The sequence below is a fragment of the Tetrao urogallus genome (assembly GCF_951394365.1).
Source record: "Tetrao urogallus genome assembly, chromosome: 33".
NCBI classification, from domain to species: domain Eukaryota; kingdom Metazoa; phylum Chordata; class Aves; order Galliformes; family Phasianidae; genus Tetrao; species Tetrao urogallus.
The window spans coordinates 695,283-766,302 of record NC_136846.1 but is presented as its reverse complement, the minus strand read 5'-3'; the positions used below and the strand labels follow the sequence as shown (position 1 = coordinate 766,302).

At 49.2% G+C, this 71,020-nt stretch overlaps 1 pseudogene across 1 annotated transcript; it reads left to right on the top strand.

Moving 5' to 3' along the window:
* Window positions 1-34,538: 34,538 nt before the first annotated feature.
* LOC306956621 (maternal embryonic leucine zipper kinase-like) lies at window positions 34,539-62,409 on the top strand (annotated as a pseudogene). The gene is made up of 18 exons: window positions 34,539-35,136; window positions 36,379-36,566; window positions 38,780-38,959; window positions 40,478-40,586; window positions 45,538-45,623; window positions 46,080-46,196; window positions 46,742-46,885; window positions 48,247-48,303; window positions 49,363-49,455; window positions 50,571-50,673; window positions 52,159-52,223; window positions 52,793-52,891; window positions 53,805-53,868; window positions 55,155-55,302; window positions 59,106-59,252; window positions 59,949-60,169; window positions 61,867-61,960; window positions 62,406-62,409. The product of its transcript is annotated as a maternal embryonic leucine zipper kinase-like (transcript).
* Window positions 62,410-71,020: the final 8,611 nt, after the last annotated feature.

The following is a 71,020-nucleotide window of genomic DNA, read 5'->3' as shown; positions in this document are numbered from 1 at the left end:
GAATTTACTGATATGCAGATATCATAGTGCAATATTTGCCCACATTTAAGTGTTAATATAAGTGTCATACTTGAGGAAGAATCATAAACCCATCAACCGAAATTTATGTTCCTTTAGCATAAGCAGTACCTTCTAAAGTCTCCAATTAGGAAAGCATAATATGGTTAATGTCTGTGACAATTGGCATTTAATCATCTGGATGATATTGTAGTAACTTATTTTTTCCCTGTCCTTCGTGAAATTTCTGGGGCGAAAACTATGTCTTCCAAGGTCTCTAAATCTTTCTCATCAGTGACATCTCAGATATAAACATTCACGCAGGTTCCTACATCAGCTTGCTCTTTTTACTGTTAGGGTTTTATACAGAAAGCTTTACTGCTTACTAGGAGATGAGTCCGCACTTAGAAGGAACCCGGCCCTTGAAAACAAAAATGTTAGTTAAAATAAAGCAAAATAACAATATGCAGTAATGCAAAATGAATTAAATAACTTGTCTCAGGGAAAGAGGTCATAAAGTATTTTTCATCAGCTCAAAATGTTCAAGAGGATCCCATATGTTAAGAAGAGCTCAGATACTTTCAGTGCTTAGAGCTGAAGATGCACATTATGACGAGCGAAATGTCAGGAGATACCTTAAGATACCGACCTCTCCGTCAGTGCCTGACAAGACGGGATCAACCACAGATGTATCATACTGTACCACTGCCTAGCTTGTTATTGAAACTCTCATTAATTACCACCCTTTGTCTTCATCCTTTCAACCAATCCCTTATCCATCAGGCGGCTTCAATTTGGAGGATGCAGTGGGGGACCGTGTCAAAGGCCTTGCTCAAGTCCAGCTAAATGACATCAGTCACCTTCCCCTTGTCCACCAATGCCATCACTCCGTTGCAGAAAGCCACCATATTGGTTAAACATGACCTTTCCCTTTTTCTTTTTGTTCTCCTGTTAAAAACAAAAACAAAAACAAAACAAACAAACAAAAAAAAACACCAAAGTTTTGTTACTTGCATTATCTGTAGGTGTTGACATGTTGATAGTGTAAAGCTCTTTACCAATCCATTGGCTTTTCTGGTTTGAGCAAGAAATCGCACTTCAAGTTTGTGCACTTGTTTTTGTTTGTGGGATAATTTCTACTACGACAGTATCATATGCTTTTGATATTTCACAGTTGAACAACTAGAGTAAAAGGGACAGAGAGTTTTGGCAAACGCAGAGGCAATCAAAGCACAGAAAGCAAAGCTTTGTAAGGGTTATATAGTTTGTATCATATCTGATCATAAAATGATAATCATAAATTAAATAAAATATCTCCATGGCTTTACCTTCTCCAAGCAAAATGGAAAGGACTCATAGCCCCTTACAGTGACGATCATCTAGTTAGGTTTTATACACAATATGCTCTGGAAAATTGTAGCAATAAAAAACAGAACAAAAAGAAATATGAGATAATTATAGTTGGCTAATATATTGTAGCTATGTAAAGAATAGAGGAGAGGCAGACTTCAGAAAGTTTTCAGAAATAGTTCAAAGACATTAAAAAAGTTTTCTTGCTAGGCTTCAACCCTTGACAGAGCTACAGAGAATTTCTATGTATGTTTTGTGATTTTCTCATTTACATTTTCTCACTTACACCGATAGTATCACTCAAGTTGGAAAAGACCTTAAAAATCATCTAATTCAACTTAATCTAATGCAATTAGAACAGCACGACTTCGCTCTCACGGATCGAAACCGGCATTTGCGCTGAACAGCTCCAAAGCGTTTGCACTCGCTGCCCGACAAATCGCGCTTCTCCCCGGATGCCGCTTCCAGCGCTCAGCCGCGGTCTGGTCAGAAATACCACTTTCATTAGAAATAGTTCACATTTACTCCAAAAAATACATTACTATACCGAATGTGTCATTTCCAGCTAAAATTAAGACGTTTTACTCTGTATGCCGTTCCGATGCCGAGAAGGGGCGAATTCAGCGTGCCGCGGTCCCTCCGACGGGGGTATCTTCTCTGCGTAGTGCTGGAAGGATCCCTCTCACCTTTTTCAAATGTGCTCCCCGAGAGCACAACATCTGTCGCTCCACGAACGCCCAGCTGCCTCTTTAGGGAAAGTGCTCCCTTCCACTCTTCGTCACGGAACTTATAAGTGGAGCCACGGAGAAGCACACTGCAACGAACTGTCGCTCGCAGGAGAGGCACGGACACCGCATTCCGAGCCAGGCGTAGTGCATCCTGCATATACGTACGCCGGGCGAAGTCAAAAGCGCTCCTTTCCGATGAGCGGAGAAGAGCCGGCGACTCGGCGAAAAGCAACCTCCGGCAGTCGCTCTTTCGCGGCGAGCGAACAAAACGAGACCGCGGCTGAGCGCTGGAAGCGGCAACCGGGCACAAGCGCGATTTCTCGGGCAGCGAGTGCAAACGCTCCGGAGCGATTCAGCGCGAATGCCGGTTTCCAGCCGTGAGAGCGAAGTAGTGCCATTCGGCCCTGTATTTCTGGCAGAGGGAAATCTGGTAAAAGCGCTTCAGGCTAAAAGAGGGATCTCAAGCTCGAAATAAAACTTGAAGTAAAATGATGTAATTAAAGCTAAACTGAGGATATGAAATAAATATCTGCGTCTATCTCCATGCTTGTGATTAGACACTATGTCCATCATTACCTGCTAGTCAAATGAGCTTACGAAAGTTCAAATGGAAATGTTGTCTTGCTGCATAAGGGAAAGAATTAAATCGTTCTAGCCAGATTTACTGGAGATGCGGTGAAATCGATCTCTTTTGGAAACATTTTAAGGACATGAACAAGCGTTGCATATACCCAGAGCAAATTCAATATAGAAACGCACTGCCTCTGAGGCAGAGAAAACTAGTGTCTCGCAGTGAACAATACTGAAGTGTCGCAACGTGGTCTTGAATTCTATTTCAGTGAAGGAACACCAAGAAACAAGAACACAGTAATAATAGGCTTCTGCCTGTAATAATGGAAGTCTTGAAATTCTTGATTTTAGTGTGCTAAGTAAGTGAACAGATCTTCTTTTATTCTATAAACTAGAGGGTTTTCTTTCTGTTTTGTTCTGTTTTAACTAAGGCTGCAAATTATGTAGAGGAGAAAGTCTCTAAGAACACTAGTTAATGAGAGAAAAAAAAACAACACAGGCATTTACTGTTAATGCAGTCCCTACTTCGATATTGAAGGTAAAAGAAATCGTATGATTTCCTAAGTCCTCTTATAAACTTTCCTGATCCTCATTTCTTGTAGAAAGCATTTGATCCTTAGTTTGCACTTTCTCAGCAAAAGCCAATGTGGTTTTCAGAATAAACAAATGTCTTAAAATTAATATGCTCACCGAATCTCATACTTCTGTGAGAATACTGCCAGTGTATCCTGTCAAAGATGAAGTGAGATACCGTCTGGTAATTAAAAAATTCTGACTATTCTAAAGTAGTCAGAATATGATGGCTGCAACTTAACTGAACAGTGTTTCCTTATGGTAAGCAGAGTAATGGGACGCAGAAGTAAAACCTAAGTCAATACTAGAGAAATTTCACCACACGAATACTGTTCATACACAGCAATTCCAAGATACCCTATCTTCATCATAGTTAGGAATGTTGAGATTTTCTTTTGGTGTGTGTTGAGTAAAACTGCATTTTGCATGTATGAAACAGATATTAATCTGCACATCAAAAAATTCTAAATAGAATACACAGTATGCTAAAACCTGAGATCAGACCGTTTTGCTTCAATTTCCTGGTTTGAAACCACTCCAGTTGTGCTGGTTATTATGTGAAATGAATAGATATGTAAAAAGATAAACTCAGCAACCACTAAGAAACACGGAGTGCTCTATTTCAGCTTTTTTATTGCAGAAGGTGCATTTAGTATACTGAATTTTAGAGACATTGGAATGGAAGGTAAACGAAAGTATTTCAGGTTTAAAAATCAAAATGGAAAAGGGGAGAGAGCTAGGAAAGAAAACACTATTAAAGGATTTTGTTAAATCTCCATTTTCATTATGAAGGGATTATTCAAAACTTTTTTTTAGAAACTCCCCAAAGCCATGAAGAGTAGCGATCTCAAGACTATAGAGGCAATATACCTAAGAAATGAGTGTTATCAGGAGGATATAAAGGAAAACAAGTTCCCTACTCTTGCTTACATTTACCTTTCCCAACACGTGTTTTTTTTCCTATGCACTTCAGGTGCAAGCGTAAACACTCGTAACTACAGATAAACAACGATGAAACAGAAACACAATCATGATGTATGTTCCCCTGCCAAATGCTCTACGAGTCTTAACCAAGATTTACGGAACCAAAAACAGATTTCTAGTTTCTGAACAAGATTTTGAGAAGGCAATGGATTTGAGGAATAAACCATTGTGAGCATAAAAGACAGCCAAGCACCAGGTAACATTATCGAAAACGCTGGTTACAAGTTTGCTTCTCATCCAAGATAAATGGCAGAGAGGTGTATCTATCGGTGGTAGAAAAAGAGAGACCACACTCTACATCACAGGGATAGGTGGCAAGATTAAATAAAATGCAGGCCACGTGGGCAGATGATGTACAAAAGAAAAAGAAAACCAATGAAATCAGAGTCAGCCTGAAGATATTTCTACTAGAAACACCTAAGTGCCATCACCTCCTTTCCTATCAGTTTTATCACTCTTACCAGAGAGAAGAAGCTGACCATCAAAACACCTCAAACAGGTTTCAGGGAGTTGCAGAGAGTGATAAGGTCTCCCTTGGAGCCTTATCTTCTCCAGACTCAACAATCCTAGCTCCCTCAGCCACTCCCCAAAAAACTTGGATTCCAGACCATTCTCCACCTTCGTTGCCCCTCTCCGGACACATTCCATGGCATCAAGGTCTTTCCTGTAGTGAGGGGCCCAAAACTGAACACACAGCTCATGCTGTGGCCTCACCAGGCAGACAATCACCTCCTTAGTCCCTCTTCAATGATCTTTGAGCTCTCTAATACGTACTATCTTTGTGTCAATATATACTCGACTGCGAATTATTCAGGCCCCTCTAGGATTTCTGTGAAAAGCATCATCATAAACTGCAGAGCAAAGAAATCAATACGGCATAAAACTGCATTGTGATTAAACCAGAAACCTGGAATCAGATACATGGATCATCTAAAAGTAATGGTTCCAATTCATTTCTTTTCATGGAAACGAAAACTGATACTAAGGGCACAATAACACAGTTTTATCGAGAAAATTCTCAGCTACAAAGCCTTTTTTTTCAACATAATCACTGTCATCAGCCAATTTGTGCAGACGAGCTGCTTGAGACACTATCTATTTCACTTTGTGACAGCTGTGAATGGCCATCCAGAAGGTGGCTTGCTTTTCACATTGCTGTTGCCACTGTTGAAATGCACTCCACTGTGTGCTCACATCCACTGTTTGGTCTCCATAAACCATATTCAGCAAGTGTTGAGGAATATTAATGGATGCCATTTTTTCCATGCTGTGGAATTCCAATCCAAACCTTGGCTTCATAGAGACTTCCACGTCACGCACCACTTTGACAGACTTGCACCTCAAGTGCAAGTGGCCACAAAGTGTAATGAAATAGGAACAGAAAGGTTCCACTTCTACCGCCGAACCAGAAACACCCACTTCTGATACCATGAGCAAACATAATAGAGCAGGAGGCATTAATTTCAGTGCAGCTCTTGTACAACGTATGAATAAATATAAAATTTTGGTATTCCAGAATTATTTTGATCAAACATAATGCTCATCAGCTATGAATTTTGTCCAAATTAAAAAAGACACTGGACTACAAATTGCCATTATGCCTCTCATTAGTGCCACATAGCTTACAAGTGTGACATTAGTGCCACATAGCTTACAAGATGCCTGCCTTCTGCATGGTCTCGAACAGGGGTGATGGCAGTGACCACACCATTTCATCTCGTCTCTACTGCGATGAAAGAACAACCTGTGCTATCCTATTGGTTCGTTTCACCCCAGGAAATTCAGCCAAATCTCATCTTTGTCTTTTGTAGTGAATTCCACCAGAGTGGGACTCATGGTGGCTAGACAAGCCAGTAACCAAGGCGTTGCAGTTTCTTGTCACAGGCTACAGCTTTCTAATATGCCAGCAGTACATGGCTCTGAGCTTGCTTAGGCCTGCCTGGAGACTTATTTGAGCTCCTTTAGCTGTTGACAGCAATTGTCTAATCACCAAGCCAATAGTGCTTGCTTTTTCTTTTCCTGGCTTGAAACAAGCTCCTGCTCTGACACCTAATGTATAATTGCAGCTATTCGATATTGTCCTGCTATGTGTACCTGCTGAGATGCGTTTAGAAAGACTACAGCACAAACACAGCGGAATCTGCCCAGGCAGAATATCAAAGACAGGAGGGGCTTGTGCAAATGCAAATGAAGTAAAAGGAAGGCTAGGGTGAATGTGCATCCCCAATAGAATGGGGCAGGGCAGAAATTAAGGGCATGGAGGGCATGGAGCCTCCTGTGCTGCATGTGATCATCCAAAACAAGATTGGAGAAAATCGTGAAGAGCTCAGAACCACAGTGTGACTCCATCAGTGCCAAGACAGAGATGTCATGGACAGCTCTGGGCAAGAAATTGTGGGGGGGACCAGGCACTGTGCAAGACACCAATGAAAGAAAGTGCCAAGCATTTGTGAGAAAACTGGTGTTTCATGAGGGAAAATGCCACATATTTCGGGTACAAATGGTATTTCTGTGATAAAATGCCAAAAGTCTGGGAGTGAGTGTCATGATGAGGAGAGTAATGCAGTCTGTTTGGGAGGAAATGGGAGTTATTTCTAAGAGTACTATCTTTTCCTGGGCGAGAATGTCCTATTCAGGGAAGAAAAGTGGTATTTCTTAGCAAAAACGCCATCCAGTTCGGAGACAATCTCCTATATGTGTGAGAAGAGTAGTATTTCTGTGAGAAAATGTCCTATTCTTGGTTGCAAGTGCAAAATATGGTCTTGTCCTCTGATATTTTGGGGAGAAAACCTGTGGTAGTTGTAAGAAAATGGGTATTTCTGGGAGCAAATCTCCTAGTTTTGGAAGAAAAGGTCAGCTTTCCAACTGAAATGTGGCATTTCTGTGAGAAAACGACCTACTTGTTGGGGAAAAGGGGGAAATTCTGGGAAGGAATGTCTTCTATTTGAGAGCAATTGTCTTCTTTTTGGAGTGCAAACCGGTCCTTTGGGGAGAAAAATAGGGTTTATATGGGACAAAATGTCTTCTTCAGGAGTGTAAAGTAGTACTTTTGAGAGAAAATGGAAGGTATTTCTCAGAAAACTGCAATTTCTGGGAGAAGACAGCATGCTTTGTTGGAAAACGACATCAATTTGCGAGTAAGCTGGTATTTTTAGGAGGAAATATCATATTTTTGTTGGAAAATGTCACATTTGCTACTGTCATGTAGTATTTTGTGGAGGAAACATGAAGTATACCTAAGAAAACCTGTATTCCTGGTAAAAACGTCATCTCTTTGGGGAGAAGACTGGTATTTCAGGGAGAAAATATCCTTCTTTGGGAGAAAGTGTCCTATTTTTGATGGAAAAGTGCTACTTGTGGGAGAAAATGCCATGTATTTGGGTGAATGGCGGGATTTCTGGGAGGAAATACCATATGTTTGAGTGTCCTCTTTTAGACTGAAATGTGATACTTGTGGTCGAAACTGTCCTATGTTTGGGCAAAAACTGGTATTTCTGGGAGATAATGTCATTTTATTGGAGCAAGCCATGATTTCGGGGAGATAAGGTCTTATTTTGGGAAGAAAATGCCGTACCTGTGGGGGGGGGAGGGAAACTGGCCTTTCTGGGAGAAAATGTCATCTTCTGGGGAGAAGATGTCACCTTGAGGATTGTAATGTCGTATTGTTTGGAGAAGGCCTGAGGTATTTCTAAGAAAAGTGGTATTCCCAGGAGACAGTATCATATTTGGGGGGAGTGGGGGAGGGGTCATCATCCATTTGGGAGAAAGCTGGTATTTCTGGGAGAAAACATCCTCTGTTGAAGAGCCAAGTGGTATTTCTGGCAGGAAAGGTCCCACATTTGGGAGCCAAGTGGCATTTCAGTGATAAATGCCGTATTGTTGGGAGTGTCATATGAAGGTGTGCAAAGCAGTCTACTAGGGAGAAAATTGGAGGCATTGCTTGGAAAGCTGGTATTTCAGGGAGAAAACGTCTTTTTTCTGGGGGAAAATGTTATCTGTTTGAGAGAATGCCGATAAGTCTGGAAGAAGATCTATTTTTGGAGGAAACTGTAATATTAGGGAGAGAAAAGTGGTATTTCTGGTCCAAGATGTCATCGTGTTGGGCTAACGCTGGTGTTTCTGGGAGAAAAATATCCAAAATATTTTGGATGAAAAATGTGGTCTTTAGGGTTGAAATGTGGTATTTCTGGGAGGAAATGGAATATGCATGAGAGAAAACTGTTCCTCTGGGTAGAATGTATCCTATTTTTGGTGGAAAATGTCCTATTGAACAGTTCAAGTCTGCATTTTTTGGAGAAAATGGAAGTTATTATCAAGAAACCTGGTATTTCTTGGAGATTATCACCTATTTGGTTGGAAAACGTGGTATATTTGAGATAACGCTAGTATTTCTACTAGTGCATAGCAAATATTTTTAGGAGAACACGGAGTACTGAAAGGAAATGTCATAGTTTTTTGTTGAAAAAAACATATTTAGGGGAATCGAATCGTGTTTCTGGAAGAAAAAGTGAGAAAACTGGTATTTCTGGGAGAAAATGTCATACACGAGGGAGAAAACTGGTATTTCTGTGAATGAATGCCATCGAGAATTTCTGCATTTTTTTCTTTTCTTTTTCTTTTTCTTTTTCTTTTTTTTTTCCATGCATGATTTGGATCAAACTTGCCAAAGATATCAGAAACTCCAAGAAACTGAGCCTGCTGCAAAAGTTGATAACCTGAATGCATTGCAACTCAAACCTCTTTCTACTAAGCCTTCTTCAGACAGTATGAATTCCAAGAAGGTTGCCTGAAACTTATCAGTTGAGCTGCCTACTGATGCAATGAGAAAAGTAGAACAAAACTACATGCTTGATTGAGACTGTTCTCAATCAATCTTGCAGCCTCACACCACATCTACAAGACTATCTGCCAGATGAAAAAACAGCCAAACCAAAAACAAAGACACATTTAGTCTTTCCTCAGGTAAGAACCAGTAGTAGGTCGGTAGGTAAGACTGTAAGAACAAGTTAAATGGGTAGTAATACTTCCCTATGATGTCTCAATATATTTACATGACATTTTCATTCATCTATAGGTTAAGAATTTGCTGAGACAAAAGTTTCCCGGATATTTATTCCATTGCTTTCCCTCCTTCTCCTTCAAGAAATTCCCCAATTCAATTGCGTTCAGGATGAGGAGCCACCTCTTCTTCTTTATTCCAAAGCTGTCACTTTCTAGTTATTTCAGAGCTACCATTGTCTAGTTTTATTTGACATACCACAGTTCTGGTGTTGGAAAATACAGTGAACCATAATTTGCTATTGATCTTTTCTAAATTATTTGTATTTTAAATAGAGCTCTAGAATATTGCATGTAAACCATGTATTTTGCAAGCTGAAAAGTCCTTTATTAACTGCTTGTGAAGACATCCTGTAGGGAACTCTCGTAGAATGGCTTGGGATGGAAGGGAGCTCAAGGATCATCCAGCTCCAACCCCCTGCCTCAAGCTGGGCTGCCAACCAAGCTCCACATTTAATGCGAGACGAGACCCCGCTGTCCAGGTCCCTGTCCAGCCTGGCTTCGGATTCCTCCAGGGATTGGGAAAATCCATTTTTGTACGCACTTGCTTGTGATGTTCTTCCCGTTTTGACATGCTCTGCAGAATGCGTTGTGCTCGGCCTCGTCCAACGGAGCCAAACCTGAAATGCACTGGTTTCTTCCTTTTGTTGTGCAGTGCCAAAGAAGCGCGGCAAGCTCCTCACCTTCCTTCGTTCCGTGGTGAAGGGCCGCCCAAAGGAGCCGAAAGAGCGGGAGGTGGAGAAGGAAAGGGTGTTCGGCCGCGACCTGGGAGAGCATCTTCTGCACTCTGGTCGTGATGGTGTAAGGGACAGCCCATTCCTGAGAGCTTCCCTGTTTGGGAACCTAAAGATGAAATGGAGATGGTATCTAGCGAGGGGCAGGTTGATACCAGTGGAGAAACGGGGAATGGGAGTTGACGACCGAAAGATAAACTGAGTAGGTGATGGCTGCAAGGTAAATGCTCCTAAGGGACAAGCACATTTGTATTTGCTTAAAGCAAAGCCTGTAAGCCGATCCCATGGTAGCCTGAAAAGAAAGGAAGCCTTTTGGCCAAAGAGAGTGTCGTGCATCAGTTTCCCAGCTCCTTCTGGGCGTGAGATTTCCCACCTCCATTCCCGTGGGAGCTGTGATGGGACTTGCAATGTCTGCGGCTTCCCCAGAATTACTTTCTCCAGGCTGATTCCTAGGTCCTGGCATTTCTGGAATGCAAAGAACACATCTCTGTCCAGTTTCCTCACCAGCTCCTGCAGAGGTGTCTCTGACAGCTTTCCCCTTCAAGGAAGAACTAAGCAGTAGCCTGGCTGGGCTTAGTGGATGGGATGTGACGGGAGCACAGCCTGAGCCAGGGCTTGAATAAGGAGCTCCAGTAACCGCCGGCACGTGTTCTTTATTCCCCAAGGTCCTCCAGAGCTGCACCGAGTTCATCGAGCAGCACGGCGTGGTGCAGGGGATACACCGCCTGTCCGGCGCCGCGTCCGACGTCCGGAGACTGCGCTAAAGGCCCTTCCAACTCTTGATTGCGTTTGTTGCGGCTTTTGATTCGCTTTCCTCTTTCTCAACCGTTTTCGTGTCCTTCTCTGCAGCCAGGAATTTGAGTCTGAGCAGGTTCCTGAGCTAACCGTCTGCGACGCTCCCTCTGCAAAATGTACTTCAGGGAGCTCCCGAACCCCCTGCTGACCGAACAGCTGTACAACAAGTTCTCGGTAAGCACAAGGCAACGCCTTTCCTTTACCTCTTCCCTGGGCCTCTTGGGAGATGGCTGCAGCAGTGCCCCTTCTCTGAGGCCCTTCTTCTGACAGCCCCATGGGGTTTACTCGCATGACTCGAAAAGGGAGGTGGGGAGGAAAAGGGGTAAAAGGTGTGAAAGGAGAAGTGGGGATGAAGGCACAAAGAAGAAGGAGGGGGGAAGAAGAGGAGAGCAAAGGGGAGAAAGAGGAAAGGAAGACCAGAGGGGAAAGAGGAAAAGAAGCATGATCAAGGGAGGAAGAAGAAAAGGAGAAGAGGAGGAGGAAAGGAGAGAGGAGAACAGGGGAAAACGGGAATGGAGGAGGGAAAGGGAAAAGGGGGCGGAAAAGGGGGGATCAACGAGGGAAAGGGACAGAAAAAAGGGGACCTGGAAGGAAAAAAGGGGACCTCAGAACAAGGAAGAGGAAAGGGGAAAAGGAGACGGGGGAAGTGAAGAGAAACGGGGAAAAGGCTGAGAAAAGGCGGTAAAAAGGCGGGGAAAAAGCAGGAAACGGGGACACGGGGGAAAGATGGATGAAGTGGAATGACGACAGAGAGGAAATGGGGGAGGGAAAGGTAAAGATGGAGAGGATGGGACTTCACAAATATCCCGTAGCTGCGCATCCGCAGTCTGCATCCTGTCACTCCTGGGAACATACCAACTTGTTTGGCAGTTGGTGGCTCAGGGCTTTGGCAGAAGGCATCTTTCCTGACAACCCAGAGAGCTGTGATAATGTGCCACCATTGAACCATGCAGGGTTGTTCCGGTGTTCCCCCTTTAAACCCAGCAGAGCTGCAGTAATGTTCCCCCATTCAAACCACCTCACCTTTGCCACTGTGCCACCTTGAAAGGCATTAGAGTAGAGGAATGTGACAGCACTCAACCCAGCAAAGCTGTGAAATGTGCCACCAGTAAACACAGCAGAGCTGTGCCAGTGTGCCAACATGAAATCCAGCACAGCTGTGCCACTAGAAGAACCAGAAGAGCTGTACCAGCATTCAACCCAGCAGACCTGTGCCAGTGTTCCCCAATTATACCCAGCAGAGCTGTGCCAGAGTGTCCCAATTAAACCCAGCAGAGCTGTGCCGCTGTGCCACCAGTAAGCCCAGCAATGCTTTGCCAATATGTCCCCATTAAACTAAGCAGAGCTGTACCAATGCGTTCTTTAGTGATGAGCACATCCTTGCTAAGTCCCTGAAAGTAATCCACCATGCGATATGGGGAGATATTGCCCACAACGCGTAAGGCACCCCATTTCGTAATGGGAACTGCTAGCTCATAACAGGAGGATCCCACAAATCCTGGAATCATTTTCTCCAGAATAGTATTGTTCACCCATTGATAGAAATTCCCAAGAAAGGACATGATGTACATTTTAGTACGTTTGGCCTGCCTGGCTCGCCAAGCGTATAATCAAATATTAGGATGTTATAATCACGAAATAAACAAGAGAGTTAGGCAAAGCAGACCATAAAAAAAGAGAACAAACAGAAGGCTTACCCCCATCGTGGCCTCACTCACCGAACACCAGCAGAGGCGGTCTCCAGAAGAGATCCTTCCCCACTAGTAGCCAGCTCTTCAATAGGTCTAGGAGGAGTGCAGCCTGGCATCCGGCAGCACAGCTGAATTGCCTTCACCTGTGCTCCTCTGGCTGACTCATTGCTCGCCTCAGCTGATCAATCGTAGGTTCAGGCTGTGACTCAGCAGTCCCCATACACACCGCTTTACTGTGTTTCATGGTGGCTCACGGGCACTGCTCTGCTGGATTTCATGGGGACACATTGGCAAAGCCCTGCTAGGTTGAATGGTGGAATAGTGCACAGCCACGTGGGGTTGAATGGGGCCACACTGGCACGGCTCTGCTTGTTTGAATGGCAGCACATTGCACAACTCTGCTCGGTTTATTAGTGACACATTGGCACGAATCTGCTGGGTTAGTGGTGACATATTGGCAAAGCACTGACGGGATTCATGGAGGCACATTGCACAGCTCTGCTTCAGTCCCAGTTCTGCAGGGTAAAATGGGGCCACACTGGCACAGCTCTGCTGGTGACACTATGCCTGGCTCTGAAGGTTGTGTCCATGCCTTTCGGTCCAGCGACAATTCGTTGCAGTGTGGTTCTCCGTGACTGCACTTGGGCATTCTGTGGCCACAAGGGTAGAAGGGAAAACACTCTCTTCAGATGCAACTGGGAATTCGAGGAGCGACAGATGTTGTGCTCTCAGGGAGCACGTTCAAAAAAGTCGGGAGCACTGGTAAGGGACATAGAGGAAAAACGCCGACCAAAATCTTGTAAAATGTGCCACCATTAAGCCTCGCAGAGCTATGCCACTATTCAACCTAGCACAGCTGTGCAATGCATCACCAGGAAACCCAGAAGAGATGGGCCAGTGTGTCTCCATGAAACCCAGCATATGTTTGCAGTGTTTCACCATTCAACCCTTCAGAGCTGTGCAAGGTGTCACTATGGAACAGAGCAGAGCTGTCCATTGCGTTACCATTAAGAACAACAAAGCTGTGCCGGATTAAACCCAGCAGAGCTGTGCTAAAGTCTCACCATTCAACCCAGAGAGCTGTGCTAATGTGCCACCATTAAACCATGCAGGGTTGTTCCAGTGTTCCCCCATTAAACCCAGCAGAGCTCTGCTAATGCTCCCCCACTAAAAAAACGTAACCTTTTCCACGGTGCCACCTTGAAGGCAAAAGAGATGAGGCATATGGTGACGCAGAGCCAGGCGCAGTGCAATCTTCATATTTTTACACGAGGCGAAGTCCGAACATCTCTGTTTGTATGTGCGCATAAGAGCATGCAACTTGGAGAAAAGCAGCCTTTTCCCGGCGACCGAGAAGCACGAGACCGCAGTTGAAGGCTGCAAGCGGCATTCGGGGAGAATAGCGAATTTTCAGAGGCGAGTGCAAACGATTCGGAGTGGATCCCCCTAGTGTTGTTTTCGAACAGCGTGAGGGAAGAAGTGCCATTCCAATGCCGAGAATGTGCGAATTCGGCCTGCCTTCTGCGTTCCTTCAGGCGGGGTATTTTCTCCCTGCAGTCCATCTACATTGCTCTGGACATTTACAATTGTGCTCCCAAAGAGCACAGCTTCTGTCGCTGCTCGCATTTCCCGTTTCCTCTTCAGAGAGGCTTATCCCTTCGACTCTTGTTGTCACAGAATGCAGACGTGGAGCCACGGAGAAGCAAACTACCACCAATTGTCACTGGATCGAAAGGCATGGACACAACCTTCATGCCAGGCGTAGAGCATTCTGCTTATTTTTAAACGAAACAATGTCCAAACCGCTCCGTTCCTACGTGTGCAGAAGAGCCCGCTACTAGGAGAAAAGACACCGGTTGCACTTGACCTTTCCCGGTGACCAAGAAGAACGGGACTGCTGCTCGAGGCTGCAAGCGGCATTCGGGGAGAATAGCGAATTCTCGGCTGCGAGTGCCGCTTTCGAACAGCGAGAATGAAGTAGTGCCATTCCGACGACGAGAAATTGCGAATTCTGCTTGCCTTCTGCGGACCTGCCGAAAAGGTGTTTTTTCTCCGCAGTGCAGACTACAGCGCTCCCGACTTTTTCGAATGTGCTCCCAAAGAGCACAACATCTGTCGGTCCTTGCTATTCCCCGTCCCTCTTTACAGATTGTTATCCTTTCAACTCTTGTCATCACAGATTGCAGAACTGGAGCCAGGGATAAACTCACTACCACGAAATGTCTCTCGATCGAAAGTCATGGAGACAACCTCCTGTGCCAGGCGTTGTGCAATGTTCGTATTTTTACACTAGGCAAAGTCCAAACATCTCCTCTCACACATGTGCATAAGAGACCACTACTCAGAGAAGAGCAGCCGACTGCAGTCGACCATTCCCGGTGACCGAGAAAAACGAGACCGCTGCTGGAGGCTGCAAGCTGCATTCGCGGAGAAGCGCGTTTTTTCATGCAGCAACGGCAAGCGCTCCGGAGCGGTTCGCCGCGAGTGCCGCTTACAAACCGCGACAGCGCGTAGTGCCATTCCGATGCTGAGAACTTGCGAAGTCTGCCTGCCTTCTGCGGTCCTTTCAACGTGGCTTTTTCTGTACGCAGTGCAGACTACAGCGCTCCCGACTATTTCGATTGTGCTCCCAAGGAGCACAACATCTGTCGCTCCTCGCATTTCCCCTTCCCTCTTCAGAGTGTTTTCCTTTCGACTCTTGTCGCCACAGAATGCAGACGTGGAGCCACGGAGAAGCACAGCACATCGAATTGTCGCTCGATCCAAAGGCATGGACACAGCATTCAGAGCCAGGGGTAGAGCATTCTTCGTTTTTTTACACGAAGCGAAGCCCTGGAAGCAGACAAGCTCAGCCTGATCCCGCTTTGGGTTACGGTTAAGTGCTACTATTCAGTATTACTGCTAATTGTGAAGGGTTACCCTTCTGCACGGGCTTTAGAGTTACTGTTTTAGATTAGATTTTAAGGTATTAGCGATCTGTTTTAGTGTTAAGGTTTATGGAATCACGGAATCATAAGAGTTGGAAGGGACCTCCAGACATCATCTAGTTCCACCCCTTGCCAAAGTGGGTTGTCTACATTAGGTGGCACAAGTAGGTGTCCAGGCAGGTCTTGAACATCTCCAGAGAAGGAGACTCCACCACCTCCCTGGGCAGCCTGTTCCAGCGCTCCGTCACCGCACTGTAAAAGAAGTTCTTGCGCACATCTGTGTGGAACTTCCGCAGTTTATGCTGCAGCTTCTGGCTGTTCCCCCTTGTCCTTTCTCCGCACACTGCTGAAAACAGTCTGGGTTTACCACTCTGCCCCCACACCGTAGATATTTATAGACCTGGATCAGGTCTCCTCTCAGTCCTCTTTTCTCAAGGCTGAACAGACCCAGTTCATTCAACCTTTCTTCATAGGGGAGATGCCCCAGGCTCCTCACCATTTGCGTGGCCCTCCGCTGGACTCTTTCCAAGAGATCCCTGTCTTTTTGTACCAGTGGGCCCAGAACTGGACACAGTGCTCCAGATGTGGACATACAAGGGCAGAGCAGAGGGGGAAGATCACCATACTTGTCCCCTCCCTGCTCCGTAGGCCATTTTCTGGATCTTTTGGCTGTGAATGTGGAATGCTTGTTACTTTGCCGCAGGCCATTTTGTGCTGGATAGCCTTGCGGAGCGTCCGGCAAGCACGTTCCGAGGAAAACGTTCCGTGGTTTTTGGTTGAAGCGTTCAGGCCTGAGAAATGCTGCATTCAGTATCGCACCTCTCTTTTTGCTCTTGTTACAGGTTGGATTTTTCCCTGCAGAGTGTGTGGAACTCATTAACAACAAAGTTCCCGAGGCTCTCATCAGTTCGATGCCAAAGCCAGGTATGGATGTTCCATATGATGGTTTGGGGAAGCAAAATAGAGTCCTTTTTTGGATGTGTTCCGTGTTTAATACCTCCCTTATCCATCCCACCTTATCCTCTGCACTGATGATACTTCATGCATAGCACGGGGCGTATGGCTGGTGTTTTGTAGGCAGTGAGAATGAGGGAAGGCAAAGGCAGTTCTCCTGCAAGTCAGTATGAGGCTGAGAACAGCCAGCGTCCCTGGTGGACCAAAAGAGGTCTGGCTGTGCTAGTGACACGCTTCATCAGAACGTGGCTTTTTCAAGAGTGTCCTTAATCCCCAAGTTGAGCAAGCTGAGCAAGTAGAGTGCATTAAACTCCATCAGAACATGCGGAGATTTGTCCCAGTCCTCCAGTGCTTACGACTGGAGTTGGGGAAATCCCAGAATCCTCGTAGAATGGCTTGGGATGGAAGGGAGCTCAAGGATCATCCAGCTTCAAAGAATACCTGAGAGTCTGAGAGCAGCACCCTGCTGGCAGAGCTCAGCATTTACAAAGGCGCTGTTGGCTTTTAAGAGTTTCCATTCCATCTCATCCGGCTATGCTATGGTTAGGCAACACTGCTTTCCCTCCTTGCTTTAATCGCAGTGCAGCCCAGCGCAGCAATGACTGTGAAATGCTCTCGCAGAAGTCCAGGGGCTCAGGCACTTGCTGTGATCCAGGGCTGCAAATGGTCTTTGTCTACTGAATTTCACCAGACCGTTCCTGTAGCAGGGAGCTGCCCATAGCTTTGCATCAGTCAGCTGGCTCCGAGGGTGCAGGCAAGGCTTTGGCTCAGATAGACCGGTACTCTTCTTTTCTGCCACTACTTGGCTGACGGAGTTTGTGGCCGTTCTGTGGCATGGAATGCAATCAGCACGGAAGCATCGTTTGTCGTTGTGGATTTTGAGTAAGATTTCTCACCCTCTGCTCATGATGGGTAAGAGTTCAGGTGTCCAAAGAGAAGAGTTGAGCCGAGAAGAAAAAACAGGGCGGGAAAGACAAAGGAACCGAGGCCGATCGGCGGGGCGGATCCGGGCAGTGGGGGCCCCGCTGACCCTCACGTCTCGCCACCGTCCATCGGGTCCGGGCTCCTGGGAGTCGGGTGGTGGGAGGAGGACGGGTGCGAGCTGCGATCAAGGAAAGGAAAGTCGGGAAAAGAAAGGAAACGGAAAACAAAATCCCGCGGCTCTCTGTGCCGACATCCCTCAAGGAAGAAGATGCAGACGACGACTGAGCAAAGGACCGATCGCACGCACGTCGGACGGCCACGTTCGAAAGTAAGGGGGCAGGGAGGGAAGCGGGGTGGAAACCCAGAAAAAGTAGGAAAGAAAGACGGAGGGAGGGAAGGAGAGACAGAGAGAAAGAAAGAAGGAAATAAAGAGCGAATGAATGGAGACAGAACAGGAAAAAAACCGGGCAGATCAGGCGTGTTGGAGCGGGGGTTGGCCACCGGCTGCCACATCGAGCCGCCATCCGGCCGTACTGAGCTGTTTTATGAAAGAACGCGCTAAAGCCTGACTGTAATGGCTCAGTAAGAGCGGCTGCTTCCCGTCTGCTTCGTAAACAACACCCGGCGCGTTCACAGGCGCACGCACAGCTCCAAGTTCTCCCTTAGAAGCTGGTGAGCTGCTGGCACGGGCTGCCCAGAGACGCTGCGCGCATCCCGCCCCTCCGAGTCCGTTCCGGGCTCCCGCGGCGCCCCGGCTTCGGAAGCGGCCGCTGCAGCCGCGGGGAGCGGCGGCACGCAGGCTGCGCCGGCTGCCATCGGCCCGGGGCGACAGCGGCGGCCCGTCCCGGCCTCTCATTGGTCAGCGCCGGCACCGCCCCGCCCCCGGCCTCCCTCTCATTGGTCAGCGCCGAAGCCGCCGGCTCTGTCTCTTCTCGCTCCCCTTCCCTTCAGCTCCCCGTCCCCTTCCGTTACCTTGCAGCGTCTCCCCCCGCTTTCCTTCCCTTCCCCTCCCTTGCGGTGTTTCCCCCCGGTCCCCTTTCGTTCCCTCGTGCTGTCCTCCCCCCTTTCCCTTCTCTTCCATTACACCATCTCCCCCCCGTCCCCTTCACTTCCCTGGCACGAGAACCTTTCTCGTGTCACACAGGCTGAATTCAGCTCAGTGGAGTCTGGGTGCTGGGTGCAAGAGAATTCTGCCACAGCGTTTCTGTTTGTGTTGCCGGAAGGGAGCGATGCGGATACGAGGGGACGCACGACTTGTGCACAGGAAACGTGCACGGCCGGCAGAGATGGCTGCCGTCCTGGGCACCCGCTCTTGCAGAGCATGGTCCTGCCGGGCCTTGGCAGCGGCTCTCGTTGCCACCCAAACTGCTCTCTCAAAGCACGGCTCCAGCTTCCTCACGTCAGTTGATGGCGACAGACACGACATCAGCAGACTGAGTGGAAATAAAGCCAATTCATTTTTATTGGGAATACTGCATCCAAAACTGAGGTCCCCGGTACAAGAAAGACGCAGAGCTCTTGGATGAAGTGCAGAGGAGGGCCCCTAAGGTGATCAGAGGCCTGGAGCACCTCTCCTGTCGAGAAAGATGGAGGGAACCAGGCTTGTTTAGCTTGGTGAGGAGAAGGCTCCGGGGAGACCTCACTGCGGCCTTCCAGTTCTTGAAGGGAGGCTGTAGAGTGGAGGGGGAACGGCCGTTGACGAGGCCGGATGGTGACAGGACAAGGGGGAATGGTTTTAAACTGTGAAAGGGGGGCAGAATTTGGTTAGATGTCAGCAGGCGTTCTTCACACGGAGGGTGGTGACGTGCTGGAACAGCTTGCCGAGAGCTGGGGGACGCCCCATCCCTGCGGGCAGGCTGGATGTGGCTCTGGGCAGCCCGGTCGCGGTGATCTTCGAGACCCTTTTCAACCCAGGCCGTTCTACGAGTGTTTGGTTTTCTACAATCTTCCATTCACAGGTGGAAATCTGGACGGCTTCCCAGCCCCCGTGCCAAGAGCTCCACCGCGGTCAGCACCGATGGCTGCACCTTCCCCTCTGGAGCCGTGCGAGCATTCAGCCCTAGGGAGGCGAGAAGAGCACGGAGCGTTAGGGCTGAGCGCAGGCAAGTGGTGCAGGCCGGGCTGCAGCCCGGCTCTCGGGATCTGCTGCCTACGGAGCTCACCGGAGGAGGTGCCGCTTCTGCTCCAGCTTCTGCCGGTTTCTTTCCGCTGTGCCGGCAAAAGCCTCTTGCTGACGGAGGTGCGGCTCCAACCTTCGGAGCACCTGAGCCGCTCGCGGGGAAAGGAGGCTGCAACAGGAGGAGAAAGTCATCCCTCGGGCTCCGCTGAGCCGCCCCTGCCTCTGCCCTCACCCGGCCCCGCACCCCCTGCTGCCCCCCGCGTGTCCCCAGCCTTGCGCCCCGCCAGCAGTTTTTGGCCCGGGCCGTGCCTGTCCCTGAGCTGCAGTCACAGCTGCCCGAGAGCCTCAGGCAGCCGGCAGAGCCCACACACACTCACTCAGCATGCAGTGTCAGCTTGGTCGCCGTCCCCATTATACTTCCCGGCAGCAGACCCTCGTCCTTCCTCCATCTCCTTCCCACTTGCTGTCTCCTGGGCTGGGCTGGAGGATGCGGAACACGCACGCTCTTCCTGGCCAGCAGCTGCCAAAGAGGAGACGCTGTCAGCAAAGCGGCTGGGAGCACGGGGCTGTTCCCCAGAGGCCCTCTGCCAAGGGCCCTGCAGCAGGCCCTGGCAAGCAGGAGACTCGGCCCTGCCGGCCCACGGCTCCCGCCGCCCTTCCCTTCTCCCTGCGGGGCCGTGCCAAGCTCTCCTCCCGGGAGGAGCGGGCCAGCCCCTGCCATGCTGCGCGGCACCCGTCCCGCTCCCACCCCCTGCACCCTGCTGAGCTCGCACCCTGGCTCAGCGGCTGTTGCCAGCAGGGTCGATCCTTGACGGTACCTGGGGCGGATGCTGGTCCTCCCCTGCACTCCAGCCTTCCCATGCCACCATTTCTGCCTGTGCTCGCTCTATTTGCTGTTGGTGCATGGGCCATGTGTGGTCTACTTTCCACAGCGCAGCCTCTTTGCGGAGCTCCTGCAGAGACACAGCAGCATACAGGATCAGCCTCTGCCCCTGGGGCCTTCCTTCAGCTCCCCGCTCCTGCTCCTCGCCTCTGCCGGCCTGTCGGCACTGCTTTGCCCCTGAAGGACCAGGGGCCCCGCAGGCAGGCCGGGATCCACAACTCGTGGCCAATGTGGCTCCTCTCTCACGGCCCCTGCTCAAAATCAGAGTGCTGTGGCAGGTGGCAGGCCAGGAGGCGAGAAGAGACGGGGAAAGTGTGCAGCACCCTCCATCTACCAAAGAGGAGCTGAAGGAGCGGACAGAAATGTGAAACGGTGGCACCCGAAGGGCTGTGCTCCAGATCACTGCACACACAGAGGCTTTTGCTTCCCTCCCTGCGGAAGCACTCAAGGCCAGGCTGGTCGGGCTTAGAGCAACCCGGTCTAGAGACAGGTGTCCCTGCCTGCAGCAGGGGATTGGAACCAGGCGGTCTGAATGGCCCCTCCCTACCCAAACTTTCCTAGGATTCTACCATCCTGTCATTGGTGCAGTCTCAAGCAGCACAGTCCCTGCAGCAAGGCAGAGCCGGTACCTGCAGCACTCTCTTAGACTTCTCGGTGGCAGGGAGTGCAGCTCTGGTCTGGGCAGCAGATGTTTCCTTCTGTCCCGCTTTCTTCGTCCCGCGGGAGCTGCCTGCACACGGCGGGAGCGCGCTGCAAACAGACAAGAGGAGTCTGCAGGAGCCCGGGGCACCTCGATTTCCCCTGTGCTCCCACAGCCATCAAGATGGGCTCCGGTGCAGAGCGGAGAGACCCCTGAAGGGAGAAGAGCTTCTGCCATCGGTAGGGATCGGCACTCAGCTCCCCCAGGGACCGGGGCCAGGGTGGAACATGAAGCTGTGTGTCTGCCTCGGGCAATCGTGCTGCGCGCTTGCCGCCCCGGAGAGAACGGCCCCCCCGGGACACACGTGTGTCAGGCGCCTTTGTGGGTGCCGAGAGCTGGCAGCTCCGAAGGGGAGGCCGCTCCTACATGAGCGCAAGCATCTCCTTCTTTTCGCCCAAGGCCCTCACCTGGCAGAAGGCTCCTTCGCCACATCTTGCTGCCTTGAGCTCGGCTTGCGCTGCAGCAGCATGGAGGGGGGAAGTGTCTCCCGCCTCTGCAGCAGCCTGCCGGCAGAGACCCCTGGAACCAAGAGAGAAAGAAGTTCTTCAGAGCAGCCCCACGGGCACGGCACGTGAACCTGGATCCGGTCACCCGGCACGGGACAGGACCCCCCTCCCTACAGCTGGGACCCGCTCCTCACCTTTACTCATCTTCCGCTCTATGGCAGCTGTTTTTTCTGCGGCGGCCTCTGCTCTGCTCTTTTCCACGGTGAGCTGAAACCTGGAAACAGAGAGTGACAACCCTTGAAGAAGGATGACCTCCTGCCCCATGCAGCTGGTTGGTGGTATTTATCCCTGTGCTCTGCAGAGCGTGGCACCTTTTCCTTCCTGGACATGCCAAACCAGCACACGTAGCCCAAATTCCTCTGCACGTGCAGTCCGTTCTCTCTGAGGGGAATCGGGACAGCTTGGGCACCAGTAACACAACCCTGATTCCCCAAAAGGCCAAAAGGCAGCAGTGGAGAACTAGGAGCCAGACTTTCCAGCATTTCTCCCTGACTGCAGGCTGAGCACGGAGACCCAGCAGGGCACGACCCAGAGGAGAAGGTGGAAGGAAGCCTGTCTGCTGGCCAGCTAAGTGCTGCAGAGGAAATGCACTCACCTCGGGAACACACAGATGCCATGGGCAGCGGTCTCTGGCCCGAAGTCAGCAGAATCGTCCGTCCAGAATCTCTGCAAAGGGACACAGACCTGCTGGAGGCTTGCCAAGGACATTTTTTCATGGCTCTTGTTGACAGGAAGCAAGCCTGGCTCCCATGCCAAGAGAAAGCTGCTCTCCACCAAAGCCTCCTCCGTGAACATCAGACTTTGTTCTGCTCTGAAGGAGCAGGATGGCAAAATAGCGAGGCCGTGCAAGAGCACTGCCAGGCTTTCTGCATGGGCAGAGATCCGGGAAATCTCTTTGCCAGTGGAGAAAGCCGTGGGGGCAAGCGTGGGGAAAGGCAGTGGATTGGCCTGCCACGTCCAGGCTGAACAGCAGTGATCTGACGGCGCACCTCACAACCTCCTCAACTTACGGTGTGGATCAGTGCGAGGACGGTGGCATTGCTCTCCAGCGTTTCAACGCAGCTGCAGAAGAACCTCATGAGGAGGAAGTCGTCTTGGCAGGTCATAACGCCGAGGTTCTTGAACACGAACGAGACGGGCTCCCTGCTCCTCAGGAGGTGACAGTACAGGAGCACGCTCTCCCGCACGCAGCGCAGCACCAAGTGCGGCGGGACGCCGGAGGCTCGCGAGAGCTGCCGGTAGTTGAGCGGCTCAATCTTGACATCGTCTGCAAGGAGAAGGCACATCCTCACTGCCACAGCCAGCCCATGCAGCATTCATAACCAAATCCCACAGAAAAGGTCCTTTGGAGAAACAGCTCTTGGGCTGCGGTTCCTCCTGGAGGAACTCGCGCTGCACCCCGAGCTTTGCAGACACTTCTCTGCTGCTCCCGGCCGTTTCCAAAGAGCAGGGAGAACACAGCTGGCGGGACGTGGGGCGGGAAGGGGAAGGTGGCTGCTGCCTTCTCACCAGGGATGATGTCGTTGGGAGACTGGAGTTCCTGCAGCCACAGCACTCCGATGTCCAGCTGGAAGACAGGCCTTAGAACCGAAAGCGCCTCTTCTTTGCTGTGGAATTGCTCTCGGACCCCAGCAAAGACCCCGAGTCCCGGAATCAGGACTCCCTGCACAGGGAAAAGACAGAAAGGCTGACGAGCGTGTACTTTAGGGGCGGCAAAAGCCACGAACATCAGGAGCGTGGGGTCACTGCTCTCCACCCTCCCCGCTCCTGACGGACAGTGGGGTGGGATGGGGCTCTCTGGAAAGCTTTGGAAAAGTCTGTGCTCCCTGCAAGACAGTCACCTCCGCACAGTATTTCCCAACATCCCTCGGCTAGAGAAGAGCCCGGGCATGGACAGCACAGGGCTGAAGCCTGGGACTGATCCCAAGGATTATCCTCGGCACAGGGCCAGAAAAGCCCCCCACCCATTTCTCCCTTTGCTCTCCCCATTCTGACCAGGGCAGAGCTAAGCCCCTGCGTGTGCCAAACGTTTGCTCAGAGCAGCTCTGGCCTTGGCTTTCCCTCCCATTGTCCAACAAGCCGCTCTGGGCACCCGGCTTGGGCTCAGCGTGCTGCTCAGTGTGGTGCTCAGGGAGGGATTGCTCTGCGGGGCCCACACTCTCAGCAGGACTGAACCCCTCTCCGGGGCGAGGGTCACCAGCACACCAGCCCACCTTGTCCAGCTTCATCTGTTCCAGGATGTAATCAGACACAGCGTCCCAGACCGCCACAATCTCTGCAAAGGAAAGAAAAGACAAGTCAGGCTCCAGGCCAGCCTCTTCACAGCTGCTTGGCAAGCTCCTCACACAGACAGCGATCGGTGCAGGCACACGCACACACCCCAGAAAAGCACCACCATGGCTACCGGAGCTGGGCTTTGCTCCGATTTCAGCCTTATTTGGAGCCCCAGGGGGAAACGGGGACATAGGAAGCCCCTGGGACACGGGATGCCTTTCCTCCCAGAGCTGCAGCCTACGGAAACGCCGTCTGCCAGGGAAACCTGGCCTCGGACTGCCCTATCACAGGGGACCGAGCATGCCTAAAGGAAGCGGGGGCTCGGGGCATCTCTGCTGTCGGGACCTGGCTGCCACGTGGTCCCCAGAGCCCAGCGGGACCCTTGGGCAGGGCTCTCGCAGCAGCCCCCAGCCACGTCCAGCCAAGCGCAGAGAGCAGGAGCTGCGGCTTTGGACAGCCAGCAGCCCCGCGTGATGCCTTGGGTCCGGACAGCCTTACCTTCAGCAGAGAGTTCCAGCAGCGTTGGGAACGCGTAGGCCAGCTCCGAGCTGACGCTCACAGTCCAGCAGCCTTCCATGTGGCTTGTGGACAGCCTCAGTTCAGAACTAAGGATGCCCTCCGCCAACAAGGCTCCTCAACCAACCAACAATTCTCTGCAAAGCGCCCCTGCTCCTCCACGCGTCAGCGAGGGTCACCCAGAGCAGCCTGGCTGCCCCGGAATCGACTCCTGGTCGCAGAAGGACAGAGCTCCTGAGCAGTGCTGCAGCAGCGCCCAGGCCCTGCAGGGAAGTGCCGGCCCTGCCGCTGCCCCGGGGAAGATCTGCTTGTGATGCACCGCATGGCATTGTGACATCAGCCCGTGTCACCTGGAGCTCTGTTAGGCATTGTGACATCAGCCTGTGTCACCTGGAGCTCTGTTAGCCATTGTGACATCAGCCCATGTCACCTGGAGCTCTGTTAGGTCACCAGCATGGAGAGGGCAGGTCCTCTTCCAGGAGCAGTTCTGCTCAGCTTACTGAATTACGGTACACAGGAACGCAAGCCTAACTTTAATGGCTCGGTAAGAGCAGCTGTCTGCCTAATAAACAGAAACCTGTGCGTTCACAGGCACACGCACACCAGGTGAGGTTGAAATATCGACCATTGCTGTGCTTTACTCGGCAAACGGCACGAGAACCTGCCACGTGTCACACAGGCTGAGGCTGGTGAGCTGCTGGCACAGCTGCCCAGAGACACTGTGCGCACCCCGTCCTGAGGGGTGTTCAGGTCCAGGCTGGATGGCACCCTGCGCAACCTGACCTGGAGCCTGATCTCGCTGCTGGCTGCAGCAGGGGGTTGGAACTGGGTGATCTGTGAGGCCCCGTGTGCTGAAAGGCAGCCACGTGGTCTCCCCAGAGCCTTCTGCTCTCCGGGCTCAACGAGCCCCAGTCTCTCAGTCTCTCTCCAAAGGAGATGTTCCTGATGCTGGCCTTTCAAGTCCCATTGCTGATGTCCAAGTTTCGTGCCCATCGCGTGCTGATGCTGTTGTGCCAATCCAGGGGCTCAACAGGGAGAACAAAGACACCAATGTCTTTGGGACAGGCTTATTTTATTGCCTATGACAACATAACACGAGCACTAGTATTTACTGGCAGCGTCTGTAGCCAGGAGAGAAGCTTAACAGACAAGGCAATAAGCGAGGCAGTGGGCCTACTCATGGCCACGTGAGCTCAGCGATGGAGAAAGGTGCATCACCACCTGCCCCAGCACTTTGCCATCAGCCAGACCCGCAGCCGCTGGGGAGCCCTGTTTGCAATGAGGATCTGTGGGGACATGGATTTGGGATGCGAATGGGGTGGGGGATGGGGACGAGGTGTGGAGGGAGGGATACGAGATGGGTTTGAGATGGCTGTGGGGTGGATGGGATGGATATGGGATGGGATAAAGGTGTGGGATAAGGATATGGGATGGCTATGAGATGAAGCTGTAGTGGTTATGGGGCCATAGGGGCTACTGGTGGGACATCTCCAGATCATCCTAGAGGCTCCTCGGAGCTCCTGGGCCCATCCTCGGAGTTTCCAGATCCTTCAAGGGATCCCCGGGAGCATCCTGGAGACCCCCTGGACATCAAGACCCCACTGGGACATCTCCAGACCCTTCAGGATGAACCCAAGGATCCCCCTGGACCCACCTGGGAACACCCCCGCATGCCCCCCCCCAAACCCCTCGAGGACATCTGCAGATTCTTCTGCATGACTCCAGGGGTGGATAGGGGAGGTTGCAGGAGGGAGAAAAGGGGCCAGCGAGGCTTCTAGAGGTGGAAAGAAAATCTGGGGGTGGATAGGGGGTTGTGGGGAATCTACAGGGGGAAAGGTGTGAGTGGGGCTTCTGTGAGGTGGAAAGGGTCTGGAGGTGGAGAAAGGGTGGAAGAGGGAAACTGGGGGATTGTGGTGGGCTAGAAGCCCTGTGATGTGGAAAGGGGACCTGGGGGTGGAGAGGGGATTGTGAGGGGGAAAAGAGGAGAAAGAGGCTTCTGTGAGTGGAAAGGAGGGTCTGGGGGTGGAGGGGTACATTGTGGAGGGGAATATTGTGGAGGGCAACTTGAGGAGTTGAAAGGGGGAAAAGGGGTTTTTGTAGGGCAGAAAGGGCAGGTCTGGGAGTGGATGGAGGATTGTGAGGGGGAAAAAAAAAGGAGTGGGGTCTCTACAGCGAAGAAAGGGGGTCTAGGAGTGGTGAGGAGGTTGCGGGGGGCTTCTATGGGGTGGGAGTCTAGGGTAGACCTCAGGGGAGTATTGGGGGGAGAAGAGGGGAGTGGGGTGCCTATGGGGTTGAAAAAGAGTTGGAGGGGTACTTAGTGGGTTGTGGAAGGGAAAGGGGTGAACAGAGCCTCTGCAAGGCAGAAAGCGCATCTGGGGCTGGAGGGAGGAAGGGGTGGGAGGAGAGAGCCAGGGGTTGCGGGGGGCTTCTATTGGGCAGAAAAGGAGTCCGGTTGGGGGGGACTGGAGGTCAAAATGGGGGAACTGACTCCAGGAGTCAGGGAGGAGCACACGGGGGGTACAGGGGACTCTAGAGGTCAGAAAAAGGGGTCAGAAGGTGGGGGGAGCAAGGAGGACACGGGACCCTGGGGGTCAAAGAGAAGGTAACGGGGGGTGATGGGAGACTCTAAGGATCAGAATGGGGGAAATGGAGTGGGGGTCCCCGGGAGGAGGAGAAGGGATTCTGGGGGTCAGATAGAGGGGACTGGGAAAGTGGGGGGACTCTAGGGCACAGAATGGGGAGACTCGTGACGGGGTGGAGGGACATTAGAGATCAGAACGGGGGACAGGGGAGGGATCGGGAGGGCGGGGGGACAGATAGGTGGACCCTGGGGGTCAGAATGGGGGAGGCGCAGAGGGGAGGGCTGGAAGAGAACTACAGGGATCAGAACGGGGGAAACGGAAGGGGGAAAAAGGGGGAGGGAGGCACAACCCCGGGGGTCACACAGAGGGACGGGGGGGGGTTGTGGGCGATCCGTGGCAGGGGGAGGGGAGGAGGGCAGTGAAACGCAAGGGGTGGGGGAGGCGGCGAGACGCAGGGCAGCCGCCCCCGCCGAGCGGAACCCCGAGCACCACAGTGACGTCACGAGGCCAACGCAGAGCGGCACGCGGCCCCTGCGGCACCTGAACCCCGGCCCCCGCCCCGGCGCCCCCCGAACAGCCACCTGCAGAAGCCGAGGCGGCTCTCGGAGGCCCGGCTGCTCCGCACGGCCGCCTCCTGCTCGGGTCGCGGGGCTGATGACGTCACTCAGCGGGGACGGCGCGGCGCCACAGCGACGGAGCGGCGCAGGCGCGCTGGAGCGCTGCCGCTAATGGCGACGCCGCACGCATGCGCTGTCGCCGCGGGGACGGTTGCAGGCGCTGCTGTGAGGGAGGGCGCGCTGTCGCCAGGGCAGCGCGGCCTGCACGCACGGCCTGAAGCCAGATGGAAAACCGCGCACGGAGACTGCGGCTGCGGGGCAGCAGCTCAGCACAGCGCCGCCCGCGATCGGAGCCGAGCGAGAAGCGAAGGCGCTGGCCGGACTCCGTGCCGGGCTCGAACGCGAGTCGATCCGTGGGATCGCTGCCTCTCGGGCTGCCTGGCTCAGCCAGGAGCCGCTCCCGGACACCGGGCGGGTCCCGCCGCTCGCGGTCAGCCGCCGCTTCTCGCAGCCCGGCGGCGCCTCGCCGCAATGACGGACGATGGCTCGGTTCCGCCTCCGAGGACAGCTGGATTCCGACGGGGGACGGACGGACGGACGGGGCCGTGCGCCGGTGCCTTCCCCTGACCGCCCGGCGTCCCCGAGGCACGGGGCGGCGGAACGCCGCTTTCTCCGCGCGGAGCCTCGCGGCTCCGCCATGCCACCGGCCCCATCGCCATCGCGGCGGCCTCGCGTCCGCGGCCGCCGTTGGGCGGGGTGCCCGCGCTCGGCCCCGCCCCCTCGCCTCTGCCATTGGTCAGTCCGCCGAACGGGGCGGGCAGTGCGGGCGGGGTCCTTTGGGCTCTGTCATGGCGTCGTCATTGCGCGCATCCCCGTGGCCCTGCCCGGCTGCCCGCGGCGATGCCTGTCGTCGTGCGCCCGCTCCGCTTCCGGGGCCCCGGCTGCGGGGACGTGGGGGACCTCAGCGAGGCCGAGCCCGTGCCTGTGCCTCCCCGGCCCCGCTCCGCTCCGCTCCGTGCGGGCCTTCCTGGAGAGCGGCGAGCACGGGCTGGCGGCCTCCGGCAGGTGGGGGAGCGGGGCGTCCGGGCGGGCGGCGCGGCCCGGCGATGGCGCTGGGGAACTCGCTGGAGACGAGCGGCTCCGCGGGCGCCTTGACGTCGCGCTCCAGGCGGCGGTCGCGAGGCCGGCGCTGTGCGGAGTGGGACACTTCTACACGCGTGCTGGAACTTTCCTGCTGGAAACAGCCCAGAGCAGCGCGGCACGATGGAGAGATGCGTGTGAACTCGCAGCCTGGTGTTACCTGAACAGCTTCCATGTAAGTCCCTGTTCAGTTTGTGCCTGCAGTGGTTGCAGTTGAATGCTCTCGCTGTGCACGCACTGAACGCCTGCGTTCCAAAAACTAGCTGCTGTTTTTAAGGCTGTCTCCTCACCAAATCTTACCCTTCCGTACTTGTTCAAAAGATTTCAGGTGATGTGAAGAAAATCTCAGCTGTTTCACTTGTCAGCAGTGAAATGACTCTGAAGGGCTAACGAGTGTATTTTCTGTAGGCTGTTCCCTTCTCTGTAATGCAGCTGCATTAACTAACATTAAGGTTATTGATACGGGAGGGAGGGGAGTGACCTGCGTAGCTCTCACACACCTATTGCATAGACAGCAGAGCTTGATCAAGCTGAATTCTTTGCTTTATGGAATACAATCAGTTTTCCTTTTGCACAAGTGCTGGCGCTCAGAACATCGCTTTGTCTTGTGCGCTCTTACAGCTGTTTGCAATTGTTCAGTTACTCACCTCGTGTCCTTTCCTGAAAAGAAACAAGCTTGTTTCCTAACTTGTAAGACCAAATGAAGAGATTTGCTTTTTATTGTCAAGAAGCTGTAGCAATTCTTTTCTTTCCTCGCCAGATTCCTAAACCAAAGTCAAAACTAATAAGAGGAGATGGTGCTGGGCAAGATGTGCTGGAAATGTTGGCCTGCGACCGAAAAAGCCAGTCTGGTAATAAAACTAGTAATTACAAATGTTCCGTAGTTCCGTTTTAATCTTATGAGCAGCTAATGTCAGAGTTAAAGGCTTGTTAAAGAGCACGCTTGGCGTCTTGGAACACGCCATAAAACGTTCTGCATTTTGGCTGCGTATGAATTGCAAGCAGCGGTTTGATCCTGACACGTACTGGGCTTTTTCTTTTTGTCTCCAGGACGTTAAGATAGAATTTGACTTTCAGGTGGGAGGAGGTTGGTGGGGAAGTGCTTTGATGGGAAAAACGTTCAGAGCTCGCTCCTCTTGCAGTGAAACCCAGCTCTGATCAGAGGCAGGTCTTCATAACTCGGACGCAGACCCTCGCTTCTCACAACCCTTGTTATTGCACAGGTGCTGTTCGGATGCACAGCTGTAGTCTCCAGCACCTCGTGTGGCTTGGCTTGCAGTGGAATTCTGTGTCAGTGTTATTCCCACTGCGCAGATCGTTACAACAACTTTTTCACTCGCCCCACGAGACATCGAGACTGGAAACAGATGCTCCTGAATCCATTTGCCTGTTGGTCCCTGAAGTAAGCAAGCTTCCCAAGTTCTTAAATGCATTTAAATGCCGCTTTTTTTTTTTCCATTTGAATTCCTTCTGTTTGTTTGTTTTTACCAAAGCAGGATTTTTTACTCGGGATGGTGTTCACTAGCAACTTAGAACCGCAAGAGAAGTTCAGCACTCAGCGTGGCACACATCAACCTCCTTGCTTACCGTTGCTGCTGTGCAAACAGAACTGTACTGAGAAGCAAAGGTCCTGGTGGGATGCTGTGTGCTCTCATGCAGAAAAAAACAACGTAGGAATTCTTCAGTTTGGAAATATTGGAAGCAACCTTCTAGAGGGCTTCTGAATTGATTGCCATGGGCTGCATAAAACCAGTTCCTTTTGTTTGAACGTTCAAGGTTTTTTGCTGCAGGGGTGTGAGATGGTGAAGAGCTTTGTAAAAACGGGCTTTACGTTTCTGATATTGCATTTGTAAAGAAGTACTGGCTTAGGACTAAAGCTGCTTGTTGTGTTCATCAAACAAATGACGTGTGAGCAGATGGAAAAGAGGGAATGCTAACTGAGGAATGTTTCTGTTGACATTCAGGCCAGACTCGGCAGCCAAGCTGAAGCTTCTTGTACAGCATGGATTGAGTACTGTGCGAGCCCTGGAGAGACACGGCCTTCACCTGCCTTAATTATACACTGGGCAAGAAGCCTGCAAGCAACAGTAAGTTAAGATTGTCTGTGAATAAGTACCGTCTGTTTTTCTCTGATTTGCAAAGGTAACAGGCTAAATAAAATCAGATGAGAATGTAGTATGGAGAAGTGCTGCTGATTTTGGTGGCATGACTGGAGCAACCACCTTGCCTGACAAGTACTCTCTACCTCACTACTCTGAACAGCACAGGTAAAAGCAACGTTGTTTTCTCCCCGTGTTACTTTCTGTGACTATAGAGAGACCTTTTGAAATACGTCCCAAGTGTCAGAGAAAAGTTCTTGAAACTTCTCGAGAAAACAACTGCATCAGAGAAGAAAAAGTAAGAATGACATTTTATTGGAGTTTTCTGTGACAGTTTGAATTTCTCTTCTTCAACAGGGCGTTAGCCTGAACTCGTGCGACCAGAAGGAATCTATTGGAAGAAGCGTCTGCTACTGGAAGGAAATTGTGCTTAGCTTGAAAACTATCAAAAAGCACAGAAGTATTCCTGAACCTGCTGATCCTCTCTTCAAGCATTTCCACAGTGTGGACATCCAGGTACTGATGGATATTCAAAGAGGAGAGTAAGAGGGGTTGTACGTCGCGGGCTTGCATGCGAATGGTTGGTTGGTTGGTGTTTTGTTTTGATTGGCTTTGTGTGTTGATGGGTGGTGGTTGTCTTATTTTTTTGTCCCTGTACTGCTAATGCTGAGATTTGGTAGTATCTTTCTGTTGAACTCCTCGGAGTTTTAAAACTCTCTGATTGGAGGACACTGAACTGCCTTAGTACCAGCTTTCTGAAAAGCTGCTTTCCTGTCATACAGGGAAACCAGGCATAGTCTTAACCTCCTCCTATCTGCCTACTTACTAGATGCTTACAGTCTTACACCAACTGTTCCAGGTGTCCACACTGTGTTGTGTGTGACTTGTCTGTGGCTTTGGTTGTAGGTCCAGCAGGTTGCAGCCTGTGAAGAAGAGGCACGTGTGGCTTTTGCAATGCTGGGTGCAGCTGAAGGCAAAACTGATGATGCTTTATTAGCCCTTGAAGCTGTTAACAATGCGGTTTCGTACTGGAACCTATGCACTGTAAGTTTGTAAATTGCATTACCTCAGAATGCTTTTCTGTCACTTGCGTTCTGACCAATTCTTCCTGATCGATGTGCTGTTACTTAGCTTTGTCAAAGAAAGGCAGAGGAGGTTGAGAGTGATGGTGTGCTACCGGAGGAACAGGAAGAACTCAAAGCCTGTCTTGTTGAAAGGCAGCACTGCCTGATGAAGATCATTGAGGAAAGCTCCTCTGACCCGTCAGTAGCTGCCCAAGTAAGTAAAAGAATTAATGCTTGTGTGAATGGTCCTCTTAGTTAATGTTAACAGATGTAGGGCTTTCCTGGGGGAAAACAACAACAAAAACACCCAGAGTTTCTGCAGAAAGCCGTGTGCACTGTTCAGCCGTAGATCAGGACGCAGTCTCTTGCTCTGAGGAAGAATTGCCATCACGACTTGCGTTTCCAATCAATTTCTAGCTGCCGGTATCTGTTAGAGCTGTGATGGAAATGCTGAACGCAGTGATCCGGGAGCTTGGGGAGAACGGTGAGGAGGGAAGTCTTGCCTCCAGAAACATCTCGCGAGCTGCGCACGTGGAAGTGAAAGATGCAGTTCCATCACCCAAGAAGTTCTCTTTCTCACCAACTAACACCTACCAGGTATATTAGCCGGTTACTCTTTTAGGGAAGTGTTCCTTTTGTGTAAGAAAATCCAAGTTCAGTAAGCTTTTTTTTTTTTTTTCTTTGCTCAGACTCTCCTTCAGTGGGCAGAAGATCACAAGTCCTTACTTCAAAAGCTGTGTCAGCAAGTGGAAGCTTTAAAGGTAAACAGCTTTTGTCACTGTACTGGATGCAGAACAGTTGATCTTTTTGTTCTGGTAAGTACTTTGTGACCCAAGCACTGAACTAAGCTTCACTTGCCAGGCTACCTCTTAACTCAGCGAAGAGAACTGCTATAAACATCCGCTTAAATTCAGGGCAAGAGTGAAACTTTGTTGCCTACAAACTCTAATTTGGTACTCAGATATAGGAAGCAATCCTGAGGATTGCGTGTGCAGAAAGTTGTGCTTTCTTCAGCTTAGCTGTTGTCATCTTGGTTCTGGGTTTATTTGTAGCTTCAGGGAACAGTCTCGGTTTTGTAAAGCATGGGCAGATCGTGGATTATTGCAGCAGTTAACTCTTCTTTTTTTTTTTTTTGTCTCAGATCTTGAACGTGCTTTTAAATAGCAAAGGAGTGTAGGGATCATTCCTTGGGTTTTCCCCACATACCTGTGTTTAATACGTTTCCATTCTCTTAATTGAAACCCAGTCTTTAATAGAATGAAACACGGGAGATGAAACGTAACAGTTGCAGTGTAAGCGTGCCATCTCATCACTGGCCTGCTGAAAGCTGTGGAGCAGCTACTGTGTCAGATGGTTATGGGAGAGCACAGCATGTTCGTGAAGGATAAGTTGATGCTGAATTTTTAATTGACCACTTAGCTAAACAGAGTGAGACTTCTTAAAACCTTTCTGCAGTGTTCTGAGATGAATGAGTAAAACTGGTCCCTGGGGAAAGTTCATTCAAGTCAGAAATGAAAACTGGATGTAAACCCTTTTCTTGGTGTTCCTTTTCAGTTGCTACCTCTGGCCCGTCTGTTTGCAGTAGCCAGTCACCTGCTGTGACTCGCAGTGTCTTTGAAGAACTGCTGCAACCAATGTACCACCAACAGAGGTGAGGACAAACGAATCTGCTCAAGCCATTTCTACTGCTTTGTTGAAAACAGCTGGTTGTGATTCTGTGTGCAGCTGGGTATAACTGCGGTTCCCTAGAGAGCATTTACTGCACTTGAGGTCTGCTGGAGACAGGCAGAAAGTTCCATTATCAGCTGATCTTTGGGATGTGGGGTTTGGGAGAAACAGCCAGCAAACAATGTTTTTAACGTGCTGGCACATGTCCTCTGCTCGTTGTCTGCGATGTTCTTTTCCCCAAAGTAGTATGGGGACTTGCTGGTTTTGACTTTTTTGATACTAAAGAAAATGGGTCAGTTCACTTACGCTTCTCTCCAGTCTGTGTGTTCAGATACCATCCAAGTTTTGAACGTATGATTTCAGTTTAAACTGATGAGAGTTGAAATCTAATTTTAAGGTGCTCCTTGCTATGAAGAGTGCACGTTGCATGGGCTTCAGCCCCCTGATCCCTTTTTCTCCTTTTGCACGAGGAAGTAACGGTGTGTTTTTCTTTAGGCGCCTGTCTGTGGCATGAACGGACCTGCACCTCAGCACGTAGACGTGCTCAGCAACAAGCGATCCATGCGCCGCCTCTGCACAGCACTTGTGCTGGTGTGTTTCCTCAAGGCACCTGTGGTGCACCTGTGTGTTTTGATGCTCCGTCTGCTGGAATCCTTTCTCCTCGTGGAGGTGATGATCGCTACAACTACGGCCTGCCCCAGGCGAGCGCAAATCCACCTCTGCCTGAACCAGGCTGTTTTACAAAACCTGTGTTTGCACCCACAGGTTTAAAACCTGCAGAGTCCTGTGTCAGTGCCGCACAGGACAAATTAGGATCCGCCTTTGCGAAAAAGGAAGGGCAGTGGGACTGTAACATCTCTTCAGTGAGAAATGAACCCACTGCCCCAAAATGTGTTGCCCTGCAGAAGGCAAACAAAACTCGTTCAGCAGTATCTCTTCAAGAACTGTCCTTTAAACTCGATGGGAAAACCCCAGCGTGTACCTCTCAGAATCTGGCAGATGCTAAAGCGGAGCCTGCAGAGGGAAGATGTAACTTCTCAGTGTGGATGCCTCCAGGTGGGTTTAAATTTGGCATAGAGGAGTGCAATACAAATTGCGCTAAGAAAGATGATCCACCCAAGGAGCGTACAGCAGACTTGACAAACATGGATGGAAAAGACAAAAATGAACTGCCCTCAGGTGGTGGAGTTACACTCCAATCTCAAGAAACAGCAAACAGGGACAAGAGTGAGCACACCTGTGAGAAAGGCACGTGGATAACACCTCATGTTTCTGGTGCGAACGCAGCCAAAGCATCTCCTTGTGGTGCGAACTCTGTAGCTGTGCTGGAGGAAGCTACCAGGGAACAAAGTGACCTCAGCCATGGTGGTGATGGTTCTGATGCCGCTGTAGAGGCCTCAGAGGCTTTAAGCACCTCTGAAACGCCAAGAAAAACCGTGGTTTCTGCTCCAAAGTTTGTATTTAGGTCTGAATCTGTCAAGAGCGTTTTCAGTAACGAAAAGACATTCCCATCTGGCAATACCTCGGCCATCGGTTCCCTCTTTGGATTCGGCTTTAATCCTCCAGGAAAGAGCGCTGATGGAATTTCAACATCTCAGAAAGCAGAGCAGGAAAAACCGGGAGTGGCTGAAGCACCCAAAAGCTGCAGTGCAGCTCAGGAACCTTGGGAGAGCGAGGCATCCAAGCTGGCTCCTCCAGCACAAGATGGGCCCTCCAACTTCTCGTTCAAAATTCTGGAAGAAGGTGAGCGTTAACTGAACTAGTAATTTATTCAACCGTGCTGCTCATTAGTCAGTCGTTCATTAGTGCTAGTCATTGTCTGAGTTCTTCTGTCTTAATAGTATGTCGATTCTTTCAGTTCCAGTGCAGGTGTGTGATCTTCAAATCCTAGACTTTCAACTTGAGTGATACTGAGTTGTAGCTATTTGCACGTGAGAACAGAAACGTGCCTTATGCAGGATTCAGCGTTACTCTGCAGTGAGACAGGGAGTTGCGGGTAGGATTTTGGAATCTGCGAGGCGCTGTTTAAAATGTCAGGGTGAAGTGCTGAGTGCCTTTTTTGAGCTAAACTGGCAGTGGATGTGCGCAGGCCTCGCTCTGACTGGCCAGCTACAAGAGCAGCACATGTGCTTCAGCTTCAACTCGAGTCATCCCTTCAACCCGGAGACATCCTGCTGCTCTGCCTCCATTCCTTTCCGGTAGCTTTACATCTTTAGCTTCAGCCTTGCATTGTCCTGGTTTTTCTTGTACTTCCCAGAAGAGATGTGAAATAAGTTCTGTTCAGTCGCTGTGCCATATCTTCTGGAATTTCACATGCTCAAAGCTCATCGGTAGTACAGCTGCTGCAGACAGCTTTCCATTTCTGACTGTCTTTTGCAGTCCTTGCTTTTGCTTTTCCTCTGTAGATGATTCCCGTATGGCTCTTCCTTGTAGCTGTGTTTTGTTTGGTGTAAGGCCATCACTAATTCTTGTAACGGTATGAAAATGCTGACCTGTTCCTGGTCTGAGGCTTGAATTTCAAAGCTGAAATCCAAGGTTTCAAAGGGAAGGGGAAAGTATAGTGCTACTGGAACCAACAGACTCTAACAGTGTTTCAACTGAGAAAACCTGTCATCTTCCATTTGGCCAGTCACCCTTTCTGAGGCTGTGAGTGTCTGTATAGTAATAAAAGCTGGCACATATTGGGCTACCAGAAATATAAGTAAATGTCAAAGGAAGCTGGTGTCTGTAGTGGCAGTGGCAAGTTTGAAATCTTCATTATTGCATGGAGGTTCTTGGATAGCAGCAGAAAACCAAAGCATGGCGGATTTACAGTTCCTTAGTTATCCCGAATGAGTGTCTTTTTATCTAAGGATGCCATTTCAAAAGCTCTGAATGCAAGATGTTCTGAGTATCGTTAGGTTACTTCATAATGTACGTGCCAGAAACGATCTCAGTATTTAGCTGTCTTATCAGCTGTTTTCCACTAATGTTTGTTCTTTGCAGCAGGCCCCCCAGTCAAACAGGAGCTGCAGAGGGAATGTGTTGCTGCTTTGGAAACTAAACCTTCTGAGGAGAAGGCTGAAGGAGAAACTGCACAGGTCCCTTCTACATCTGTCTGTGGCGTGAGTAGCAGTGCGGAGGATGCCAGTCCAGAAGGCTCTCAGAAAGAAGTAAAAACTCAAGGGAAGAAAGTACGAGTCGAGTCTTTACGAAAGTTTAGGCAATAAATTTGCAGGATTATTCATAGGCTATCTTCACTTAGTGAGAAATAAAGCATCCAGCAGATTAAAAACTGCTTGACTTGTTGGGCTGTGTCCCAAGTCTGTTCTGGCACTGGAACTAAGGCACAGATCTTAGGTTTCTCAGGGAGAGAAAGGAAACAGCTTTGCCTCCTAAAGTAGAAACGGCTTTGGCTAGTAGAATTCCTCCTAGCAGGTATGTAAGAGTGGAGGGATTTCAGAGCAGTTTCCAAGGGAAATGGTGCTCGTTTTGGAATCGCACTGCTCCAAAGGCACTTCAGTCTCTTGTCGAGTCAAGCTTGAGTGTGTCTTAAGAGTAATGAAGAGTTCTTGTTTGTTTTTTTTCCCCAGTTGTTCGCTTCCCTTAATCCCTGTTTCTTAGCTGCTGTGAAGCAGTAGTAGCTATAGGAGCTATAGGAAAGTTGGAGACGGAGAACTTACTATCATGATTTCTCTGTACTGCAGTTGTAATTATAAATGGAGAAATTTATCGGTTGCTGGGAGGGAGGGAGAGAGGGAGGGAGAGGAGAGGGGAAATGCGGCTTTATTGGAGGGAGCGGTTATTCTTAGTGTCCAGACTTAATGTAGTTTGAATGTTAGGCTCTCGTGGCTGATTTGCTTACCGTGTTCTTAGTCGTGCTGACTCAGTCTGTACAAGGAAGGAAGAATTACATACTGCAGCAACCAGTGAACAACAGCGGTATTTGTGCAGTCAGCTGCGAGCAGCGAAGAAGCAGAATGCACAGAAACTGCTCACGTATCACAGGATTTACCAGGAGGTGGTGATGCAGCTTTTTAGGAAGGAGAAGAACTGTAAGCTCAAGTACAGATGAGTTTAGCTGGAAGTAGCCTTATGTAGCTTTGTAAGGCTTAACACAGTTGTTCGTGTCTGGATTTCGTGTTTGACCCTAGTGTGCCTAATAGGATGAGAAGCTTGCAATGACTGTAATCTTCTAGTTTGGCCTCCTGTAAAGAACAGACCTTAATTGCAGGTTAGTGTAATGATTAAGCAAGACTGACAGCGCACCAATAAACAGTAGGTAGTGTCCTTTAATTGGAACAGCTAATCTGATGAAGTCTGCAGAATGTCGTCTTCCTCTTTCTTCAATATCTTGTCTGCCTTTCCTCATCTCTTCATCATAGTCTGACTTCTGTGGGTTTTTTTCTCGCCTTACCTGCTCTTTTTCTCCTTTGGTGTCACTTCTCCCACCAGAAATGCTTGTCTGTCACGCGTTTCTGCAGTTCTTCCAAGTTTTTCTGTAGCTTTGGAAGATGTGTTAATTGAAGAATGTTAAAAGCCAGTAATGCGCACGTAGAAAGCGTGGAGGATATGCAGCTGTGAGGCCTCTGTGGAGAGCATTGCTGAGAGCTGGCTTGCAGAAAAGGGTCATGTTGACACAATCCCGCTGATAAGACTGAAATAACTAGGCATAAACACTAGCCTGCTGACCTGTCATCATCAAGGACAGCATTCCCTTGCAGGATTATGAGGAACCAACACGAAGCAATAACAGGATGCAGAACTGGGGGTGCTGACCGTGGGAATGCTGCTGCGGTTGAATCAGCTACCCGCGCGCCGACCTATCAGGAGCTCGCCTTTTGCAATATGTATTAGCCTCATTATACGCTGTAATAAATAACGGTGCCTTCTGATTAAAGTTTGAGAAAGCTTGATCAAGCCCTTGGTCGTATCTTTTCTCCCGCCGGTTCCGACAGGCCTCCGTTTATTATTTTCAGTTGATTCTTGTTCTGCTCAGATGCCAGTATGAAGTTATTTAACGGTCTTTAAGAGGAGAACACCTGGAATGCTAACAGTGCTGCGTTATCACTTAGCACATCATTCAGCAGACCTGAAATTTGGTGGGAAATTGTGGCCAGCACACTGGATAGCTTAAAAATCAAACAACTTCCTATGCAGCGTGGTGCAGGCAGTGTTGCATTGCTAAAATGAATTTCAAACGCTGGAACTTGTTGGGCACTTCCATTTTGAGAAGGCAGGGCTTTTCATTCACTTCAGTGCATGGTGAGTGTCGAGCTGAGGGTACAAAGCCACTGAAGAAAGGAAAACGTTGAATAATTTTGCATTATCTGATGTCAGAATTGTAACAGTGCTGTTGGTGACAACAGCTTCTGGGGAAATCACGCATTACTGTGCTGTGTTTCAGGTGGAGGTAAAGTCTGGAGAAGAATGTGAAGGAATTGTCTTGAAAGAGAGGGCAGAACTTTACAGCTGGGCCAGAGATGCTGCTCAGCGGAAGGAGCGCGCTCTTGGGGAGCTGAAGGTCCTCTTCCGGACACAGCAGAAGTATTCCAGGACCCTCATGAGAAGGGACCAAGTTGTTGAGGTGTGTGCAAAGCATGTCATCGCCACAGAAATGAACTCATTGCCCTCTGAAACATCAAACTGTTTGAATTTGGACAGCTGCAGGTGATGCTGGTGAGTCGGTTGGGTGGTTTTTACAGTTCTTTTCGGTCTCTCCTGCAGTTTGTTTGGCTTTGTTTTACCCTGGAGATCCTACAGAACAAAAGCTGCTGATCTCTGGCTGCAGTGAGTAGAGCTAAGGAAATCTCTTCTTGGGTTTGTTGTCAGACGGTGAAGTGGAAGTAGAGCGAGTTGCGGTCAGATTAGAAGTTCAAGAACTGGCTGATTCTTTCGAGAGGAGATTGAAGAATGCCAGCAAAGCTTGTCAGAGCTGCAGAAGGGCCAGCTCTCTCTGGCAGCGGAGCTGTCAAAGGACACCAGCCCTGTTGTTGTGTATTTTGACGTTTCTGCCAGCGATGAACCTTCAGGACACACAGCCACGGAGCTGCTTTCACACATTGTCCCTCGAACGGCTGAAAAGTTCAGGGCCCTGTGCACAGGGGAGAAAGGCTCGTGGATTCAAGAGTACCACGTTTCACAGGATAGTTAGTGACTTCCTATGTCAGGTAAGCTTAACGTGAAGGCTTTTCACGGAGAGAAAAAACCCACCTGGGCTGCAGCACCGCATGGATCCTGCCTGAAAGTGGGCTTTTCCAGTTTTTGACTGTAGTGAGAGTAGCCAAAATCAGCAGGGCTGCTGTCAGCAGCGATGCCTCAAGCTTTCCCGACACTTCTAGAGACGATCACGTTTTATTCTTGGAGAGCTGTGACTTCACGGGAACGCCACAGCCTGCATGTGAGACTTCATTTTGTTCATGCTGTTATCTGCCTGATCGCTCCTCTTTGACAGCTGTTTGATTTGTGGGCTCTTGAAAGCCAGCTTTCAGCCTTTGGCAGCAGCAGGAAGCAGAGCTCCCGACGTGTTGTAGGCAGCGTTTGCTCTGCTCGGGGGCCTTGGCTGCAGCGTGTGTGCAGAGAACAGCGTGCGTGTTTGGCATGGCTGTGCAGCAGAGAATAGAAATGGTACTTTTCTCATTTTTCAGTGCCTCCCAGGACAGGACTCTGTGGTAGATCAGAAACTGGTGTGCGTGTTGGATTTGCTGTTTAGCAGGTGCGTTCTCCTGCTGCATCTCTGTGCATCTCTGTATCCTACTGTACTTTGACTGCAGGAGTTTTCTCGCAGTAGGGTCAAGGCCACCCAAACTCAGTTCTGTTGTGCTTTGAGTATGGAGCCCTTTCAAGGCTTGATTATAGACCTAGCAGAGTAGAAGCCAATGCTGTGTGAACGACAGTTCAAGAGTGTCCTTTTCTAGAAGAAGAGCAAGGCAAAAGCGAGGACGTAATTCTAGCGATTCAGTTGCGGGCTTCTTTTAACTTTGTGTAGCATGGCATTTTACATCCTGTTACTGTGTTTCCTACAGGCGAGTTCATTCTTGGTTGTGTGACTGCTATAAACAACCGCTGGTATCCAGAGTGCTTCTGCTGTGATATCTGCCAACAGGTATTGGCAGGTATTGGATTTGTCAAGAATGCTGGCAGGTGGGTCTTCACCCTTCCTTCTGTCACTGGTAATGATGAAAATGGAATGAAAGTTGGGAGGGATGTGCAGGGTATGGTTCCTAAAGCTTTCCTGATGAGATGGAGTAAGCGAAGTGTCTTTTATGAGGAAAAGGTCTTAGGATGCATCACAAAACTGAGAGTGGTATCCTAAAATGTGCACGTGAAATATTAACTACTTATCTACTTCGGCACCAGATTTCCTGTCAAGTGTGTGTTTTGTGCTGGTGATGTTTCAGGATCAGTAGGATGATACAGTGCCACAGACCCTTAGAAACAAATCAGATGCAGAAGATTTGTCACTTTTAAACCGATTTTTATTTTCCTGACGTGGGTTCCCAGTATGAGTCCAGTTTATCACCGTTTTCACTACTAAATGCTCTCATTTCAGTGGGATCCTTCAGGGATTTTTTTTTAGTAGACGTGCAGCTGTTGCTTTCATATTTCTGATGTGATACACACAGTTATGTAGAGAACTAGGGCCTGTTTTGCCATCCAGCTTCCGATCTAAATCTCTGAAGAGTCTGAGGGTAAAGCATGGGAGTGGGGCGGGATGGAAGACTGCAATTTGCAGCACAGGGTGCTTCCTTAGGAAATAGGAAATCTGGGTGCAAACTTGCTTATGGCAGCAAAATGATTGACATTACTTTTCTGATGCAGAGGGCAGAAAATTGGTCTTCTTCAGCTGCCTCAGTCGTTGTCTTGCCTACATTCTTTGTTTTCAGTTGAGTTGCCTGAGCATGCTTTTCTTGTAAGCTTCCCCTCACCTCATCTTGCCAGCTTCTGCAGCTGCAGAATACGGAGCTGCGTGTTTCTGCGTCCCCCAGCGATGCATGGATCAGAGGCAGTGCAGGATGTAGCACACGTTGTTAGTTGTTTGGTTCTTAGTACAGGGGAAGCTCTCATTTCGGTGTCATGGCAGAGGCTGGTTTGAAAAACAACCTGTAGTACTGTGTCAGTGCTATTGTCAGCTTACATTTTTCTTTCTCTGATGTTTGACATCATGGGGAAAATGCAGAGGCGTGCATTTTGCTTTCGGTTACGTTTATGTAAATCTAATGAAACCGGTGCTAAGAGAGCCAGGATGTAAGCCAGGCAATGAGTACAGCTTTCTGACCTGTTTGTGACGAGTTCAGTAGCTATTTTCAGAGAGATTTGATGCATCCTACTTAGCAGGCTTTTCTCGGGATCAATCAAGCTTGTTTAAAAAGTAATCATACTGAACTGTCGTGTGTGATGCTGCTGAAGACATTACTGCAGTATAAATCCTGTTACTGAAACAAGTGCTGAAAATTATATGATCTCTACAGAAGCTCTGGAGTTGAATTGCTTCAGCTCATGCTCTCAATTAATGAATCTTTGAACAGGAAGGAACTCGCTGCTGATGCTCGCGAACCGAAGGGAGAATGATTACACTGTTTACCTGCCGTGACAAAATGGGCATCCCCACCTGTGGAGCACGTGGGAGACCAGTGAAAGAACGTGTGGTGAACGCTGTGGGCAAGCAGTGGCACGTGGAGGTAAGCATCAGCTGACACGTGGTCTGTCACACATGTAAGGGCTGACGTGCTTAACTGGAATATCGCCGACCAGCTGCCGTGAAAGGATTAGAAAAGTGTGCAGCAGTGATCAGCAAATCATCTCCTCATCCCATGTTCAACCTTCGTTTGCCCGATCTTCCACTGAGAAAAGACCTCTGCCTGCGGAGCTGAAATCAGCAGTCCAAGGAAGCATTGCAAGGTCCCTGTAGAACAACATTTCACCAAGTGAGAAGCAGGATGTGTGGAAAGGCAGCCAAGTTCTATGACAAACGCAGCACTAGTGGGCATCATAACATTGCTATGGCTTCCAGTTACTTGCCAGGTAAACATCTCCAAGGCAGTTGAGGTGACAGTTCCTATTTCAAGTCCGTGTGCAAGATTTACTTCATCTTCCATTTAAGCTGTGAAGATAAGCATTCTAGTCCTTTTGCTGTGAAATTCTCCTGCAGCAGGTGCTTTCTTCACAAGATGCAGTGGTGGTGCAAATTACTTGACCTCACTGGGTTCTGTCAATAATAACATACCAGAATCACTTCAGTGCTTTTTTTTTTTCTTTTTTGTACCTTTTGGGTTGAAATGTTAAAGACAGTAAAAGGAACGTTATTTTAGTGATCCAAAAGTACAGAGCAATAGTTGTAATTCTTATTTCCAAGATGGCACAGCGAGCTCAATAGGCTTTGGTCATATTCAGCATAGGGATTGTTTGTTTGCTTTCTCGGAAAAAAAAACCAACACCATTATTTACAAGTAATTGAAAAAGGATCTGTACTTTTCTTCGTAGCATTTTGTTTGTGCAAAATGTGAAAAGCCATTCCTGGGTCGTGGTCATCATGAGAGAAAAGGCTTGGCGTATTGTGAAACCCACTGCCATCAGGTAAGGCTGCATGTTTTTGAAAATGGTGATTTTTAAACTCACAAACAGATGTTATTAATGGGAGAAGGAAAATCAGGGAGAGTCTGTTTTCTTAGGATCACCTGTGAGTGTAAAGCCTAATCAGTAGATGTTCTGCTGCAGTCGGTTTGTGCGGGTTTCTCTGTAGGTAAGTTTTGCATTGCAGAAAGAAAACTGCAGGTAATTCACAAAGGATAGCTGGGCTAATCAGAATCTAATTGCTCTTCAAGCTTAGTGTTGCTTATCTTGAGCTGTTTCAAGCTTTTACGGATGTCTAAGATGGGAGCAGCTTGTGACACCCAGTTTTCCCCAAGCACATCAGGATGATCTGCCGCTCAGGAGCTGTGGTTTCACACAAAGCCTTTGGGTGGCGTGGACTTCCTTACAGCTGCAATTCTCAGACGACCGTGCGTTAAGATGCGCTGCATCAAGCAGCTCTTCCATCCGGTTGCTGAAGACCAACAAAGACTGAACTTGTCAGAGGACAGCACCTAGCATTGAAAGAAGAGCTGTACGTAGTTGCACCATTTCCCTCCAGCCTCCCTTGACTGTGCAGTCCAGGACCATAATGGATAGAGCTTTCTGCTTTGGAAGATGTGGATGTCGTTGGAGTCCAGTAGGGCATATCTGGAAATATTTGGAAACAGCCGAAGAGCCCTCGAGCACACTGAGGAGCTGTGAGAAGGCACTAGGGTGCTCTGAGATGTCTCTTGGTCCCCCTGCAGCACGCATGATTGCTCTGGGGTGTGTCTGGATATCTGCGGAGCAAACTGTGGGGCCCTGAGAAACCTCTGTGGCACATTAGGGGGCACTGGAAGCCAGAGGTCAACAGGGGAGTCCTTGGAGACCCCTTGGTAAGACTGCATGGGCCCTGGAGAGTAGGAGCAGCTTGTACTGCTTGCACCTGCTGGGCTGGGAGCTGATTGCCTGGGAGCTGATTCCCTTGGTTTGATTAATGTAATTACCGGATGATAATTAAATCACACTATTCAACAGTCGTTACAGATCACTTTTTTCCCAAAGTTCTGTCACGCAGCTGTTGCAGCTTTGCTACAATATGCCGAGTTGATTCAAAATTCCACTGATGCTCCTAAAGCACTCAAAGTGCGTTTGGGGGGCAGTGAGGAAACGGCTCTGACAGATTCGTCATTAACGTGCGTTATGCGGCAATCCAGGCCTCCTTGGGCTGCATAAATTCAGTTTCCCCGCCGCGTTCCATCTCCCTTCGGCGCAGCAGTGGAGCCGGAGACCCACTGACCACGGCGCACTGAGGCACCGCACCGCATCCCGTTCCTACCTTCCTCCCGTCGTGCACTGCGCGACAACAGCCGTTCCGGTTTCGGCGCTGCGGTGATTGGTCCACCCTCTCCCCCGACCGGAAGTGAGCGTTCCGACAGCGAAGTTGGAACCCGGCGAGCTGCCGGCCGGACCGCGCTCTGTGCAGCTGCCGGCTGCCCCGCTCGCTTTCGGCCCGTCGGAGCGCGGTTCCGGTCCGCGGCGGAGGCCGGGTCGCCCCGGAAAGGAGGTTGGGGGGCTGGGAGTAGCGCTCCGCGTGTCTGCGCTGAGGCGGCGGGGCTCCTCGGGCGGAGCGGCCCTTCCTGGGGCGGAGCGGAGCGGCCTGCAGAAAGGCCGGGCTGCGCTGTGCCGGAGCGGCGCGCGGGGTGGGATCGAAGCTGAGACGGCCCTGCTAAGGGACAGAGCGCTGCTGGGCCGCTTAGGCCTATGGGGAGAGGCTCCCGCTGCTTCCTAACGAGGTTCAGCAAGGCCGAGTGCCGGGTCCTGCACGTTGGCCACAGTAACCCCCGTGCAGCGTTACAGGCTTGGGGCTGAGTGGCTGGATGACTGTTAAGAGGAAAGGGACCTGGGGGTGCTTGGCTGAACACGAGCCAGCAGCGTGCCCGGGTGGCCAAGAGGGCCCGCGGCCTCCTGGCCTGCATTAGAAATAGTGTGGCCAGCAGGAGCAGGGAGGTGATCGTCCCCCTGTACTCAGCTGTGGTGAGGCCGCACCTCGAGTATTGTGTTTGGTTTTAGGCCCCTCACTGCAAGAAAGACGTTGAGCCCTGGAGTGTGTCCCGAGAAGGGCAACGAAACTGGTGAGGGGTCTGGAGCACAAGTCTTATGAACAGCGGCTGAGGGAGCTGGGATTGTTTAGTGTGCAGAAGAGGAAATGGAGGAAATGGCCCCAAGTTGTACCAGAAGAGGTTTAGGTTAGACGTAAGGCAGAACTTTTTCTCTCAGAGAGAGAAAGAGAATTAGGATAGGCTACTGGCTGCCCAGAGAGGTGGCGGGGTCGCCGTCCCTGGCAGCGTCCAAGAGGCGTCTGGATGAGGAGCTGTGAGATCTGGTCGAGTGCTTGTGGGAGCAGTGGTGATGGGAGGGAGGTTGGGACTAGATGATCTTGCAGGTGGTTTTCAACCTTGTGATTCTATGATTCTAAAACTGTAGTCCAGCCCTGCTGCTGCTCTGTGGCACGAAGCTCTGAGCAGTGCTCTGTACTGTTAGCGTAAGGGAAGTCCGAGCCATGCAGTGTGATTCACAGTCAACTTTAAGCCTTTTTGTTTTGAATTTTAGGTGGTTTTGCAGAGGTGAAACTCGGACGGCATCTTTTTACTGGTGAAAAAGTTGGAGCAAAAATCATGGACCAAGTTGCTTTAAGAGTAAGCCAAAAGATATTTAAATATGATGACACCTTCTGTTGCAGTTGTGGAGTTCTCGAGAACACAGGGAGGTGGTATATAGAAATGCAGCCTACTAGTGCCATTGCCTTTTGAAGGATGCTGTAGGAGTGGAAAAAGTTCAGCAGAACACCACAAATCTTGTTCCTCGTTGTTCAGAGGGCAATGCTCTCTGGCTGTAAAATGGAGGAAGTTCAACATTACTACAGCAACTTTAACAAAGTGCTAATGAGAATACTGGATATTTTACCTTTCAGCTTTCTCTGATCTGTGTTTTAGAATTCCTATGGGAGCAATGTCAGCCATTGCTGAGTTGATGCTGAATTGTGTACTGTCACATACAGGCTTTGACATCTTATGTTACACAGTAGTCAGATGTGGTACCTGGTGTGCCAAATTAGTTAGCAATTTCATAGCTTGCTTTTATGGTCTCTTAAGGATGACTTGCCTCGTGTTGGAACAGAAATTGGTGCCATGAAGAACTGAAGTCAGCAAGATGTTTGCCAATTGTATCATGTAACAGAGACATCAAAGGAAATATTCATGGTCTTGGAGGTAAGAAACAGTGCTTGTGCCACGCTTAAGGCTACTGTTTTTATCCTTAGCAGCAGACAATAATATAGAAATGAAGTTGAAATGAAATGATTCTTAAATATTTCAGTGGTGAATGGGTTCAAGATTCATTGGTTTTAAAATTAAGAATGCGATGTTCTATATTCTGTCTTTCTGTAAAAGGCACTAATCAGCATTCACAGTAAGGGAACTGGTTTTAATTCCTAACTCACACTTCAGTTTTTAAAGTAGCATCTGCAAGGTCTGCAGGACACCAGAGCCCCCACGTTGTTGCCATCTCGTGAGTGATTTATGCCACCCACGACATTGAGTGCAGTGCCTCAGTTACCAGATTGGAGGCAAGGGTCAGGTTGTGTAGCTTGTGTGGTGTGCCACAGTGCTGGCCCATGGCAAAACTGGAGCACTCTGTACTGCTCTGACTGAGCACGGGGAATGGTGTCCTGTGCTTGCTGTGCTCTCACTGCTGCTTATTTTTCTCTGATGCATTCTAAATACGTTGTCAGGTAACTTTACCTTTCTCATTAAAGCATTGTCCTGGAGGGAAGCTGTTTGATTATATTGTTTCTAAGGACCACCTCTCAGAAGAGGAAGCTCGAGTCTTTTTTCGACAGACTGTTTCAGCACTTGCTTATGTTCCCAGTCAGGGTCATGCCCACAGAGACCTCAAACCAGTAAGTCTGAACTGTATTCAGTCTTTCATAAATAACAATGAGCGTGTTTTTATTTTTCCATTGGGAGAGAAAGTTGTCCCTTTGTGGTTGTGGTTTAACCTGGCAGGTGCCTGAGCATCACGCAGTGCTTCACTCAATCCACTCCTTTCCAGTGAATTGCAGGAGGTAATGGAAGGGGGGAGAAAACCACACAAAGTAGAACTCATGGGTTGAGATAAAATTATTTACTGAGGTAGAGGAAGGGAAAAGGATAACAGTTCTGATGAACGCAAAAGCAATTGCTCACCACCTACCAATCAATGTCCAGTTAGGCTCCCAGCAGTAGAAGAGATTTACATGAACTTCTACACCCTTCAGAACTCCTTCCACACCATGTCATATGGTATGGGATATCCCTTTGGCCAGTTTAAGTCAGCTGTCCTAATTCTGTTCCCTCTCACTTCCTTGGGCTTTCAGCTGAGAATGACTTTGGCTCTGTGCAACACTGCCTAGCAGTAACTACAGGTGTCAGCGTGCAGTGTGCTCCAGTTTTGTGCCTCAAGGAAGAGCGATCCTTCAAACAAACAGTGGCTATGCAGAGTATGGGATGAGATGCATGCCTTGGCTCCATCCAGTGGGTTTTCTGTCACTGAAGGCTTTAAGCACGGGTTAGATACTGGAAGGTTTGAGTCTTTCTACACAAGTAGGTTATAACTTTGCATTTCTTAAGTTGCTGATATCGCCGAGTAAAGCAAATCATTACAGCACAAGCATTTTCCTAGGCATCTTATGAAATCCTCGTATCTAAAGAATCTTTCCCCTCTGAAAAATAAAGCATTGCCTATACTTTTTGCAAGGAACTGGCTTCCAGCTGAAAAGCTGGTGGATTCACAGGCTCGGACAGTAACTTGGAATGGAGGTGACTTCTAGAGATTTGTGCCTGAACCTGCTGCTCCGAGAATCCTGACACCAAGTTTCTCAGAGCTTTTTTGTTTTTATGCTCAACCTCTCCCAAGGATGAGGCTGCATGCTCTCTGTGGGCAATCTGTTCACTGCTTGAGCAGTTTTGTTTCCTTCTGTCCAGTCTGCCGTTTCCATGAGTGACTGTTTTCGGTCACTATCCCACCATGACCTGCTGTACGGATTCTCAGGAGTCTGTCTTTCTTTCTTCATGCCTCCCTTGTGGGCATTTAGAAGTTGCCATGAGGTTCCTCTGCACTCTGAACAAACCTCTTTCTCCCCAGTTTCTCTTCTCTGAGTGGGAGCTTCAGCTCCCTGCACTGACTGGAGGCCATCCACAAAGCTTGCTTCAGGTTGTTATCTTTCCCGGCCAAAAACTAACTACAGTATTGTAAATGTGGTCCAATCCGCTGATTGATGAGAAACATGTTTCTCATAATTTGAAGCTGACAGACTTTGGACTCTGTGCAAAGCCAAAGGTAAGAGTATCTGAAATCAAATATAATGTGCCCCCAAGTAATGCATGTTTTTCTACAGTATGCAACAGGGACTTGCCCAAACACCCTACATTCAAGCTGTCTCTGTGGTTGACATGCAGTTGCATCTTGCTTGGAAGGGCCTTAGCTGTGTGAGAGTGAACAGATTGCTCAGAAGCACACTCAGATTCTTTTCTCTATCCAGACTTCCTATTTTCACAGTCTAACTGTAGATAATCTTGTACGTGTATCACCTGTCTTATGCAAGGGCCTGTCATAGGAGCACTGGGCTGGCGTGCCATTATCTCTTCAAAGGAACTGTGTGTAGATTGAGATCATGGATAAAACCAAAGAGTTTTGCAGGTGACAAACAGATCCTGTGGTTGCATATGCTTGAACTGAATTGTTTCTTGATCTTAAAACGGCTTTCTAGGAGCCTTTACTTAACATGCCAGATGGGTGCTGGTGAGAAAGGATTTAATGGGAAGAGTGCCTTCCTGATTCAAAGAGAATTACTTATCCTCAAATCGCTTTTCCTGGCCGAATTTAGAGCCTCTCGCAGGTAATCAAGACCAACAGGCTGTTGTCCCAGTGGTATAATGTCATCTTACTCTGACCTGTTTAGCACAAAACCCAAGTAGAGTAATAGGATACTCTGAATAAGGAATTATTCTACCAGTTGTTCTTTGTCAAGTTTGTAAAGTGATTGCATGAAGTTGCTCTAAATGACCAGCGAGCCTCAAACACAGCAGCTCTTGCATGACTTCTTTCTCAGTTTGGTGTTTGCGCAGACAGTTCATCTTAGTAGATGATCAGCTGAGGAAAATAATGCATCATGCCAAGGATACATCAGATAAGTGAGCAGCTTGGGATCTGTATATTTGTACAGTGCTCATGGTCTTAGACAGTATTTGCTTAGTGAGGTCACCTATTGAATGAAAGCCAAATATATAATGAATGAAAGTATGCCCAGGAGAAGAAGCCTTTGAGGCTTCTGAAGTGTCCTTACAGAAAGCATGAACTCTGTTAAAGCAAACTCTTCTGTTTTCTGTGTTATTCCAGGGAGGCCTTGATGACCGCCTGAACGCATGCTGTGGAAGCCCAGCATGTGCAGCACCAGAGCTAATCCAGGGCAAAGCCTATATTGGCTCAGAGGTATGCAGACCAGAGTTTGTTTTGCACCTCTCCGCTCTTTCCCTCCCCAGAGAGCGTTTAAAGGCAGTGGAGCTCAGATACGCTCACTTGGTTCCCCTCCTGAATTCTGCTGGGTTGCGTTGCTCAGTAGCTCTCAGAAGCTGTCAATGGCCACAGACTGAAAAGTGCAATGGGCCGCAGTTCACACAGCTGGCTGGTTTGTCTCTGGCTGATCCTCATCTGTCTCCACCATTTGTTCCCTACTTTGGGGCTCTGTAAAACAGCAACTTCAGAGATCTCCTACTATTAGTAAGTTTTTGAAAGAGCAATTTGCTCTGCTAATTGTCCATCATTGGTCAAACTCTTGTGCGGTCTCAGGATCTTACATGTTTTGTTAGACTTGTCTTTAGCTTCCAAGTTGTGTTGAAGACTTGCTTCCACTGTAATGCACAATGTACTAAAAACTGAGAGACGAAAACGTGAAGAGTTTTTCCAGCCTTGATTTCATGTCTAGAACTTTGGAACCCACTACTTGCAGTTGTTCATCTGTCTCAACTGGTCTGGTTTGAAATGCCCTCATGCTTGTTGAATTGCTCTGCTGTTAAAGATAGAGCAATTCTTTCGGGTACCATTGCACTGCTGTTGATGGCTTCTAATTCTTGCTTTCTTTGTTTTCCCCAGACTGCTTTTCAAGCCTGCTTTTTCTTTACAGTCAAAGAGAGAATTGCACTGTGAGATGTAGAGCCTTGTTGTGCCTGTACATAAAGAGAACAGCAGCAGAGCCTCACAGCTGACTGCTGGCAGCTGTCGTTGTAGCCAGTAGCACGTAACTGTGCCAAATCCTTTGTGATGGGTTTGATTTCATTTTTGCCAGTGAAATCCTTGTAGGTATAAGGTACTGCAGAAGGGTGATGAGCTAAGATGAAGATACTGGTTTTCGTAGTGCTTTAAGTTGAGCGGAAGAGCAATTGAATTAGGGTCATATGCTTTGTCTGGAGCCATAAGGTTTTTTTCCTGAGGGAAAGAGCCAGCTTTTCGTAGGCTGTATGTGGCCTTTGGCAAGGGCAGACAGTGCAGTCTGTCAGTAAGCCATTTTAAGTGCTTCAGGTTTGTAAACTTGTCCTTTTATTTTTCAGGCAGATTTTTGGAGCATGGGTGCACTGCGGTACGCTCTGCTGTGTGGGTTTCTTCCTTTTGACGATGGCAGTGTGATGGCACTCTACAGGAGGATAACAGGAGGTATCGATGGTGCTAGAATACACTGAGAAGGGAAATAGCTGAGCATGACAAGAGGCCTTGCTTTTCTGATGGCAGAACATGCTGAGCTGTGCTGTGCGTGGAAAGGCCTGTCTGCTGAATATTGTCCCCTTTTTTGCTGCTTTGTCTACCAGTATTTTGTGGGTTTGGTTCTACACTTGGTTGGCCTGTGCGGCGCTGTAGCCTGATTATATAACATGGTAGCATGCAGAGTTTGAGGAGAAGTATTTGCTTGCCAATGGGCTAATTTCTGTATCTGGTTCTTCAACTGGCTGCTCCCCGTACTACCTGTAGTAAAAATAGAAATACATCGTTTGATTTACCAGAAATGAATGTTATGGAATGCCAGCTCTTCTCCTGTCTAGGAAGAGCAAAGTTCTGCAGCTGCTATCAGAATTTCCTCTTCCAGAACCAGGAGGAAATGTAGGACCCCACTGATTGCCTTTGAATTCAGCAGTTCGTTCTGTTTCCTTTCAGAGCGCACAACAACCTGAGCGTGTGAATCAAGTGACCCGGCTTTTCAGGCTGGTGTGAGCTGTGTTGTGCACTGAGCCTTTGTCCCTTTGTAATTAGGACGTTGTCCATTTCTGCAGGACTGCAGAAAATCCTTTGTGCTAATCACTACTCCAATTTGCAGAACGTGGCAAATGGAAAATGATCCAACTGCTTCAGGTGTACATTTCCTTAAAATTGTGGATAGTTTTGGACTGCGAGCCTGTAAGCAGAATGGAGCTCTTAAAGCTGTCCAAGATTGTTTCTGCACCATTTAGTTCTATCTGTCTGATGCACACAGGAGCTGAGGGCTGCAGTGCTTGAACTGGTGGAACTTGTTTAAGTGAACTGGGATGAGCAAGTTTCAGAACTGAGTCAGAATGCAGTAAAAAATGGATACTCTCACAAGTATTAAGATACTGACTTGCTATTTCTGCACTGAATTTGTTTTGATTTTATGTGGCTGTGATCTGAAAAGTGCTTGGAATGCAGACACCGAGGCATTGTTGTGTAATTGACTGTCACACGTTACAGATCCTGAGATATCCTGGAATCTAAAACTCAGAACTGGTTTAAGTCTACTGCTTGAATCCAATCACAGCATCTGTGTTCAGTGTTCTTTTCCCTGTAATGCTCCACATCACTTCATTTGGGAAATACTTAAGGAAATTGACTATGTGCCGTAACTGTTGTTAGACCAAAGTATTTCTGGTGTGCTGTTGGGCATTTTGTAGCTCTTGTGAGCAGTTTCCCTTCCAGCATTGCCCTCAGCCAAGCACGTGTGAATTTTTACCATTACATTTATTCAGGCTGTTCTTAAAGCAGAGTTTGTAATCTCTGTTCCTACGCTTTGAAAGAAAAGAGATGTCAATATCATCCAAATAATTTAGTAGTTCCTTTTGAGCTAGTTGTTGAAGGTTCATTCTCAGTCCTCTCTTATTTTAGTGAAGAGAATAACTTTTTTATTGCAGAGAGGAAAAGACACTGTTCCAAAATGGCTTTCCCCTAGCAGCACGCTGCTACTTGACCAACTGCTGCAGGTAAAAGAGCTGCTTCTATTCAGATTGATGTACAAAATGCTGTTGCATCAGCTCAAAGCATTGATGGAGTGCTTAGAAAATATGCGGTGTTTAAACAAGTTAAACTGCTCCACGCCTGATGTCCTTGAAGTAAAGGTTAGCATTGCCTTGTGCTGAAAATTCTCCAATAGTCACGTAGTACTAGTTAATGGTTATAGAAATGATTGCAGTTTTAATAACTACACAGTCTTCAAGCAGCTTGCATTTGGATGTTCTTAATTGTGCTGTGTAATTAAAAGTGATCTGTACACAAAAGCTGTTTCTCAAAGGAAGCTGAACGTACTGAGTGTGCCTTTGGGCTGTATCTACGCAGTCTCACAGACAAAATGCTCGTGGAACATTTACTGTAACTGTAGGTGCTGTAACTGTTCTTCACAGCTCAGGTGTTTGACGTTCCTTCTGGTGAAGTGAATAAATACTGCTGGTCTCTATTTGTGCTTCCAGGCACCTTGAAGTTGTTAGGAAAAGAATAACTGTCTGCAGTTCTTCTCGGTGATGTAAATAACAGCTTGAATGTTGCTGCCCACTAGGCAGACCCAAAGAAGCAGATGACAGTTAAACTCCTGTGAAATCACCCTTGGCTCATGCAAGGTTATTCTGGTGCTGTTGAGTGGCAAAGTAAATACCCAGTAAGTACACACACTCGAAGAAGCCTAGGTATGTTCTGGAGTCTTTCCTGGACCACTGGCATCCTCTCAGAATGGGAGTGATAACACATTTCTTCAGAGGCTGCTGACAAGTGGTGACTCTCCGGGGTCCATTTTGGCACCTTCAACACCTTTGTCAGTGACAGAGAGAATGGAACTAGAGAGCACCTTCAGACAGTTTGCAGGCAGCCCCGTGCTGAGAGGTGCAGTGGATAAAACAGGAGGTAGGGATGTCTCATCCTGGTGGTATTCAGGGCCGGGTTGGATGAGGCCCCGGACAGTTTGATCTGGTGAGTTGCAGCTTTGCAACTTGGAGCCTGATGGTCTTTAAGGTCCCTTCCAACTCAAGCCGTTCTATGATTCTCTGGAACTGTGCTTGTCCTCCTTATCTCTCAATTGTCTGACCTGTGTGAGAGGTTGGGGTAGGGGGGTTGGGGTGGGAATTGGGTGTGTGAGGGAGATTCTTGCTGCAGATACTGAGAAGTTGCTGTGTATTTGCAGCCAATGGCTGCTGCTGGCCTCTGGGTGCCACTGTTTCTCTGAAGAACAGCTGTGCTGATCGTACAGCACCGTGTGCTGTGCATGCCGTGCAACTGAATAATTAAGAGGGGATAGAGGTGTAACTTGTGCTCTAGTGAAAATCTCATCTGCTGACAGACTTTTGTACTTGAATGCAGAACCTGTTGCCACAGAGGGACCAGTTGCTGAAGCGTGGTGACTCTTTCTGTTTACTCCTTGCAGTATTTAGCCCTGATGCTAACTATTTAAAATAGCAAATCTGAAATGGTGGCTAACTATTGGCTTGATTGGTGCATATCAGAAGACTGTCATGGTGATATTGGCTCTGTGAGATGACTCGGAAGCTGTTTCTTCAGTACAGGTCTTGTTCTTGCAGCTGGGGCACCTTGATGAAGACTGTGCAACAGAACTTGCTGTGTTTCACAACCAGAGCAGAGAGAGTATATCGGCATTAATATCAGAGGTAATGAATGTATGTAACTCTTTGTATTTAAGCTCACTGCTGCAGTAAATAACCTTTCTGTATTAACAGACTCTAATGCTTGCTTCTTCTCAAACATGAAATCTTTCATACCTTTCAGAGCTAAGGTACCCCTGCTGAACTCCATAGTCTATCTGTAGCTAACAACTACATTTCTGAAGTTCACACTATTTTTCTGCTTTAATTTTGTTTTCTAAGCCTTTCTGTTATTTTGTACCATGTTAAAATCCTGATGAATCTCTGGAAGTCCAGATAGACTCAAAACAGAAACTTATGGATGCACAGCAGGTGTCACATGCTGGCTTAACTCACTGCTCTGAAATGTTTCATTAATAAGTGGAAAATATCAACTCCTCACTCAGACAACCAAACAAGCTTTGGGAATTACAGCTCACAAACTCTTAAAGAAATGAATCCATCCCAGTAACTTTTGAAAATGAATGAGAAAAGCTAAACTGAGTGCTTGTAGGGATATTGTATCAGTGCTACTAATGACATTCCAAGCTGCAGAAGAGATTTAAAACACGATGTGTACTCTGGCTTTAACCTGAATCTGAAAGCTGTTTCTTGAAATTGAATTGTCTTTCTATTAAATAGAAAGTGGTAGAACTTGGAAGGATTGTTAAGATTTCCAGATAACTTTAGTAGGAATAGGTATAAAATGTAAGTTTTACCTAGGAGAGACATTTCTACTTTTTTTCAGGTACAGAAAATAATGAGAACAATCTACCTACGAGGGGAAGAAGTTCTTCCATGTTAGTCTGTAATATTTTCACAGTCCTTTATCAGAGGACTTCTAATGCCTTATAAGTAATTCAAGCTCATTGTGCTACACTGTGAGTCTATCAAGCAATTTACCCATGGTTCTCATAGTAGTCAAAAAGCTGCTGAAAATCAAGTTGAATGTTGATGCTCCTTGGAGCTGGGCTGAAACATGACCCCCAAAAATGATGGGAGTCCAGCTGAAATACTGTGCAAAGTGCATTAATAGGAGCTTTGCCATTCACTCCAGTAGAGCCATTCTGGCACCAGCTTTACTTTTCACTTTCAGCAATTGTACTGCTCTCAAGCAAAAACAAGAGCAGTCTGCTTCTCTATCTTAAACTTGTTGTGTGAGCAGCTAAGGTCTGAAACTAGCCTGATGTGATCAGACGTGAAGGTTGCACATCAAGGGGAAAATATTCCAGACATGCAGAAACGTTCAGAACGCTAAGCTTTCTTTGTACTGACAACTTCTCTGAAGAGATCTAAATGCTCTTGTTTTCAGGTGGAATTGTGACCAGATGTCACAACCTATCTCTTGCTTCAATCCAGGAAGGTTCGTGGCAAGCGCATCCACTTAAGGATTCCATCACAAACGACGTGCCAGTACAGCACAGCCAGCAAGCCAGGGGTAAGTGTTAGAGTTCAGCACAACATTCTGGTAAAAACGCTGCTGTGTGCTGAAGCTCGGCCTGGGTAAACAGCCTGGTGGCCTCAACATCTGTAAGAGAGATGTGTGCAGCCAGTCTTGGTCGTCAGATCTTGTTCTATGATAAGGCCACTCACTTTGTGCACAAAGGCAGAGGATGAAATCTTTCTAGATTTCAGGGAGGCCTTTGATCCTGTCCCTCGTGGCATCCTTCCAGACAAGTCATCCAAATGTGAGATGGACAGGTACAGGCTATACTGAGTGGCTCAGTGGCAGAGCTCAAAGAGTCACAGTGAATGAGGCTCCCATTGACTTGGACGCAGGAGAGGCGTGCATCCTCTGCAGGTTTTCTTAAACAGCTGATGCTATTTAACTGGGAAGTGCTGGAGGCTCCCTGGAGGGATGGGACACCTTGCAGAAGAATCTAGATAGATCAGAGCGTTAGGCAATCAGCAGAGGAAAATGCCAGACATTGTACCAGCAGTGGAATAGGAACAAACATACAGATGAGGAGACAAGTGTCTGGAGAGCAGTACTAGGACAGGGTCTAGAGGTGGTGGGGACAGCAAGTTTAACATGAGCCAGTGGTGTGCCCTGGCAGCCAGGAGGAGGGGAACAAAGCTGCTAACAGGACTGGAAGGTGTGTGCTCTGAGGAGAGGCTGAGGGCACTTGCATTGCCTAGTCCAGAGAAGAAAAGGCCAGGAGATGACCTCTTTGCTCTCTGCAACTCCCTGAAGAGGGGAGAGCAGAGGAAGGTGCTGTGTTTACCTGGGAACCAATGACAGGACGATCAGGAATGGCCCAGAGCTGCATCAGGGGAAGTTCAGACCAGACAATAGGAAACATTTATTTACTGTTAGTGTGGTCAGCTGCTGATACAGGCTTCTTAGGCTGGTGGTTGATTTCCCCACCAAAAAACATAAAAGCCATACAGAGTTGAAGTTACGCAAGAAACTCGAGGTGATTGCTCTTGGAGAAGGACCTTGCACAGAGAAATGCCCTTTTGCTGCATGTTCCCCATCGGCCATGAAGACCAATAGTACTATTGAGGTTGGAGATCTTCCTGCTCTGGATTGGTTCCTTTCATTGTCTCTTGGTGGATTGTTTTCTCCAATCTTCAGGACTGTGAGATCTGCCAATGCTTGCAGAGTCTCAATTTAGTCTTTCTTACTTCCTTATCTTGCAGTTAGAATAAGCTCTGTGGCTTTCTTTACTTGCAGCTGGGTGAAAGTCCAGCAGTCTGTTTCCTTAGGCTTCAGCAGGTTTAATTGCATCTTCTAAGCAAGTTCTGTGCAAGATTATTCTATTCTAGCACAACAAATTAGAGAACAAGAATAGCCTTATGAATATAGAATCATAGAGTAGAATCATAGAATGGTATGGATTGGAAGGGACCTTTAAGATTATCTAGTATCTATAGGCAGGGAATACCTCCCCCTAGATCAGGCTGCTCAAAAGTCCTATCCAGCCTGGCTTTGAATGCTTGGAAGGAGGAGGCATTCACAACCTTGCTGGACAACCTGTTGCAGTGTCTCACCATCCCCACTGTAAAAAATGTCTTCCTAATATGTAGTCTAAATCTACCCTTTTCCAGTTTAAGCCATTTCCCCTTGTCCTGTCACTACCTGGCCTCATAAAAAGTCCCTCCCCAGTTTTCCTGTAGGGCCCTTCTGGTACTGGGAGGCCACTACAAGGTCTCCTTGGAGCCTTCTCTTCTCCACATTGATGAGCTCCAGCTCTCTCAGCCTTTCCCTACAGGTGAGGTGTTTCAGCCCTCTGATCATCTTTGTGGCCCTCCTCTGGACCTGCTTAACAACTCCATGTCCTTGTGCTGAGGGCTGCAGAACTGGACGCAGTACTGCAGATGGTGTGTCAGTGAGAGCAGAGCAGAGGGGCAGCATCACCTCCCTTGAACTGCTGGTCACAGAATCACAGAATTGCAAGGTTGGAAACGACCTGCAAGATCATCTAGTCCAACCACCCTCCCATTCCTATTAGTGCCACAAGCTACTAAACCATATCTCGTAGCTAATAATAATGTGATTTCTGTGATCACAGCGAGTTAGTCTTTCACACCCAGATCATTAGTCTTTCTGGGTTCAGCAACAGTGAAGTTGCTCTATCTATCTAGCTGGCACTTGTGACATGGGTGCCATGTAGGTCTGGTTAGTGCTGCTATTCAAAAAATGCATTATGCCCTCACATACGATGATGAAAATCACGTAACACAGCAGCCTATCAGTCCTTCCACAGTAGTCAGAACAAACTTCACCTGCCTGCCTGAAGATAAGGCATCTGAATACATGCTCAACCTGCCAAAATACCTGAACAGCAAATGCCTCTAATTAGAACTGGTCTCATGTGAAGACAAGAAAGTGAGAGAATGTAACCTTTCACATAACCTGGCATTGTTCAGCCTGGGGAAGAGATGGCTCAGGAAGATCTTATTGTGAGTGAATACCTGGACTGAGGATGCAAAGAAGGTGCAGCCAGGCTCTTTTCATTGGTGCCCAATGGCAGGACATGGGCAGAAACTGGACTGCAAGAGATTCTGTCTAAACACCAGGAAAAAATTCTGTGTGTGGGTGACCAAGCACTGCCACACATTGGCCAGAAACGTTGTGGAGTTTCCCTCCTTGGAGATTTTCAAAAGCTGACAGAAATAGTTTGGGGCAGCCTGCTTTAGGTGACCCTGCTTGGGCAAGAACGTAGGACCAGATGAGCTGCAAAGTCCCTGCCAACCCAGTCTGTGATTCTGTGAATTTGATGGCACAAGAGTATGCACCACCTTTTTGGAAACAGTTTTATGTGTAAGGAAATTCCAAAAAAATCATTATGGCCTACATTTCTTCTGAAACACAATAGTCACGATATCCTGCTCAGGCATTCATATTGTAATGGAACGTGATTTCAGTTACAGAATAGAGATTGCCCATAGCTAGCAGCCCTCTGGAAAGGGCTTTTTAGTAAGTCATCATAGAGCTTCCCTAGATCTGCTGTTTCTGCTTTCACTAGCAATGAGACACGTGATCGTTGTGACATCTATGAACACAGGTCAGGAGACACTTATCTGTCAGTAGAACATAGCTTCCAAAAATGCCTCCTTTCTATCTCAGGACTGATAAGGTAGCTGCATGCAGTATTGGCAAAGTGGTATGAAATAAGTCCATGGGAAGGATGTTCCTGAAATCATAATGAGCTGTTAGAAACAAAAGATGTTTTGATACCACAGTCATGTGTGGTGTGAGATGTGAAGGTTAGCAATCTTGACTGAAATACTGAATTCCATGATTCAGTAAGGAACTTTTGCCTGGGCTTCCTCATAGGCTTCCAAACACTGCTTCAAGCAGTGCTGCAGATTGCACAATCATATGTTTTGGACATGACTTGTTTACCTTTCTATGAGCCACTTTCAGACCTCACGGCATTCTTTTCTTCAGTTCTTTCCAGGCTGTTATTTGACTTTTGTTGGAAAGAGCTTGTGGTCCAAGTCTCCAAATGGAAGGCTCTGAGATGCTGCTCTTGTTGACACAGGTTGTAAAAGATGACTCGAGCTTTAAGAATAATTTCCCTTCTGCTCTTGATATGAATGTCAAATCCACAATTACAATATTAAGAGCATGATATAAAGTTGGGGCTGTTGGCGTGTGGACTTCCATTAGCTGTTAGCCATAGTTAGGAACTTGCAAAGCAATCATATTTAGATTTTACTGGTGTTATTTTTTTCTGATGAAATCTTCCTTTTAATCCTGCAGAAGAATCTCAACTGAACACTTCTTTTCAGTCTGAAAAGGCTGTGACATCTGAAGATGTGCCAGGTTGCAGCCATGTGCCACATGCGTTTGGATCCATGGAATTTGCTGATGGAACTTCATTGTTTGAAGAATCTCCACTAGAAGAGTTTGTTCTAAATACTCACAGAACAAAGCAGGTGTCTGAAGATCCAGTGCTAGTTTCTGACAGAAAAAATACAATTCTTAATCCAGAAATCTGCTTCTCAGTGTGTATAATGCCTATTACATATTTAAGTATCTAGTGGACCTTGACCAAAGGGAGATACAGATTGAGCAAAGGAGTATGTTGAGCATAAATTGTGATGCCTTCTACCTGAAAGCCATGGTTCATTTGATGAGAACCTTAACTTCAGTGTTCGGTTTGCACTGACACAGCGAGTAAGGAAACAAGCGAAGGAGTCAGTGAGGATTTTAAAACAAAATGGGAAGTGATAAGGCACAGTTAATACGATTTTGGAGTTAGGCAAGAGGTGGACAGAGCTTTAAAGGTACCGACAGAAATTCAGTCTCTCTGTATTGGACAAGAAAACCCACAGTGAAGCAATTCAAATTTCGCAGCTAAAAAAGTGATAATTCATAGCTATGTTTAGATAAGCTGGTGAGGAGTAATCCTAAATGTAGAATTTAGATGAACAGATAGAAAAATGGCACTTGACAATCTGTAAGAAGCAAACTCATTTTAGGGGAGAATCAGAGGTACTGAAGAGTTTTTAACTACTTTGCTCAATAGACAAGTAGTGTAGGATGTTTTTATAAGCATTGTGTCTGACCTGCTTAGATGTTAGAATTTCCTTGACAGTGACTTCTCTGGATGTGATTGCAGTACCTGGCAGCATTCAAGGTGTGATACTCAGCTGGGCGATAAGGAATTCACACTGTCAGCTCCAGTGACAGGAAAAGTGGCATCTATGAAGCATGCAAAGAAATGTGGATGCAGAGTCAGCATTAAGAAATGCGCTGCCCTTTGCACTTCCTGCTCCAAAGGCCTCCTTTCCAAAGAGTGAGACACAGAAGCAAGTGCAAGGCAAACCCCTCCAGGCACCTCCTTCCAAAGGTATGTTGTGTCTAACAGATGAGAACCTAGAACGTGTGTAGCTTAGGGATTTTTTAAACTCAAATGTGAACACAATACTTGTGGATCCTAACCTTCTGTTTCTGGAAGATTTAGGTTTGGGGTTTTTTTGGTCACAGCGCATGTATTCACCAGCCTGTACATCTGACAGTGCACTGCAAGAGGTTTAGCCATATGTCAGGGCAGGTTACTCGTCTGTTCATTACAGAGGTTCTCACAGTTTCGCAAGGAGCGTGCCTTTAGATGCATCCAGATAATGAGACAGTTGCTGTTCCTAAAACTAGCACGTGGTTCCACTTCTCGTGGAGATCTAGTAGAAAATTTCTTCAACGTTCATTATGGTTTTTTGTTTTCTTCTGGGCTGCTGTGTTGAGTGAAAGAAAAGGGTAAATGCTTTTATTTAACTGTGCTCTTATTGCATCTTGCTTCTAAATGAAATGTAACCTGTACTTTCACATATCTGCTTGGTGTGGCATTGAAAATACTGAGGCTAGCAATGTTAACAGCTGCATTTACGTGATGGACCAGAAACGTGTCCATGCTGTATCAGCTCCTCTGGGTTACAGAGATGTTTGTCCTCATCCTTCGTGTTGATACTGCACGTGTTCACTCTGCCCTTTAAAGTATTAAGCGCTTCTTACAGTTGAAGATTCTTCTGTTCCAAGTGCTAGGGAATATTGTTCAGAAATCACAGAATCACAGAATTGTAGGGGTTGGAAGGGACCTCCAGAGATCATCAAGTCCAACCCCCCTGCCAAAGCAGGTAAATGCTCCATCTCTGCAGGCTAATATGTTACTAAGAGTCACTGAACATACCACTTTCCTTTGCTAAGTGTTCAACGAAGCGCATTACGAAGGCTGGTTGTTCACACAGGTTTTATTTTTGTCTTAAGACTGCATGTGGTAACTTCTGATGTTGGTCTTATGGCAAGCTTAAAAAGTGAAAGTAGGTATTTCTTACATGAGAAGTGCAGAAGTGTGATTTCAGCTCATTTCTGTTAGATATTCCTGAGAGTTAAGCAATTAAAATACTGTTGTTGTTCTATTGGAAGTTCTTGCATTCAGGATAGTTAAAGCAGTGCTTAGAGATATAACAATAAATGGTGGGAGTATCTCTTGGAAGTGTTGAGAACATGGCTGTCTGGGGCCAACTGCTGCTATGGAAAGCTGAATCTTCGAGCTGTATTGAGTTGTCTCCACAAATGCAAAGCTGCTCCACAGAGCTCTTTTCCAACACGTGGGCAGTAGAACTTTTTAGGCCGTTACTCAACATGTAGTATTAACTGTGGTGATGCAATTCGCACCTTTCACCTGAAGGAAAGTGCTTGATGTGGAATGCAACCTTTTGACATAGTAAATTCCTCAGTGTTTGTCCTGAGACCAGTGGCAGAACAAGAAACCAGTTCTGGTCCTCATCCCTTCCAAACTGTAGTACTGCACTGCGCCGGCCCCTCAAAGACTTTTGAATTACAGAGCTCTGGGGGGATCAGTCTCAGTTTTCAGTTGTAGTCTTGTTGTTCTAGTTAAAACCTATTTTATCACGATGAAGATGTGGACTAGAGATAGATAGGAGGCTGGCTTTAAAAAAGTAATTGCTAATCGTGAGAAATCCTGACTGAAGAGAAGTCAATCCTCTACTGCAGAAACATACCTGCTTTGGTTTGGATACTTTCTTTCAGAGAGCCAGTGCACAACAGTCATCGCAGTTAAGAAGCCCAAAACACCAGCAAATACGTATGAACTGACAGCAACTGAGGTTCTTCCTGAGAGGAGGTAAGTGTGCAGTTATCTGTATATGTTCTTGGTTTAGAGCAGTGCTACCTCAATCAGTGAACAGCCTAGGAAGCATTGTTCACAACAGCAAGCTGTATTTCCTTTCTCTTGGTTAAAATTCTCCTAAAACCTCTTGCTGTATTCCCTGGGAAACACTGAAAGCAGAAAATAAAAATTAAAACTAGAAGTCACTCATCTTCAGAATGCATTCCTGTTTTCCATAACATAAATCCCATCTTGTTCCATTTTCCCTGTGCTGCAGTTTTAAAAAGCATCTCTGAGCTTCAAGCTCAACTGACATGTAAGCAGAAACTCTCATAATACACGACGCTTCCTTTTGTTTTCTTCATTCTATCTGATCATATTCTAATAGTGCATATGAAATAACTACAGTCTGATTGCTGAGGAAAAGTGCCGCCACACTAACAGCTGCTGTTATTCCCAGTTGACCTCCTCCTCTCCAGAGGCTCCCAGTACCAACACTGCGATTCTCTCTGCAGAGGCTAGCCTCACTTCCAGTGCCCTGTCCTCTCCACCTCCCCCTGTGCAAGTCGTGCTGTTTACAGCAGCAGTCTCCATCTGCAGCTCACTCTCTCACACCAAGTTCTGCTCGCAGGGAACGGTGTGGGGGGTTGCTCTCACCCCAGCACAGATGAACTCACTTTCTCTTTAACCCTTTTTCCTTTGTCGTACCCTCAGTTACACTTCCACATACCCTCCATTCTACTTCTGTATACCAGTAACAATTACCTTTCTTATGCCATCACAACAGTTTGTCCCATTCCTTTCACAATCCACAAATCAAACCGTACAGTTCTTCAGCTTCCACAAACACCCAGCACTTGGTCTCTCATGATTAGGGTACTCCATTATAAAACTGCTCCCGTTATTCCATTTATGTTCCCAGTTCCTTATTTGATATTCCCCCTGGCCCTCCTGCAGCATCCTTCCAATGTGCCAACATACACCTGAGAGGTGTTTGTTTGTTTGTTTTGTTGGTATTTCTTTCCCTTGCGACCCTCCCATAGTGCTATTTTGTTGTTTTATTAGTTTATTAACGTTAACCACTAATTACTCCTTTTACCCTGAAGTTTCCCCAAAACAATCCCCAAAACTTGTTCCACCACTGTTGTCCACACTCCAGACACGAGTAACACCAATCCCCTTGAAGTATCTCTTTACAAGCTGAGCAGAGTATAACATCATCTGGACAAAATATGTGAAATATACACCTTTCTTCCGGTCTGTCACTGTAATTTATGACATATAGGTTCCCATATTCATCCCACTCCAAAAAGTTCACTTGCATTTACACTAAAACCATTCAGATTCCCTTTTTCCCAATTTATCAAAAAGAAGAACTTTACTTCTTTATTGGTGAGCGAGAAGGATGGGAATGTAACAAATGAGCCTTGACATAAGGCACTTGATTAAGAATTGATTTTTTTAATGGCAGATTCAATTTCGTTTTGAAAACCAAAACAAAACATTTGGCAATCAAAGAAAAGCTATATAAATACTGGTTAATAAGCTTTAATATCATACCAAAATACTTTTTCACGTCAGTTAATGTAGTTAATAAGGTATTTGTGGGTTTTGTTTATATACATATAATGTATGGCTTTATTTCACAAAAACAACAACGAACACCAAAGCATTGCTAACAGCAACAATTAGTCACCAAGATTCCCTTTTGAGCCCTTTTCACATTAACCAGAGCAGGGGTTGGCGTTAGACTTGGGTACAGCAAGGATTTCGGTTCAGGATAGGGTTCTGAGAAAGAAACAGTCCTGCAAGAGGACTCGAGGTCGGGAACGGACTCCATCAGGCATGCAGACCCCCGGCCGCTCCCAGGGCTCCAGAGGGACGCCCCAAATCCCCGCGGTACCCCGCAAGTCCCCACAGCAACGATCCACAGCCCAGCCCCGCAAGGAGCCCCATTCCGCATCCCGAGCCCCGGAGCCGCTCCCGGCCCCAAACCGCAGCCCCCCCCGCTCACGTGACGCGCGCAGCCCGAGCCGCACGGCTGTCGCCCGGGCATGCCCTCACTCGGCATGGCGGGCCGGGCACCGCCGGGCGAAACACGCACGTGCACGGCGTGCAGAGGAAGCCCGCCTTGGAGTCGAGTGACGGCCGCGGCGGCCAATCGGCTCTGCGGAGACGGGGGGCGGGCACGCGCGGGCAGCCAATAACGGGCGCAGACGTCACGCAGCTCCCGGCCCCGCTCCCTGCGATGGCGTGCGGTGTGCCGTAGGCGCAGCGCTGCCGTCAGAGCCGCCGGCCCGGCCGGGCTGCCCGTGCCGCCCGTGCCGTGTGCCGCCCACCCGCAGTGAAGGTGCTCGAGGGGCCTCAGCGAGGCGCCCGGCTGCAGGCTGCAGCTGCAGCTGCAGGAGAGCCCTGCTCCCTCGTGTTCCCTCTCCTCGGAGCCATATCCTCCAAGCCCTTCCCCAGCCTTGCTGCCCTGCTTTGGAGCTGCTCCAGCACCTCCGTGTCCTTTCTGTGCTGAGGTGCCCAAATCTGAGCACCGAACTCCAGGTGAGGCCTCAGCAGTGCCGAGTACAGGGCAGGATGAGTTCCCCAGTCCTGCTCACCACTCCGTGCCTGATCCAAGCCTGGGTGCCGTTGGCCTTCTTGGCCACCTGGACACACTGCTGGCTCGTATTCAGCCGGCTGTCCGTCAGCACAACAAGGTCCCTTTCTGCCAGGCAGCTTTCCAGCCACTCCTCCCTAAGCCTTCAGGGTTGCCTGGGGTTGTTGTGACCGAAATGCAGGACCAGACAGTTGGCCCTATTGAGACTCCTGCAGTCAGCCTTGTCCCACGGATCCACTCTATTCAGGTCCCTCTACAGTGCCTTTCTCCCCTCAGGCAGATCAACACTCCTCCCAGCTTGGTGTCGTCTGCTAACCTACTGAGGGCACGCGCAGTCCCCTCATCAATATCGGTAGTAGAGATGTTCAATAGAAGCGGCCCCAGTGCTGAGCCCTGGTATATTGTATTATATTGTGTTACAGTGTGTTATCTTGCATTCTGATCTCTTGTTCAGTAAATTAGTTTATTTCTCCTCAGAACGTTGCCGCTGTTTTGTTTTGGGGCCCATCTCTCTATCCTTTATCCCTGATCCCTTTCCGGGGTCCCTCCACCCTGCCAGTCACGGAACCGGGCCAAACCAGCCCATAGACTGTTGACAAAACCCCATTCCTGGAGACATTCCAGGTCGGGCTGGACGGGGCTCTGAGTGACCGGATCAAGAACCTCCTCAGACACTGTACACCTCCCCTACAGCCAGCCCAGGGCCTCACAGAAACCCACGGTCCCCATCAGCACCCCTTATCCCTTCCCTGGGCTCCCCCAGAACTCCCGTTTCCTCCTTCTGACCTCCCTTACCCCCTCGGGTCACCCTTGGGATCTCACAGTCCTGACAGGACCCCCCTCACCGTCCCAGGACCCCCATATCCCACCTGGGGCTCTGCTGCTCAACCCGGCGTCCTCAGTGAGCCGTGCCGCAGCGCTGCACCCTGAGCTCTTCTGCAGCGCTGCAGGACGGGACACACGCAGATCCCAGGGCAGTGGGCACAGCTCTGCGTGTCACCGCCCGGCCCAGGAACGCCACCCTGCGCTGCCTGTGAAAGTCTTGCCTTGGCTCCTGGCACATCTTCCATCTCCAGAGCACACGAGCAGTGTCCCTCAGGCTGCGGCTCCGGGTTGACCCCGCAGCGTCCAAACGAGGCACCCTGCAGCAACCCACATCTCAGGATGGGCTGCAGCTGCGCCCCGGTGCCTTCATTACAGAGAGGAGAATGAAGGAGTGCAGCGGGGCATCTTTGCTCCTGACATTTCCCCCGTCTGCATGTTGGCTGTGCCATGGGCGCGGCATTTGTCACAGAGCTGTGAGTGCAGGTGTGTGTGCATGCAGGGTGTGCAGAGATCATAGAATCACAGAACGGCCTGGGTTGAAAAGGAGCACAGTGCTCATCCAGTCCCAACCCCCTGCTGTGTGCAGGTCGCCAACCAGCAGCCAGGCTGCCCAGAGCCACATCCAGCCTGGCCTCGAATGCCTGCAGGGATGGGGCATCCACAGCCTCCTTGGGCAACCTGTTCCAGTGCCTCACCACCCTCTGGGGGAAAAACCTCTTCCTAATATCCAACCTAAATCTCCCCTATCTCAGTTTAAAGCCTCGTGTCCCATCACCACCCACCCTCACACACAGCCGTTCCCCTCCTGTTTATACGCTCCCTTCAAGGACTGGAAGGCCACAATGAGGTCTCCCCAGGGCCTTGTCTTCTCTAAGCTAAACAAGCCCAGTTCCCTCAACCTTTCCTCACAGCAGAGCTGCTCCAGCCCTCCGATCATCTTAGAGGCGGTGTTGAACATCAGTGTGCATTGCACGTGGGTGTGAGCAGGGTGTTTCCACGTGAATGTTAGTTTTGCACGTGTGTGTGTGCACACGGCTGTGTGCAGAGCTGGAGCTGCGCTCGTGTTTTCATGCACGTTGGTGTGCGGAGGGGTGGGTTTGCACATGGGTGTGTGCATCAAGGTCTTTGCACAAGGCTGTGTGGTTTTGCACACGTTTGCGTGCACGTGGATGGAGCGTGCACACAGGGCTGTGCAAGGATGTGCTTGCATGTGTGTGTGGATGCTCAGGTGTGTGTGCAGGGAAGTCCTTGCACGTGGGCGTGCGGTTCTGCACAGGGCTGTGCACACAGATCTGCATGCAAGGGAGCAGCGGAGGTTCCTGGGAACAGGAGATTCCTGGGAGAGGTGGAACTCACACGAGAGTGCTGGAGAGCACAGGGCCGGGAAGCACAGCTCCGCAGCACTGCACTGTGCACAGCAGCCTGCAGGATGGCACCGATGGAACCAGGACACGGCGTCACACCAGGCGCTGCAAAGGGAAAGCTCCATCCCAGCCCACGCAGGGACAGGCAGGCAGGCGCTGTGGAGGGCTGCACGACAGAGGGGCGCCTTCTGAGTGCCACAACCTGCAGCGCTGTCTGTGAGCAGAGCAGTGCCGGGATGGTGGTCCTAAGCTGCAGAGATGCATGTCGATAAATCCTTGTTATCCTGCTTTACAGGAGTAGGGTGTGACAAGAAACCAAAGACTACCAGTTTACAGGAGGTAATGAATTTAAAGTTTCCCTTCTTCTTCCCTTGGCGCTTAGCTTACAGAGTTCTCCTGTGCCAGGTGCTGGTGTCATACCTCTAAGCCACAATATTGATGGGCTCAGCTGCCACCAACTGGTAGCTACTGAGCCACCTTGTGTGTGAAACGAGGAAAAAAACGCCATTCTGAACCCACAGCACCTCAAAGCCCCTTCAAGAGCCCCCAGTACTGCCCTGAGCCCTCCAGTTTTCCCCGCTGCCCCTTCAAAGCCTCAGGAGTGCCAGCAGCACCTCGTGCCTCAGGATGCCCGGTGGATTTCACAAGGATGCTCCCATCCCCTGCATTGTGATCAGTGGCAAAAGTATCCAACGGCGCTGACCGGAGCTGGGGGCTCAGCGGTGACATACAGGGAAACCTGCTGTGCTGCAGCGTGAGCCTCCGGTCCCGCTGCTGGGCACCGCCGGGCGCAGCCCGGCTCCGTCCTCTGCGCAGCTCCCTGCACGGACCGATGGCCGCGCCCGGGATCGCCCCGAGCCTCCTCTTCTGCAGGCTGAGCCGCCCCAGCTCTTCCGGAATCCCACCCCAGCCATTTCCCACGCGGTGCCGAGGAGGGGAGGCGACGCGGGGGGAGCGACGGGGCCGGCGCTCGCAGTGCTACGACACGGCCGTTTGCGCCGCCCCGTCCTTACCCGGCGGTGGGTACGGGGACGGGGCGGGTTATTGGAGCTGCAGAAACGACCGCGGGCAGAAGCGCCGAGAAACGAACGCTGCCTGTTGTTTCCAAGCTGTCTCGGTGCTCTCCTTGTATTGATATGGTGATTTTCTTTAAAGTCTGCGTTAAACAAAGAGCACTGGGGATGATGCCAGGCCTTCCGATGTCTCTTCAGGCGCTTCCTCGGGCTGCCATGGCTGTTGTCTGGTTTGATCTCGTGCAGGATATTCTTGCAGTGTGTATGACAAAATATACATCTATACACCTCTATACAGAGTGTGCGTGCCTGGGAAGGTTCGTCCAGAGGATCAGTGATGTAAACTATCAGAGATCTTCCCCAAGTGAAGTAGAAGGACTCCCAAAAAGAACTATGATAGCGGAGATCATGAAATAAAAATAATATCCAATTCTAATGCAGAAACAACATTTGATTCCCACACTGGGATGGTGTGGGATGGTGCTGGGATGTGCTGGGATGGTGCTGGGATGTGCTGGGATGCTGCTGGGAGTTTCTAGGATGGTGTGGGATGGTAACGGGATGGTTCTGGGAAGGTCCTGGAATGTGCTGGGATGGTGTGGGAAGGTTCTGGGATGGTAGTGGTGTATGCTGAGATAGTGCTGGGATGGTGCTGAGATGTTCTGGGATGGTACTGGTATCTGCTGGGATGCTGCTGAGACATTCTGGGGTGGGACATGCTGGATGGTGCTGGGATGTGCTGGGTGTGCAGGGATGGTGCTGGGATGAGCTGTGATGGTGCTGGTGTGCGGTGGGACGTGCTGGGATGGGCTGGGATGGTTCTGGATGGTCCTGGGATGCTACTGGGATGCTGCTGGGATAGTACTGGTATATGAGGGGGTGGTGCTGGGATGGTACTGGTATGTGCTGGGATGGTGTGGGTTGGTGTCCAGTGGTACTGGTATTGTGTGGGGTGGTGGTGGGAGGTGCTGGGATCGTGGTGGGATGTCTGGGATGGTGCTGGTTTGGTACTTGTTTGAGCTGGGATGGTGCTGAGATGAGCTGGGATGGTGCTGAGATGACCTGGGATGGTACTGTTATGTGCTGGGATGGTGTGGGTTGGTGCCCGATGGTACTAGGATGGTGCTGGTATGGTGCTTGGATGTGCTGGGATGTGCTGGGATGTGCTTGGATGTGCTGGGATGGTGTAGGATGCTGCTGGGAAGACACACAGTGGTGCTGGGATGGTACTCGTTTCAGCTAGGATGGTGCTGGGATGTGCTGGAATGGTGCTGTGATGGTACTCGTTTGAGCTGGGATGCTGCTGAGACTTTCTGGGATGGTACTGGGATGTGCTGGAATAGTGCTGGGATAGTACTTGTATATGCTGCAGTGGTGCTGGGATGGTAATGTAATGTGCTGGGATGGTGCTAAGAGGATCTGGGATGGTACTTGTGTGTGCTGGGATGGTGTGGGTTGATGTCCGGTGGTACTGGTATTGTGTGGTGTGGTGGTGGGAGGTGCAGGGATGTGCTGGGATGTGCTGGGATGGTGCTGGGGTAGTAGTGGTATATGCTGGGGTGGTGCTGGGATGGTGCTGGGAATGTGATGGGATGGTGCTGAGACGATCTGGGATGGTACTTGGACCTACTGGGACGGTGTGGGATGGGGTCCGATGGTACTGGTATGGTGTGGGGTGGTGCTGGTGTGGTGCTGGGATGTGCCTGGATGTGCTGGGATGGTGTAGGATGCTGCTGGGATGGAGCAATGGAGCTGGGATGTGTAAGATATTCTTCTGTTAACGTCAGCGTCTCAAAGCTTGCTGAGGACACAGATGGACTTGTGCAAGTGCAGGCAAGTCCTGAGCAAGGGTTGTGAAATCCTTTGTCTGGGGGACGCAGATGGACGAGGCCAGGGGCAAGGAGGGGAGATGAGCTGCTAAGTGGCTGTGAAGTGCTCTTTTGTGCGGACTTACCTCAGGATGACGGCCATCTCAGGGGGCACTCAGTGACTCTTGCTCAAGACCCATCCTTGTCACGTAGGCAGGAGAACAAGGAGGATAAAAGGGAATCGAAAACCATGAGGATAATTTTTCTGGCAGCAGATTCCTGATGAAGAAGAGCAGAGGCTTTCTGGCAGCAGATTCCTGATGAAGAAGAGCAGAGGCTTTCTGGCAGCAGATTCCTGATGAAGAAGAACAGAGGCTTTCTGGCAACAGCCTCCTCACCAAGTGACGCCTGCATGCTGCCGAACTCTCCTGGGCTGCTGCCCGAGCGCTGCTGCTTCCTCCCGCATGGCTCCGCGGCCGCCTCCTGCTGCCTGCTTGCTGCCCAAGGCCGCCACGCTGCTGCTCCCCCCTCGCTGCTTCTGCCTCGGACCTTCAAACGCTTGCAACGGGACGCTGCTGGATCCTGGCGGTGACCATCCCCGCTTGACGCAATTCTTGCTTCTTTCCCATCTTTTCGGTCGCTCTCCTTCCCTTCCCCGTCTCCCTGATGAGGATTTGTAATAAACCGGTCGGACTAACACATGAACCGTTGTTTCTTAATCTCACGCCGGGCATACAGATACTAAAAGAACCTCATCTCCCTCCTGTAAGTTGGAGCGAGACGTTTTGTTACTGGCGTAGCCGTGGCAGGATACCCGCTGTGAGTGTTGTCCTTCCGGGTGCAGTTTGAAACTTCTCTGTGTGCACCTCCTGGAGTTGCAAGGAGCGACCTTTTTGAACATTGAGACGTGAGTCCTTCTCCAGGAAGACCGCTCCGTATTCTGAACCTTTACCTTTAACGTGAGTACCTGTCGGGGGCGTATTTTGACTGTTTGCATTTTGTTTTGTGTGTGTGTGTGTGTGTGTGCGCTCTCGGGGAAGTGAGGAAGTGGTATTTTGACTTAAACGTGTGTGCCTCTCCAAGACCTTTTATTGTCTCTATTGAAACCTAGAAAGTGTAGCTTCAGCTTCTTCGCACTGTTTGTGCTGCCCCAAAGAAAGGGAGGAGTGGTTTGAGCGGTGAGCAGCTCCTGGAGTTGCAAAAAGTGAACTGCAGTGTGTCTTGTAACTCAGGTGTGGTGTTTGCAGCTTTTTAGCCTCTTGTCTTTGTGTGCTCCCCTCAACAAAAGGAGGCGCGATGGGAGCATTCGCATTTGTTCAGGTGCGGTGCCTCCTCGGGAGGAGCGGTGAGGAGTAACCGAGCTTTTGAAGACGTGCACCTCCTCCTCCCTTAGCGTAGGTCTCCCATAGCATTACGAAATGAGTGACGGTATTGCCGGTCGGAGAAGTGAAGCTGCGTTA